At 39.1% G+C, this 72089-nt stretch overlaps 1 long non-coding RNA gene across 1 annotated transcript; it reads right to left on the bottom strand.

Moving 5' to 3' along the window:
* Positions 1-28578: 28578 nt before the first annotated feature.
* LOC122807976 lies at positions 28579-57299 on the bottom strand. The gene is made up of 2 exons (XR_006365745.1): positions 57179-57299; positions 28579-30327 (listed from the first exon to the last, which is right to left on the bottom strand). It is a non-coding gene; the product is annotated as an uncharacterized LOC122807976 (long non-coding RNA).
* Positions 57300-72089: the final 14790 nt, after the last annotated feature.

A 72089-nucleotide genomic window follows, 5' to 3' on the forward strand; every position in this document is an offset into this window, starting at 1 on the left:
CTTGGTCAACAGTAGCCACTGATATATTTGAGTGGAGCAATCAGCATTACTTGGTGTTGGTAGACTCTTATTCAAACTGGCTTGAGATTGATTTACTACCTAACCTAGCATCCACTTCTATTAGTACCAAGCTGAAATGTCATTTCTCTGTCCATGGTAGTCCACACAAAGTTATTTCTGACAATGGTACTCAATTTACTAGTCAGTTGTTTCAGAAATTTGCAAAAGAATGGGACTTAGTACATGTCACTAGCAGGCCTGAATATCCACAGTCAAATGGTCTAGCTGAACGTGCAGTGTAGAGTACAAAGCAATTGCTTGAGAAGTCAAAGCGTGTCAATACCAATGTCTTTTTGAATTTACTTAATCTCAGAAACATACCCCATGACGATATACTTGGCTTACCTGCTCAGAGACTTCTATCTAAGCAAACCAGATAAACACTGCCTATCACTTCCAGTTTGTTGAGGCCTAAAGCTAAGAACAACAAGTCAATTAGAGCTCAACTATTCAGAAAGCATTCTTTCCAGAAGTCCAGTAATGATAAATCGAGCAGATTTCTTCATCCATTGAAAGAAGGAGAAGCAGTAAGGATACAAAGGTGAAAGGTTTTGACCGGATTCGTCAAGTTACAGGTATATGTACTGAGCTAAGATCCTACTTTGCAGAATCTGAGGGTGTGGAGTACAGGAGAAATCGCAGACATCTTCTTCCTGTATCAGAATCAATATCACAGCATTGTTCCTGTGATACAGACTCTAGATCTCTGAGCAACTCAGACAATGTTCCTGTTCCAGAACATGTCTTAACTTCTGCTTCCATTCCTGATGATGTTCCTCTTTTCCTGAAAGTTGAACATTCCACAGTGACAGTCCCAGTTGTTAAACATTCTAGTTTCTATGTCATACAATTTGGTCATATTTCCAGACCTAGTGTGGAATACACAACGACCTGGACTTAACTGTGTATATGTGTATTTAGTCCTGTATAATTCCATGACCAAGAATTATTGGGTCTATATTAAAATCACAAAACCTCACACGAATATGGAAACGTCAACACATATATAGTGAACTGCGAAAACACTGAATGTCCTGAAGCGCGAAATTCAAAATGTCGAATCATCATAGTTAGCCAACCCCACCGTCCGCTACGTACTACCTACCTAAACAAAATAAATAATCCACACTTTCCCATATCTACACTTCACCCATATATCCCATATCCTAATCATTCACTACACACAAATGTATCTAACTATAAACAAATAACACCCGACTACAGGAAAAGTATAAATTACATATACATTCAGCTACACAACTATATTACTATACATACACTTAACATAACCCTACTTCTAACCCTAAAGTAAACGTTGCATGTATTACTATGTATGCACTTACCTTAACCCGCACCCTAACCCTAAGGTCTGTAACTATTGCACACTTACGTTAAGGAGCTATACCGGATAAGGGCCAACTATGATGATTCGACATTTCAAATTTTGTGCTTCAGGTTGTTCGGTATTTTCGTGGTTCTCTATATATGTGTCGATATTTCCATATTTGGGTAAGTGAGGTTTCATGATTTTAATATAGACCCAAATTATTTATATTGATTGCATGTCAATTAATGTCATCAGCATTGCATGACTTATTTCTCAAAGAAGGAGGATGTAGAATAGAGTATATGCTATGTCTTTAAGAAGTGTTTCAAAGACTGAACATCCATATAAATAATCAGGATCTGCTAGCTTCAGTGTTGTTTTGAGAGTGCAGCCATTGAGTGAACATGTATCAGTGTAATAGCTAGTTTGTTTATAAGTTTACCTGAGTTAAAGGTAATAAGCCTCATATCTGATGTATTTGTGCATAATAAAGCTCCTTGAACAGAACCCATAAAGTCTCATTTACTGTATCCTGACTAGACAAGTGACAATTAGAAATGGATTAAAAATTAAAGACATAGAAACTGAGGTTATGCATTACCTGCAAAGTGAAGGATTTAGTGTAGAAAATCTAACTCTGATAACATCACAGTAGGATATAGCAATGATCTCCAAACTAAGGAGACATCGGTGGAACAGGATACATTTGATCAGTTGCCATATGATGATACTTTGGATACTTCTATAGGAAACCAGTACAAAAGCTCTGTTGGGGTTCCACAACAAGGGAAGGAACAGGAAACTATGGCAACTCTGATGCAATCAATGTTGTGGAGTGATAGGCCAGTGAGTTTCCATAAGAAAGACCAATGGATGACACGAGATGAAACTGAAGAGAATGTGACACAGGAAGATGCTCTGGAACTTTCTATAGAATGCCCACAGGAAATGGAGAACAAAGGATGCACCCTCAGTTTAGAAGAAAATGATCTAAGAAAAGAGTTGCTTGATTTAATAGAAATGGACAAATATATTAAGATCAATGAATGAAATAGACTACAGAATGTCAATAAAACCCCCAAAGTTAGAAGTTTGATAAAGCAAATAATCACAATAATTAGGACTGTCCATAGCCACTCATGGAATATAACAGAAGTAAATAATATATATTGCTGTGCATCTAAATTAATAACAGATAAAGTCTTGCCACAAAGACAGGGCAGTAAGGGAAAGCGAGGTGAGAAATCAAATGCCATCATGGAAGCGTCAAACAGAGGAAACTCCAAAACTGTTAAGACAAGAAGTGTCACTGTTGGAAGAGTTTAGCTGAGGGAACAGATCAAGAAAAATACTCATAAAAGTCATCATCTTCTTTCAGCTGTTCCCATTAGGGGTCGCCACAGTGGATCATCTGTTTCCATTTCTTCCTGTCCTCTCCATCTTGCTGTGTCACACCAACCACCTGCATGTCCTCTCTCACCACATCCATAAAACTTATCTTAGGCCTTCCACTTTTCTTGTTACCTGGTAGCTTCATCCTTAGCAACTTTTTCCCAATATACTCGGCATTCCTCCTCAGCATATTTCCAAACCAACGTAATCTTGCCTCTATGGCTTTGTCTCCAAACCTTCCAACCTGGGATGACCCTCTAATATACTTATTCATAATCCTGTCCAACCTTGTCACATCCAGTGCAGATCTTAACATATTTAACTCTGCCACATCCAGCTCTAACTCCTGCCTTTTTGTCAATGCCACTGTCTCCAACCCATATAACATAGCTGTTCTCACTACCCTCTTGTAGACCTTCCCTTTCACTCTTACTGGTACTCGTCTGCCACAAATCATTCCTGACACTCTTCTCCACCCACTCCATCCTGCCTGTACTCTCTTCTTCACCTCTCTTCCACACTCACCATTACTATGAACTATTGATCCCAAGTATTTAAACTCATCCACCTTTGCCACCTCTACTCCTTGCATCCTCACCATTCCACTGTCCTCCCTTTCATTCACACACATATATTCTGTCTTAGTCCTGCTGACCTTCATTCCTCTTCTCTCTAGAACATATCTCCATCTCACCAAGGTCTCATCCATCTGTTCCCTACTCTCACTACAGATCACAATGTCATCTGCAAACATCATAGTCCACAGGGACTACTGTCTGATCTCATCTGTCAACCTGTCCATCACCAATGCAAATAAGAAAGGGCTCAGAGCTGATCCTTGATGTAATTCCACCTCCACCTTAAACGCATCCTTCACTCGCACCACAGACCTCACCACTGTCACACTACCCTCATACATATCCTGTATCACTCTTACATACATCTCTGACACTCCTGACTTCCTCATACAATACCACAACTCCTCTCTAGGCACCCTGTCATATGCTTTCAATAAGTCTACAAAAACACAATGCAACTCCTTCTGACCTTCTCTGTACTTCTCCATCAACACTCTCACAGTAAACATTGCATCTGTAGTGCTCTTTTCCAGCATGAAACCATACTGCTGATCACTAATCATCACCTCCCTTCTTAACCTAGCTTCCACTACTCTTTCCCGTAACTTCATGCTGTGACTAATCAGTTTAATCCTTCTGTAGTTACTACAGTTCAGCACATCACCCTTATTCTGAAATCTTGGTACCAAAACACCTTTTCTCCATTCCTCAGGCATCATCTCACTTTCCAAAATTTCATTAAACAATCTGATTAAAAGCTCCACTGCCATTTCACCTAAACACCTTCATGCTTCCATAGGTATGTCGTCTGGAACAACAGCTTTTCCATTCTTCATCCTCTTCATAGCTATCCTTACTTCCTCCTTGCTAATCTACTGCACTTCATGATTCACTATCCCCACATCATCCAACCTTCTCTCCCTCTCATTCTCTTCATTCCTCAGCCCCTCAAAGTAGTCTTTCCATCTTCTCAGCACACTCTCCTCACTTGTAAGTATGTTTCCCTCATTATCCTTTATCACCTTTGTTTGCTGCACATCTTTACTAGCTCTTTCTCTCTGTCTAGCCAATCGGTACAGGTCCTTTTCTCCCTCCTTAGTGTCCAACCTTTCATATAGCTCTTCAAATTTTTCATGATAACTCCTACGCCATTTCTCCTCCCATCCACACCATGATAAAACAATTTGAACCCACCTCTGATACACCTAGCCTTTCTCCCCTTCCATCTGGTCTCTTGCACACACAATATACCAGCCTTCCTTCTGTCCATCATATCACCTTCTGTCCATCATAAAATCATCAAATCATCAAAAATACTCATAAAGGTAGAAGTAATAAAAGCAATGCACAGTATTAGAACAGATTAGTATATATTCTGCACTGTCACAAACAACAAACTAAAAATATCAGCCCAGGCAGAAAAACTCAGAAGATATGCAGATAAATATAATGGAAAAGTACAAAATGAGCAATTAATTGATGACCCCCAAAAACTTTTATAGAGAAATGTAAAATAAGGCAAAAGGAACTGAAACCCCACTAAAGAAATAGATACATTTTGGAGAAATATCTATGAAGATCCTGTGGAACATAACAAAGATGCTGAATGGATAGAAGAAGTAAAAGAAAGAATAAAAAGTTTGAATGCACAGGATATGAAATGAGATGAAACAGCCAGAGACATTGAAACAAAGTTATGAAAAGCTCCTGAATGGAAAACCCTAGGCCGAGATGCAATAACTAACTTCTGACCAACAGCATTAACATCTTTACATGAAGATTTAGCTATGAACAGACACCAACCCGGCTAACAACAGGAAAACAACACTCCTACTTAAGAGTGAACCTGCAAGCTATCCTAAAAACTATAGACTGACAACCTGCCTTCCGATGACATAGAACACTAGAACTGATGCCGACAGAGTTAATAGTCATCTAGAAAAAACTCAATCATGGCAGTAGAACAAAACTGTAACAACAGAAAGTCATTGCTTGACATGTATGTGTAAGGTAAATCCCAGAGTCTGGGAGTCTTCTTCAGGAACCTCCCATCCCCATGTTTTTTTTTTATTGTGATGACAAGGTTTTTAGGATCCCTGGAGCGTGTGGTTCTGAGATTGGGATTTTAAGTGTAGCATGTCCAACAGCTCTTGCCTGTTTGTATTCCTTGTATGTTAGATCGAGATCTGGAGTCCTGAGTAGAGCATAGATAGAGACTGGAGTTTTTTAGGCGCGGTCTGAAGTAATCTGCTTTTCTGCCTCTGTGGATTAGTTGAGGTATTTCTGAGGGCCTTTCAGTTGTTGTAGTTGATGCAGATGACCTTCTCTTCTCTTCCATGCCCAAAATGGGGCATTGTTCTTATTAATGTCTGAACAGGATGAGGGATGAGACACAATGACAATGACCTCCTTTTTCCCTTAGTGAAAGCCTTAGTGACATAGAAGGATTTCTATTTCCTGACTTGACTGACAATGTGATGTGGTAAGGTGAGACTACTGTCCACCTGTGTCCCTAAGTCTCTTATCACACCTCTATGTTGTTTGTACTACTTAGTGTAATGTGCCACCATAATTTTCAAATATGCCTCCCCAAAGGTGATCTTCAGAGAAGTAGATGCAAAAAGAGAGCGGTCCCAGGACTTGAACCCTGAGGTACTCCACTTGTCACTTGTCTGGAGCTGGATTGGGAGTCGCTACTTTTTACAGTGTGGGGCAGTAAGCCAGTTAGTGGAACAAAGGATCATTTGTTATTAAATAAAGTCATAATGGAGAACTGTAAAAAGGAGTAGAATACAAGTATGGCATGGATAGACTACAACAATGCATTTGACAGCATCCCACATTCATGGATAAAGGAGTGCTTAAAAATGTACAGTACACACCCTACTCTTATTGATTACATTACAATGACCATGAAACAGTGGCAAACCACTTTGCAGGTAAGTAATGATAAATAACAAATGATTATTCCAGGGATAAAAATTCAAAGTGAGATATTCCAGGCCGACTCTTTGTCACTGCTGCTCTTTTGTCTTCCTTTTAAACCATTAAGCTGCCTACTTAACAGATTAGATCATGGCTAAAATTTGTCTGCCAGAAAATATCAAAGTTTAAAAACTCCTTGTCTTCTTTTTGTGAATGATTTAAAACTGTATAGTTCATCAGAGGAGGAACTAAAAGCACAACAGCAAGAAGTCAAAACTTTTTCCAATGATATAAGAATGTCATTTGGTCTTGATAAATGTGTCAAAGTAGCCTTTAAAGCAGGAAAGCTGTAGCACCAAGAAAATATCAACCTGGGACAGGAATGTGATATAAAGGAACTTGAGCAAGAAGGAGTGTATACATATTTGGGAATTGATGAAGGATCAACAATAAAACATGAACAAATGCAAATAAAACTTAGTAAGGAATATTTTAGAAGAGTAAAATTAATATTGAAAACAGCGCTGATATCTAGGAACAAAGTCCAAGCTGTAAACCAATATGCTCTTCCTTTCCTAACTTACAGTTCTGGAGTGACTTCCCCAAAAAGTGTTGGGTTGGTTGGACAAGGAAAAAAAGGATGCTTCATGCTCATCGAATGATTTATACAAATCAGTGTATACCAAAATTGTACATATATTCCTCATTCTGAAGGAGGTAAGGGCCTCTTTGAAACTGATTACATGTATAGATCTGCAATCATAGGACTATACACATATCTGCTGACCTCACAAGTCCCAAATGTGGTGAATGTTTTGAAACGTGAGGAGAATAAATCTAAGATGACTTCCCTACTTAGTCTAGCGGAAGTATATTGACGTCAAGCAGGAATGGAAATCAAACCAGAAGTAGATAAAATTAGGGGGCAACTGAATGTGCCAAAAAACAAAAAAAAGAATATAAGGTGAAGGATCAGATGAGAAGACAAGAAATGTGGAAAATGCATAAATTTAGTTGCAAATATAGAACACTCTTGGAACAACCTCATGTTGATCAGGACCGAAGGTAGGAATGGTTAATGAGAGGTGAATTTAAACCAAAAGACAAAAGGTTAATATTGGCAGCCCAAGATAGTGGAATATGTACACATTGGATTACAAAGACCATTGAACATGTGGGAGAAACAGACAAATGTAGGTTTTGTAAAACAGAACTGGAAACAGTCACACATCTTGTTGCTGGCTGTGATATACTAATGGCAGAAGGACTGTATACTGAAAGGCATTATAATGTGGCATGACTATTGTATTGGGGATTGTGCAAACATTATAATACTGAAGTAGCTGAAAAACAATGGAAAATGAGCCACAAAGCATTATAGAAATTGATGGTTTATATCACATGGGATAGTCCAAGAAGAACAGGTAAAAGTTGCATTGATCACTGAAATTACTACACCCAGTGTCTTACATACAGAGAGACACAAAGTCATAAAATACCAGGATTTGCAGACAGAAATGAAGGCAATGTGGAAGAAGGATACCCAGATAGTTCCAATAGTACTAGGAGCAATGGGTCTTAGAAAATAAAAGCAATTTATGATCATACTTACTTGTGCTATTGAAAATGTAACACTGCATGAACTGCAGAAGGAGTCATTACTGGTCACATTGTGGGTGCTGCAAAGAGCACTTCTGGCTAACATTAAACATTGAAACAATACTAATTTCATGAACTTTAATCATACTTTGACTTAAGAATGAGTTCCATTCCTGTCATGGCATTAGAAACCCAAAAGACTTGGAGAAGTTAAAAAAAGATTACTGCTGGCACAGTTTCTGTTTCACTGTTGATAGTTCTTCAGAGCATTTTTGGATTTTCATTTTTCTCAGTGGCTTTATAACCATGGAATTAGTTGATTAAAGTAAAGGTGCAAAAACATTTTTTTCTTCCCTTTGAAGCTTCAACTAATTTACTTCATCTGATACATCACCTACTCAGAGGTGATCTCTGCTTAACATACAAGGCCATTTCAAACCCAGTGCTGTTGGACATGCTACACTTAAAGAAATCCCAATTCCTCAGAGACACATGCTCCAGGGATCTAAACCTTGTCATCACAATGAACAAAACATGCTGGAGGGATAAGTTCCTGACCCAGAGACTCCCCATACTCTGGAATAAACTGCCCATACATGTCAAGCTGAGTGCCTCTTTGGCCCTCTTCAAAAGGAACCTTGACAATTGGATGGGAGATAGGAAATTCACCCCAGGGATCACATCAGTCACCCTGCTAGAGAGGGGACCAGGGAAGTAAATATTCTGGAAAGAAATAGCCAGGGAATTGTTATGGCTAGGCTTGTATAGGCCCTAGGGCCGATAGCCTAGTAACAACCTATGAACCTACGAACATACATACATGCATACAAATGTTTCAAACACAGGAATTAATGCCCTTCTAGCTTGCCAATATACCAAAACACTTGTTCCCATAATAAATTTCCAGGCTGTTCTTAAAAATATCTAAACTACTGCTTGCTTTAATGTAATTTGGTAGTCTGTTCCAAGCACCAGCTACTCTGTCAGAGAACCAATTAGTGCACTCCTCATTCCTATAGAATCTTCTACATAGGTTATCTGATGATTCTCTAGTACTTTTTGATAATATCAAACATTCCCAGAGGTAGTTATCCCTAAATACCCTATATACCTGAATAAGAGCTCCTCTTAAATATCTGTAAGGGACACTGTACAAGTTCAGATAGTTAAGTCTTTCATAATAACTTAGATGTTCACATCCATGGATGCCCTTGGCATATTTCTGCTGTACTCTTTCCAGTTTATTCATGGTTGTTTTCCTATAGGGTTTCCATATTGTTATTCCATACTCACGTTTGGGTCTAATGTAACTAACAAACAATGACTTCATTATGTTTGATTTCCTAGACTTTATAAATCTTTTTATACAACCTATAGTTTTATAACTATCATTAGCCAATTGGTTGATATGATTAGAAAAACTCATAGCTGAATCTACCCATATACCCAGGTCTTTAAATGAGTCTACAGTTTCAATCACTGTGTGCTGTATTAAATATTCAGTTACCTATTACAAACTCAAAGTTACTGAGCTTTGAATACCATATAGTTGACACCATATGATCGAAGTTCAGTAACTTCGAATATGTAATAAAAAGATAAAAAAATAAAAGGAATTACAACTAATTGTTGTAAGCAGGGAGTCAAAACCCCCTGCACCCCCTGCTACTTAAATATATCAACGCCAAGATAGCACTTCAGTGCAATACTGTGCGGAAATGGAAAATTTCTGTTTCCTACACTGTAGCACAATCTCGGAGTTGGTATATTTAAGTAGCAGGGGTGTGGTGGTGCAGAGGACTTACCCCTCTGCTTACAGCACTTACTTTTGTTTCCTTTCATTTTTTTATTTTTTTTATTACGTATTCGAAGTTACTGAACTTTGATAATATGGTGTCGACCATCTGGTATTCGAAGTTCAGTAACTTTGAGTTTGTAATATAGACCCTAAATATTCACCTTTCAGTTTATGTTTCCCAAATCTCATATGCTTAGTTTTTGATGTATTTATCAACATATTATTCTCCTGTGCCCAAATGGTCAATTTAGTCAAATTATTTTGCAGACATGCTTTATCTTTAACACTTGTAATCAGTTTACCCAATTTCAGGTTGTCAGCATATAGACTGTAGAACACCTCAGATGAAAAAGTAAGGTCTGAAAGATACAATCTAAACAAGTAAGGGCCTAGGACAGAGCAGTGTGGGACACCTTGACTTTAACCAAGGATTTCATCTATCCAGTTGCAGTGTGATACTTGCCATGTCCTATTTGTAAACCATGCAGCTATCCATCTTATCAACAGTGCATCAATACCTAGTTGTACTAATGTATTGATCAGTGTTTTGTGTATGACACTGTCAAATGCTGAAGTTAAATCTATATAAATCTCATCACAGCACAATTTTTCATTCATAGCTGTTATTATATTGTTATAGAACATCATGTTACAGGTGGCAATAGATCTATTTTTAACTTATCCAGTATTATCTTCATTATTTTTCCACAACATGAAAGTAGAATTAAGAGTCTATATGATTCTGGGTTTGTCTTACTCCCCTTTCCCTTAAAGACAGGTTTAATAAGTGCATGCCTCCAATCTTGAGGAATCTTCCCATATGTATATGACCTAGTGAATAATAGATGTAATGGTAGTGTAAGTTCTTGCTGAAGCGTTCTCAGGCCATTGTTACTTATTCCGTCTCCTCCATGTGCTTTGTTTGGATCCAGTTTGCACAGTTCTTTTTCAATATAATCTAATTTGATTCCAGTATCTGGGGTTACCTGGATGTCACTAGGACAACTTACCACCCCTTTTGTGGAGCCAAACTGTTTTGCATAAGATTTTGTAAATATATGTATAATCTCCTGTGTCTGAGAATAAATTTTAGAATCTGCACTCAGTTTATCAATTTGTGTATCTTTACTCCTTCCACATCTTATGTATCTATAAAAAGTTTCCTATTATCCTCAATATCTTTATATAAATTTTCTTCAAATTTTGATTGATCTTGTTTAACACTATCCTTAATTTGTTTGTCCAGCTTGTTTATTTCAGTTTTCAAAGCTGTAGTTCGATCTCTCTTCCATTTCCTATATTTTTCTGTCTCTCACCTTAATCAGTTATCTTGTTCTTATGGAACTATACCCTCCTGATGTTGCATCCCTAGATCCTGATGTTAAACATTTTTTTCACTTTTTGCACTCAAACAATTTCTCTTTCAAAACTTTTCACTTTCCATCTGCAGTTTTTCCACCGAACACCTCACTCCAGTAAGTTTTATATAGCAACTGTTTTGCTTCCCTATAATCTGTAATTAGCCTTCTGTGCATTGGCTTAGATTTCATTTTGGCAGAATTATCTAGCAACAAATTAACCTTAATAACCCCATGATCACTGCACATCAATGGTGGTAAAACTTGACTTGAAGTTACAGTAATTTCTTTGGGAACACAAACAATATCTAGTATATTCCGTCCCCTGGTAGTTTTTTTACAATCTGAAGCATTTGTTGTTCCTGAATATACTCTGTGAATATTTGTTTTTTTTTACTAACATTGTTGAATCAATATTATTCCAGTCTGTTTCTGGTAAATTTAAGTACCCAGCTAATATTATTCTTCCCTCTTGTGTTTCATGTAAGAAATGCATGAATTCCTCTAGGTCATCTGCACTTGACTTTGGTGGTCTGTACACTCCAACAATTGTTATATGTTCCAGGATTGTCTTTATTGTCACAGTTACATAGTCTATAATATTGATGTTATCATTGAACATGTAATAATCACAGGTCTCATAGCTATCTTTAATCCCTATCATAACACCTTCACCTGATTTTTGTTGAAATGTTTGTTACAGTAAAAACATTTATACCCTGTCAGAATTGGTTTCCAGTTATTGTTCATTAACCATGTTTCACAAACAATAACAACATCAATCTTGTGGGAATGTAGCAAATTTTCTAATAAAAAAAGTAATTATCAATGCTCCTAGCATTAACAACCATCAGAGATGCATCAAATGTTGCTATATGTGAACTGTTACATTTTGACCTGGCAAAAATCCTGGCTAGTGTTTGTCAAATATTGCAACATATCTGCTTAAAAAAATTCTCTTCCCTGATCTAGACAAATGCATACCATCCTGTCTGAAAACATGTCCCAAAAGAAGGCTTGGATGCTCTACATATTTCCATTTTTTTAAAACAGGACATTCTTTTTCATGTAGGTGTTTATCCAAAAAATATTTTCATTCACAGTGACCTGACTATCCCTTCTATAGGTTGTTTGTTTGTCTTTCGGCTTTTCCCGGTAAGGGGTCACCACAGTGAAACTCCGGTCCACTAATGATTGGCAGTAGCTTTTTACGAAACGCCGAGGTGCCAGCTCGATGCCCAACCTTCAACGAAGGCACACCCATTTACACATGCATGTCTTTCAAATGCTACCCAACCGTGGGGAGGACATGCAGACTCCACACAGAAGGCACTCCCAAGCCCAGCCGAGAATCGAATGGGAGAACCTATCCCTTATCCCTTCTATAGGTGATTTGTGAAAAATATGTCCTAACACCAGTACAAGCTATACTATCTAGGAGGACTGTCATTTTCTGACTAACAGTCAGAGAATCTTTGTTGGTAACATCAAACACTGTGATAAAGAAAGGAAGAGCATGTTAATTTTGTTTATATTAAACTATTTGCCTTTTCATTGCAGTGCAGTCTCAGAGTTGGTATACCTAAGTAGTAGGGTGTGTATAGGCACAACATTCATGGGATGAAGGTGTGCCTGTCCCCTGCAAAATCACACTGTTAATGTTTGCTTCAGTTTGTAGGGTCTATGCCAGGTTTTAAGTATTAATGCAGTTACATTAAAGTTGACAACTCTTGAGAATTTTTTCTCAGGCAATTTTGGTGCTTACAAACTTTAATTTCTTGAAAGATTCTATAAATTCTATATACTAAGATTATTTAAACTGTATTCCCTGGGATTTAATAAACTCTGTGCAGGAAATGCACTATTCCTGCATGGAGTGGTTCATGTCCGTATAGCACAGCAGTGAGCCTTGCATATTCATGAAGGCATGCTGCTGTTCAACCTACACAGTTACTAACTGTGAACAAGTGCAGGGGGCATGTTCAAGTAGTGCATGGACATTGAACAGGCGCCCTGCACTCAGAAAGTGCTGTACTGCACTTTCAAATAGGATCTGGCATAATATTAGAGAATTACTGTAATATTATGCCAGTATTTCAGTGTCCACAGAGAATGAAATGAAACAAATGATCATTCCAGTGTTCACAGACACTGAAATACACACTGCATCAGGAAAGTAATGCAGGGGGGTGTGTGACAGGTTCTGTGACAAACCCCCTTTATTGTAAAAGTGCCATAAGACACCTCCACAACCTGCAAAAGCAGGAAATTTGTCTAAATGCACAAATAATGGGGATAAATCCCTGAAAATGGACACATCATAATTATTGCCCTCACAAACATAGAAAGTTGATAGAAAACAGGTCCTGCATTAGCATGAATTACCGAAGGATAGAAGTCTGAAAACAAATGTATGCCAATATTCCCTGAGAGCAGTCCATGTGGACAAAGGCAGAAATAATGGGGGGGAAAACAATAAAATAGAGACACGTTGGAAAAATTGCCATCACACACTAAAAAAGTTGATAGAAAACAGGATATGTATTAGCAGGGATCTCTGAAGGATAGAACCTGAAAGCCAAATGTATACCATTATTTCCTGACTGCAGTCCTCAATGACTTGTCAGAACACTACAATACTCACTTAACTAACATAATAATATAATAAGAATATTATATATTTTTTTCTAGGCTAAGGAATGTTTAAGTGTAGCTAAGTGGGTGTGCGCATTATGGCCCTCTGCTTACCATATCCCATAGGAGATAATACAGATATACAGGTGAAATTTCCAAGCCGAGAGAATGTAGTGGTTAGAGTCCCAGCTTTACAAGCAGGCATTCAAGTACCAAGACACACAACTTGTTTTATATAGGAAAGTAGTGATAAAATTATTTCTGTAAACTTAATGTATTTATTTTATTTATTTATTTGACATTTGACAGGTGACATTTCCAGCAGAGGCCCGGGGAGAAAAGCTCCACATACAGTACAATACAAATACAGTATAATCCAGTACAATACAAATTACATTAAAAATACTATACGAAAAAATAAGTTAAAAGAACAAACTGCTACAAGATGTAATATATTACTACATGTCTAAACAGTTCTATACAGTTACATTAGAGATGATAATAGTCACTCTCATCATACGTGATGTAGAAATAGCAGCCAGAAAGTTAGTGATGCAGACATATAGTGAGAGAGAGTTAAGAAGGACAGAAGCAATAAAAGCCTGAGCAACAGCTTAAGAATATGGTACAGAAGCAGAAAAGGAGTTAGAAGAGCTTTAGGATCTTGCAGTCTGTGAGGGATTGAAATGTGAGAGAAGAGGAAGATCTGAGCATTAGGCAGGCTTTATGCAGGAGCAGACCCATGTATTTTTGAGATGATTTTTTAAAGAGGCTTTGAAATGGTTTAGTTCAGTAATAAACCTGGTAGCTAGAGGTAGTGAATTGCAATGTATAGCGATAGAGTATGAATACAGAGAGTGACCAGGTTTTCTTGTTTTTTTTTAATTATGTATTAACTGTTTTTTTGTCAACCAGTATAGTGTATCTGGTGTACAATGTAAGTGTGAGTGCATGTAACATGTGAAACCACCCATGTACACACAAGAGTCCCATACAGTATAGTCTTGCCAATGTAAGGAAAGCACATAGAGGGATGCCATGTAAAGTATAGTCAGAACAATGGACCTCTACACCATTTGATTTGTAAGGATTGCTGATGCTTTTTCAAACATATCATGCAGTAGTAGAGTCATTCAATAGTAGGCAAAAGATTCTGTAGAATCAGTCAGGTTTTGTATATATACATATACATATACACACAGTAAAAATCACAAAATGATTACAAGTTACACACAGTTTACAGGCTCCAGTTGAGCAAGCAGGTAATGTAATCATACATTTTTAAAACAGCGATGACAAATTGACTAGACAATGTAACATGATTACAGACTAAGAGGAAGATCTAGTCGGGTTTTGAACAAGGACATATGCTGGATCTGAGAGTGGAACCCCTGCCTATCTAGTGATTTGTATTACAATGTTACACAGTTATCACATGCACTATGGAGCTTACTGGGCTGACAACTGCCCACAGGTGTTGATAAGGGGAATGACATCAGCAGGACTGATAAAGTGGGGCACTGGGAAGTGTTGTGGGTAGGAATGGCCTAAAACTGTTTCACCTACATATAAACGCACACTCACTCACTATCACACACACAACTGTCACACACACAGTTGCCAGTAGTGAGATTAGAACCCCTACCTATCTAGTTATTTGTACAATAGTGTTGCACAGTTATCACATGTGCTACAGAATTTATAGGGGTGATAAGTGTCCAATGGTACTTCTAAGGTGAATGACAGCAGCAGATCTTGTGAAGTAGGGCAATGTGTAGTGCACTGAGTGGGAATAGTCTACTAATACTTAGACCTATGGACACACATGCACAGGCAGGAGATGTGATATTATAAACCCAACCTCAGTACTATTTAACAATGGGGCTCACCTTTTATGCTGGCATGTGCAACTGTTTACAACTGGTATGCCACTGTCCACAGCAGGACATCACTGTATGCCATTCAGGGTATCCATGTGCATGACTCACTCTGTGTCCCCCTGTGTGTGCGTCTCTCTCTCTATCACTGTCTGTTTCTCAGTTCCCCACATCTATGTGTGTGTATGCTTGACGTATGTTATCTGTTGCCCATATATATGTCTGTGTATCTCACACAACAGATGTAGATATATCACATATGGGCTACCTACAGCTAGCTGAGGGCAATCCTGTCTGATATGTGTGTGTGTGTGTGTGTGTGGGGGGGGGGGACAGTTAAGGTGTACATAGCTGTCTGTATGCACAGACATATATACACAATACAGTCATATAGGCCAATGTTGGTTCCGTCCGATGTGGGTTCCAACATGTCCTGTGATTCTCTAAGTGCGAGAGCATGCCCATTGTGACCTTCTATAGTTAGAGTGGGACTCCGTTCCAGAGAAAGGTATGCTCCAGTCCAGGGTTTTGTGTGCTACAGCCATAACTCTCAGGAGTACACAGGACTTTCCTCAGGGTACTGGGTTTGTGTTGCAGACATTTTCTGACATAGCTGTAGTCTGACACTGCAATGTATTGTGTCATTATCTAGTGCCAGACATCCTCAGATCATCACAGTGCTTTACCAGAGGAATGCTAATTGTATGATGCATAGACCAATATTATGAGGGCAGCTATGTACACTCTTGTCCAACAAGGCCATTTGTGAGGTGTGGCTACAGCCAGTTGAGTGATGACGCTCTGTGTAAACAGTCCAGCAACTTGGTGATATACTGACTATGGATCTCCTGCTTGTGTGCTATCTTTCTAACCTGAGATGTCATATTGTTGTGTGGCCATTCCTCTCAACTCTACATTTTTGGAAGGTTGTCCATTTGTTTGGCTAGAGGTTTCATCCTGTCTACGTAAACTTGTGTTTTTTATGGCAAGTTAGTTACATATAATTGAAGAGTGATGTTACAGAATAAGGACAGACATTACTGTTTCAGACTACATAACCTTCAGACAATTCCTGCTACTGCAAACCCCTCACCCTACCGACTTTCTCAGTATGCCAGGGCGATATTTACAACACATACCTATCATTGTGCCTTTGCTCCACTTTTATTTCTGCCCTTGTCCAGACATCTTGCTGTCAGAGGCTGGGAGTTAAGGGTGTGGGCATAGAATGCATTCTACTGTGCAGGCATGTCCATTATATATAAAAACAAACATAAGAAAAAAGGATTATTAAAAATAACCACTGGCAACAGTACCAAAAAGCACTTTTATTCACAAAAGCCTTAGCACCTCAGCTACACATCCTTCAAGATGTCCATTATATGTGTAGTATATTCCACATAGCACTGTGTCTTCTAGATATGTCAGTGGCAGAGTAGTGGGTGTCACTGACATGCATAACAGTTGGCACTGCAGTTATCTGCACATGGCCCTGTCAAAGACAGCACTGTAACTAGGGCACTACAAGACGACTGCCAGGAGAATGTGCTGGCCAGATCCTGACAGTATTAACCACACATACACATAGATCATTGACCCCTGCATATTTTATTATTTATTTATTTATTTAACATTTGTTGACCGGGAATGTCCGACTAGGTTCCACAGAGCCTGTTTTCAGTGGAGGCCTGGGGAGAAATGCTCCAGATGCATGTCTTTGGAATGTGGGAGGAAACCGGAGTACCCGGAGGAAACCCACGCGAACACAGGGAGAACATGCAAACACCACACAGAAGGCACCCCAGCCATGAATCGAACCAGAGAACCTCTTGCTGTGAGGCGACAATGTTAACCGCTGCACCACTGTGCCGCCGCATATGTTTTCATGTGTATTGGTACAGCCCTACCAATGTGTGCTATGCTACTATTTCCCTGCAAACATACATGTTAGTGCATTTATGTGAGTATATGGAGGGCACACCTGTCAACTGTACACATATGCACAGATTGTGCTATTTGTTTTACATTTTGGTTCCATTTACCATACTATTTTGCCTTGTCTTGGGGACTAGAGGCATATCCGTAAAGTGCACAGGTAAGAATGTAATGGCATACATTTGAATTTTAGACTTCTTACCCTTCATAGCCTTGCTGCAACTGCAAGTCCTGCTGTGTTATCACTGTATGAGTCTGTAGGGGGGATAATTCAACATTGCCACCATTTGTCTGCTTTTAACAGACATTTCTCTCTAGTTTTCTACAGCTGACTTGCTGTGTGGGTATGATGGGTGGGTATGGGATCTCCACACTGACATCCATGTCTGTGACCTATGACCCCCGGTTAGTTGTCCCCACTCATATACCGCAGTTGGATTTGCCACCTTTGGTAGTACTGCGTAGTGTGTGGATGCCAGTTTTTGGTAGAGATTTCCTGGTGTACCACATAGCTGTCAGTTGTCTGCTGCTATTCCAGCAGGCCACCCCATTCCCTTGCATGCATGCAGTATTACCATATATATGCAAGCAAAACATACTAATCCATTCATTTATTGTTAATAAGACTGACTTACTTTGTGTCTGCAGCAGTTGTGAGAATGGTGCTTGAGGACCACCTATGTTGGATGCACACAGTACACTTCCTATACATGGTAAGTTACAGGTAATGTGATGTGTGTGTCATCCATTTTACTGTGTGTGCAAGTCAGAGAGAGGTGTCAGTCCCTGGGGTCCCTACAGTGTCAGTGTGTGTGTGCTATGCATTGGCTCTTTTCCAAGGCCTGAGCATACTGGGTACACCTCCATCTGCCTACAGGAGCAAGCTCAGGGGCCTGCTCCTCTGAATGTCTTTGTTCCTATGGGGACCTTGGCAATGGTGTTGGGCTGTGTGGCCCTTCCCCATGCTGTTTCTGTTGCAGCTGTTTCTGCAGGATCTATTGTGTAGCATAGCACATACTATGAACATGTGTGCATATGTGGCTGGAGAGTACTGCAAGGCTCCACCAGATATTTCAAGGCAGCAGAACCATGGCTTGGGAATCCCAAACACATGCTCTATAATGATCCTGGTTTGTGCGTGTGCCTCATTATGGCATTCTTGTGTGGGTGTGTGTGCATTTCTAATGGGTGTCATCAACCATGGCTCCAGTGTATAGCCAGCATACCCCACAAGATGGCCATATGGGATGCCCCCACTGGTAAATGCCTGGTAGAGCTGTGATGAATGCCAGATGTGGGAGTCATGATAGCTTCCAGGGCTTCCAGCACACACATTCATGATAATGTCCTGGGCATTCCACATGACCTGGCAGCTGATGGAGGGGAATCCCTTGTGGTTTATGTAGACCCTACCCTGTTCACCGGGTGGTGCTTTGATGTGGATGTGCGTGCAGTCTATCCCACCCAGTACCTCCCAGTATTCTGCTACACAGTGGAAGAGATGCATATTGCTGGTCCTTTCCTCACAGGTGTTGGGGAAGTAAATATGCTATCCATCATGTGGTAGCATGGCATCCAGGAACTGCTGGAGTACCCTGGATACAGATGCCTGTGAAATCCCTATGATGTCCCCAGTAGGTCTTTGGAAAGTACCTGTAGCTAGAATTGTTAAGGCTACACATACCTTGCTATCCACTGAGATGGGTTCCCCTCTGTTGGCTCCAGGTTTGAGTTGATCTCAGTGATTTGCTGAAGTATATCTCTGTAGTGATTTGCTGAAGTATATCTCTGTACACCCTGTAGCCTCTACTATCTCCAGATCATGTAGCCCCTGGTAAGTTATGCTGTGTCTGAACACCCTTCTCCTCCTTCTTGGTCAGTGGTGGTTGTCAGCATTATCTTTCGCACTGCCCTCAGCCTCTAGCACATATTGATGGAGCAGAGCAATGGCAGCCCCTAACATTTTTCCAGTTAAAATTCCCCTGCATGTGTACACCAATGGTGCAGAGTTTGTGAGGAAAAAACAGTCTGTAAGGTGTTTGCATAGTTTATACTGTTGTGCTGTAGATGCTACCTGTATGATTCACTGACTATGATGCATTCCACCTGCTAGCTATGTAATTTGTTGTTGATTGCTTTTATTCAGCTATTTTCCTTTTTTGCCTTTTGTTTCCTTCCAATTTCTGACCCTTTTAAGCCCCAAGGTGCACCACACAAACCCAGTGCCCAAATGTAAACAGTCTTGCTATTTCAATTTTTTTTTTTAAATTTAGACCGGATGCGTGCTATGCAAACCCATTTAGTTAATGTAAACACAAAGAAATGGCCCTCCCTGGATGCGAACACATGCTTCCTTTCATGGAATAAGTCAATACATCCTCAGACACACCCCTTTGCTTAACTGTGCTTAACTAAGCTTGTCTGGGCATCATAGGGCTCCAATGTGCTTACACCAGTCATGACACACCTTCTTTTCATGTCTGTTGCTCTTCCTGCTTATATGATCGTGTTATAGCACCTACACGGTTAGGTGCAGTTTGGCACTTAGAATATTTTTGTGATTCAGTAAATTTCCCCTCATTGGTCTATTCCTCATAAAATTTGTGGTTTTCTGACAAATTGCTGGGATGATCTGACGACTGAAGTCACTAAATAATAACACATTTTAGGTTTATACTTCAAATCCTTCAGAAAATGTATGTTTAAACAAATCATGTTACTCTAGCAACTTTCTAAGTTTATGCAATCAATATTTAAAATCTTTCTCTATTTTTTGGGCCTTGCCATTTTGGCAAGCTTTGTCTAAATTTCTTGTATTAAGAGGTTGAGAGGTATGTCTTACAATGCTTCACAGATTATTTCAGAGGTCAAAAACTATGAGCTACCTATATAGACTGGTAGAGATGGGTGAAGGCTGCCAGCCTAGCCAGATAGAATTTTATAGATAATTCTGTCATTTGTAAATATAAATGTAAACTAAAGGCTTGTTGTTTTAAATGTATAAAAAATGCTGTTACAAAACTGTGGCGACAGTGCTCTCTACTGACCCAGTAAAAGCACGTGGTGACCCTTTCACGGGAACAGTGGTGTTGAATAGTCTAGATGAAGAAATTCTTTCTATTGTTTTAACCAAGAGTTAAATTGCTAGACTTAAACATGCAAATGTATTTTTATTGCTCTGTTCCTGACCAGCTGCAAGATAACAAAAGGGAGATGTTAAGAATGTAAATGTAGTTAATCTGCCAACCTGGGAACTCCAGGAAGTGTAAAAAGATGATGTAATGTTTTATCAGAACTGCAATAGCAATTTAAACAGTGAGAACCTGAGATTATTAAGCATTTTGATCTTGGATATCTAACTCATCAGACTCTGCCTGTTGTCTTAAGTAAGTTATTTTAGAAAACTGTTTTCTTGTAGTAATAGCTAGAAAGTTATAAGGAAGTTAGACTAAGTGTTTTTCTGTTATGTCAGAACTGTACTACTGAATTATTTTAAGTTTCTGTGTAATCTCTGAACTCTTATATAGCACTGTTGAGTAGTAGTATTGTCTTGTGTTTTTAGTATTTATTATTAAATAATTGTTAAACCCTTTTCAACTGTGGCTGGTTTATGAAGAGATAATTTAATCTCTAGAGTACATTGCATATTTATAGAGTTTACTGTCTAAGACACTCCTATAGCTTTAGCTCTGGGCTATGCTACCAATTGGATAATAATATTGCACAGTAATAATTGGACACCCTTTTAAGGGCATTTGGGTAGCTGATAATTATTAGCTGGTGGTGGCAGTAATTACTACTGTATAGTCTCGGTAAAGGGCCACAGCTGGAGAATTTGTGTCGCCTTTCCCAGGAGTGTCTGTGAAGTTGTATAAATACTTATCTCAAAGTGTATGTGTGCCAGATACTTGGGCAGAGACACAAAGCACTGGTTGGATAGAGAGGGTACTGGAGGTTAGCTTGCCAGCTAGGCTGAGATCTGGACCCTATAGCTGTGCCAGTGGGGAGTCTTATTGGGGACCTGGGAAGCAAGGGAGCAACCAGTCCCAGACTGACTGTGATTTCTGTGTGCACTTAAGGGAAATTGTACTTTACAGTGTGTATTTTTTATCCTTTCCTCTTATATGAGATGACCTCTCTGGTGTTAGTGGTGAGGATTGAGGTGCCTTGATTGCTGGGCCAGGGCGCAGGCATCACACTACCAATGAGCTTCTCCCAGTTGTCCTGAGTTTGATTTGAGTCTTTGTGCTTGTTTAGAGTGTGATCCTAAGGAAATCCATTAACCAAATAACTTACATACTCATTTTTTTAAAGAAAAATTGTTTTCAAAGCAGAACAGACTGGAAATGATGTATGTACTTAGTCAGTATATAGGAAGTTATTTTAGTGTTTGAATTTGACTCTGATGATGCCTTAGCATACTGGGTGAAAGCACGAAGTCTATTTTAATTGCATTAAATAAAACTACGGTTGTTTCAAACTTCATGCAGTGGTTTTACATTTCTGAGTTATTAGTGGCTGAAGAAGTGGAGTGAGAGGAGTTTCCTTTGGTTCTTAGTTTTTTACAGACCCTGCTATGTGAGTCATGGATTGATCCAAAACTTTTGAAATTTTGGTGGAGGAATTGGCCTCTGCTGTACGTGAATTGTCTGCCAAATTGAAAAGAAATACAACTCAGAGACATATGGATGCTACTGTTACAGCCTGTTAGAAAGAATTACTTACTTGACACAGTCCTGTGGCTGGTACAAGTGCTACTTCTTTGAGGAATATACAGTCCACCACCCCCTTGAACAATTTACTGAATGGTTTATTCCAAATTCCGATTTTGTTTTCCCTTTCCCATACAGATACAGCAATAAGGAAGAAACATGGGTTCCTTAATCACACAAATAGCAACTTTAGATCATTTGAGTAAGAAATTTAAGTCCTTGCAACTTGATAATCAATTTTTGGCACATTCTATTCAACTGAAGCAAGTTCCTAAAGGACTACGTACCTGGAGGTTTCCAGTAGGAACTGAAAAAGGCTCTGTTATGCATCAAGAGCTACTAGAATTGTTTGACAAAACAGGTTTTGAACTTATGAACATTATTATTAGAGAGAATAAACGCAAGCTTGTTAAACTTAAAAATGGCATTAACACGTTAAATGAAAGTATAACCAATGATTTATTGTTTACAGAAGTTGTTGAGAGTAACAATAATGTTTTTAAAATATGGAGAAGTTTGCGGCAGACAATTTTAAGAGGAAGCATAACAAGCTACAAAGAGGGAAAACAGATTATTCCCAACATAAAGCATACCCTGAACCCCCACATATACACATAAACAATATACACCCTAGTGATAGAGATGACATGATTGAGAATGTTAAAAATAATAATAATGAAGTGAATGGCATTCAGTATGAGGAAAATGGTTATTTTTAGAGCACTCATCCCCATTGAGATGATCCAAACATCTGAGGAATCAACGGCAATTTCCCCAACAGGATGGTTCCCTTCAGGAAGCATCCAGAGGATGTTCTTCCAGAGGAAGACAGTGGGGGGGGGGGGTATGAGGAAAGAAACGAGTGTACTAACTATTGAATGTAACAGCATACATATTGATGGCTTGAATAACAGCATGCAGGAACATGTTACAAATTGTTTTAATTGAGTAATATACATTTAAGTGATTTTCACATCAAAAAAGAACATGTAACTTTATTAAGAAAGGCTTCAGTTCTTTTCCTGATTATAAAACAGATATAGTGAAATTATTAACTAACTAACTTCAGATTGTTTACAAGGCATCTCAATTTGAATTTTTTTTTTCTAACAAAGATGTGAATGCTGTGACAGTCAAACAATGGTTTGAGTGAGGTGGGAACTACAATTTTAAAGTGAAAGAGCGCTTTTATACCACCTAATAATCCCATAGTACACATTTATGAACATCTATGTGAAATTGAATTTCAACACACTTTAAAAACAAGTAATTGACACATGGTAATCAAAGTAAGGAAGAAAAACAAGTTTTGAACAAACTGTCTAGGAATCGAGACTACAGAGTGATGAAGCCTGATAAGGGGGTGGGTAGTCATCATGACGCACACAGATTACACATGCAAAATGTATGAACTGTTGAATGATGAAAACATTTATGAAAGAGCATCAACAAATGAAGTGAATAGAGCGTATGCTAAAATGAATATGTTGTTGTTTGGTGCCTTGTGTCAAGGTTCTATAACAGCTGCTGAATTTGACTATCTTAGGGTAGAAAATCCCATTATTCCATCAGTATTTGGGATACCTGAGATACACAAGAATCAGACAGATCCCCCCATTCAGGCCAATAGTGGAAGTTAGGGGCTCAAAAACAGAACCCTTAGCAACCTTCATTGATTATTATTCAAAACCAGTTTTGAACACGGAAACACATGTTAAGAGATTCATGGCACTGCTTAGAACTGCTGAGAATGGCAAATCTTGATCAAGATTGTTTGTCACTGTGGATGTGAGCAACCTATTTTTAATAATACCACATGGAATAGGTTTAGAGTTTTATTCAGATTACTTAGCACAGTATGGTGTTATGCAATAGTTCAGAGTGAATCTGTTGGTGGATTTAATGGAAGCAGTATTAAAAAATAATTTTCTGTGGTTTGAAGGAGAGCATTTCAAGAATATTTCAGGTGTGGCAATGGGAGCAAAATGTGAACCAATATTTGCCAACCTGGTATTAATAGAAAGGGAAAAAAAATATGTGTTCTCATCCCACTTTGTCCAAGATCTTAACATACCATAGGTTTTGGATGACATACTTATTCTATGGAAGGGAAATGAGGAAGAGGTGATTGAATTTATTGAATATATAAATGCAACCACAGGATTCTTGAAATTCACTTACAGGGTGCATAGGCATAAAATGGATTTCTTGGACATATTATTGAGCAAAGATGTTAATACCGGTGAGCTTTCCTCAAACATTTTTAGGAAGAAGACACACATAAATACACTTCTCTGCTTTGATAGTTGTCACCCTTACCACCAGCAGAAAAACGTAGTAAAAAGGACAAATGGTTAGACTTTCAAGGCTGGTGAGTGATGACAGGAAATGTAATGAAGCAATGGCAACCCTAATCGGGATGTTTAAGGAGAGGGGGTACCCTATTCATTTGTTATTGTCAACACAAAAGGAGGTGACAAAAAATACAGCCACTAAGTTTGTTCCCATTTTAAGTGGAGGCAATAGTAGAGGCAATACCACACAAGAAAAAAAAACTTGGTCATGATGTTATGGTAATGCAATACAACCAAGATGCAACAATATTAAGGACAAAAATGTGTTCATTATGGGAAGAAATTTTTGACAATGACTTAAAAGAAAAACAAGGTAAGGGACCAAAAATAGTATACAGTAGAGGAACAAATATAAAAGAAATATTGGAGAAAATTAAAGAGCGAGTGTAGCATACAGATCAAAAATGCACAAATGTGGTGCATGCAGATCATGTAGGTTTATTAATGATGGTCCCTATTTGGAAATCATAACATCTGACAGAAATATACAATGCCCTGGGGTATGTAACTGTAACACAAAATTTGTGGTTTATGTGGCAACGTGTGTCTCATGCCCAGCCTTTTATGTGGGCAAGACCACAAGAGATTTGAGAGATAGGACAGGAGAGCATAACAGGAACATTAAGAAACAGGAGTTGAGTAATGCCCTGTATATGCACAGTAATGAATGCATTAACTTCAAAAAGTTTATATTTTTTTGTGTTGAATAGAGTATTCATTGATGGAAGGGGTGGTGACCCGGATTTAGATTTACAAATAAAAGAAACAAAATGGTAATTATGTTTGAATGCCAAGAATAAACTGGGGATTAATGACAACATCTCAATAGCATGTATTTTAAAATGTAGAGCAAAAAATATTTAAAATATACATTGTCATCATCACAATTGTTATAGTTGTATCCTATCTGATAAGTTCCCAATTGTTTTATGTTTTTAAGATAAGTTTTATATTATATTATGTGGAATGTTTTAACATTTTTTTTAAAGAAAATTGTTTTCAAAGCAGAACAGACAGGAAATGATGTATGCACTTAGTCAGTATATAGGAAGTCATGTTAGTGTTTGAATTTGACTCTGATGATACCTTAGCATACTGGGCAAAAGAGTCTTTTAATTGTATTAAATAAAACTATGGTCATTTTGAACTTTGTGCAGTGGTTTTACTTTCTGAGTTATTGAAAACTATGAGCTACCAATGAGCTTCACCCAGTTGTCCTGAGTTTGATTTGAGCCTTTGTGCTTGTTTATAGAGTGTGATCCTAATAAAAATCTATTAACCAAATAACTTACACACTCATTAAGAGACATTTTTGACTGGTGAGTGTACCTGGTTAACAGATAAATAGGTAAATAAATGTTTTATTCAAGTTTACAAGACACTTTTTTGGGTTTTGTTAAATTTTGCTTAGTGAGACTGATGGGTTTACCTGGTTAAGAAATAAATAAGTAAATAAATATTTTGTTTAGGTTTACAGAGGTCATTCTTTTTAAATTTTTTTTTGCTCAAATGCCTCTACCCATATTTCATACATCCTGACCAGAGGGTGCAGTTCCATCAAGCTAATACACGCAGTTGTGAAAGTGGTGTTCTTTACCATGGAAAAGTTATTTCCAGATAAATTCTGAATTATTTGAATATTTTGCACAGGTGTTCCAATGAATTTATGCTTGTTTTTTCCTTATATTTAGACATTTCCTATGCAATTTATATTGATCCCTATTGAACTGCTACAACCCAGACAGCAGAGTATCTAACGACTAATAAAAAAAAATGAAAATACTTGAGAAGTGATCATTAAACCACTGTACTCCTTTAAGTTACTTATTATTTATTTATTTATTGACATTTGATTGCTGGGAAAGTCTGACTGGGTAGAAGCCCATTGTCAGTGGTGGACTGAGGAGAAAAGCTCCAAATTATCAAATTATTACAAAACATTTTAAGAACAATAATGTTACAATCTTCAAAAATAAAACAAAACATCTGATGTCTAAATAATTATAACAAGTTAGACATAATATAAGAATATGGGATAAGAATTAATACAAACTTAACTTTCAACTTAATTTTTCCAGGAGAGCCACACATACCTCTCTCTCTCTCTCTCTCTCTATATATATATATATATATACATATATATATATATGTATATATATATATATATATATATATATATATATATATATATAGGATCATAGTAAGTTACTAGGGTATTGGCCCTAAAGCCGAAGTCAGCAACCGATACCCCTGTCCAGCAGGGACATATGTATATATATATATATATATATATATATATATATATATATATATATATATATATATATGTATATATATATATATATATTTATAGATTTATATAATACCAAATCTAAGTTTTACCATACCGTGGACAAAAAAGTATACTGAGAAATATCAGTCCTGAACTTAATATATGTTAGTTTGAATTTTTCATCATTTGGCCTCCATATTTCAGGACTCGGCAATCTGAGGCCCAGTATTTCAAATGGTTACCACTTTATAAAAAATGTGCTTGGAACTTTCAACGTTTATCAATTTATATCGGTTAATGGTGCGATATTATTTTCATTGACTTTGATATTAGCAGCTTTCTAATTTGCTGTCTACTCTGTTCCAGCGCAGAGTATAGTTACAAGTCTATAGTGCATTTATAAAAATGTAAGTTGAGTCATTTATTCCTCTTTGGTATTGAGAAACAAAGAGAAAATTATTAATTAGTTTTTTTTCTTTTTCTTTTTTTTTCTTTGTTTGTTAACCTAGACATTCTGACACAGCCTAGGACTTTTTCTGTAAATATTTAAGGCATTAATTAGCAGCATTAATAAACTGAATATAATACAGTTCACAAAAGTACAGGAGCAGTGACTCAAAAGGAAATAAACTTTCATTTAAGAAAACAGTTCTACTAACAGGAAACCAATAAACCTAAATAGTCACAACATAGTGTACAATATATGCAAAAGCAAACTATACTAATGTTTCAAAATTTGCAAAAATAAAGATGATAAAAATAGAAAAAAAAGAGTAAGAACAAAGGCACAGGGAATATATAGTCAGGTATAATCCAAACATGAGTTTCGGGGAGATGTAAATGAAAAGAAAATTAAAAATGTAAGTGTATGTATTTTCTTACACTATGACAGACATATCAAAACTTCCAGAGCATGTCATGAGTCTTTAAGTAGCAGATGAGTTCTGGAATTCAACAGGATGAGATGATGGTAAACTTTAGGATGGATGGAGTACTGGAGGACAAATTATTATGTAAATGGAAGGTATAGGTTATTCAGTACTATGGGATATCTGTGTACCGTGTGGGAGAGATAAATGTTTAGTTACCTTCTGAAGGATTATGATAATTTAGAACATACTGATTGTTTCCACAGAATATTTATAGGTACAGTTATTTTAAAATTTTCTTCTGCATATTTCTGTTACCTTTAATATATTTCTTATAAATTGTATTTTTATTTTGAATTTATATGTTGCATTTGTAAAAGCATCCATATTCACAGCAAATATCTGAAAATAAAATGCCCACAGTACTCTATGCCTTTTCTAGTAAAGTTTGTGAAATGTCCTAATAAAATATTTGAAATATGTGCATAGTAATTTCAGTTGGATTAACGAAGTGCAGTGACTGTGGCCTTAACACGGGCTTTTAAAATGGCACAGATGCGTGTCCATAGACTTCTACTGCAAAGTCTCAGTTGTGCTGTCACTTACATGTATTGGAGAGTAGAGAGGAGATGACATAAATATGTAAGGTGAGCAATTATCAAAGTCTGAGTTTATACAGTTACAACGGGTAAATGCATACTTGTTTAGTTGTGTCTAGCCTATAATGTCATTACAAAGAGAGAAAAAATATCAAACATGAAATATATTACCCTGAGCATGATGACGGTTTCATTTCTACAAAAAACACCTTGAGTGAAAGTCAAACAAGGTTGGTTATCTTTCAAATATCTGGGTAAAGAAAGAGAGCCTGGCATCATTTTAGCAATCCTTGTTTATTTTTTTATTTATGTTATTTGTGTATTAATTCATTTATTCAATCATTCATTTATTCTTTGTTAAGCAGGTAACTGAACTGATCTGTGGTTCTTTCCATCTGTGACCTGGTCCATACTAGTAATACAAACACAAATACAAACTGATTGAGGTACAACAATACAGAACACCTAAAGGCATTTCCATCAGATAACAGTAGCAAATCAGGTCAAACTCCAATAACAAAACAAGATTTTATATGAAGTAACTAGAAATTGTAAACATGTACAAAACCAGAGTGAATTAGAGAAAAACATAACATAACTGCATTTTGTAGTACTTACAGATGTACATAGATTAAACCATTCAGGTTGAGAACTCAGTTCTTAAGTTAACTATCACTCAGAAAAGGAAGGGAGGAAAATAGAGGCCTTCATTATAAATCACAGGCACTTTTAGAAAACAATCCAGTAAAGAACCTTTATGTTTAGAGAGTAATGAAGACTGAGAGTTGGCATGAAGAGCAGAATAAATGAGAGGAAATGGAAAATAACACAAAAAAAAGAAAATGTATAAACAGGTTTATATCAGTTAGCATTTGTTATCACTGTTAAAATACAAAAAAAAAATTAATAAAGTTACACACTACGGGTTTTCTTTCAGAAATTAGAGACAGTGAAAACTGTGTTAAGATATTTTTATTTTTAGAGTAATTAGGATTCTAAAAAGGTTGTAAAAAAAAATTTATCTGAATTCATGTTTGGTTAGATTTGCAGACCAATAAGCAGTGATGTTAAGACTTTCATCTTTGACAATTATCTGGTGTCCCTATAGTTACTTGTAATAATTGCACTTATTTTATTTGAACAGGTAATCTCTGAGTGATTCATTGAAAGGTAGAGTTGGTCTACTATCATAATTTCTTTCTGGTATGTCATTCCACATAGCAGGCACTGGTTAAAAAAAAGTCCTCTCACAAGTGGCAAGACTGAAGGAAGGCTTGTGCAGAGTGTTTAGACTTGATTTCTGATTGTAATCTGCTGAGCAATGGGGGAAACATCCCTCATTCAAGTTTGCAGGAGAAGGTATTAAGTAAAAGTGAGGCTTTAGTAGTAACAACAACAGGCTGCTAGAATTTAGAGTACAGCAGTGGTGTTCCTGATGGCTGGATAAGTTGGTAAACGTAATCATTTTATTCTCAGCTGTTTAAATGGCAGCAGTGTTTTTTTTTTTTTTTGCACAGAGCAGATCAGTTATGGGAAGAATGTCATTGATCCTAGGGAGGAGCACATTAATGGAAATACCTCATCTGCCATCAGCAGTTAAGCGACTTGAACTTCTGTAACATGCTGTAATGTTATTCGCCTGGGCATCTCTGTGGGTATGGAAAGGCAGTAAGACTGAAGTATTTCTGTTGTGGCATGATTTGCTACTAGATGACCACTGGCATTTGCAATGTCAAAATGACTGAGGCAGCTAAAAATGATAACATTTAATCACGGTGCAGTCAACGCAGCATTGGCAATTAACAGGCTTCATTTTTTTATCTAACAGCATTTCCTTTGGAGTTTCAAAGCTATCACAATTAGGTTATGTTGCTGATATTGTTATTGCCTTCTCCAATAATATATTTAAACAGTGGATATCTTTCTCTCACAGACCCATCGGTAATTATTACCACACAACTGAATATCCCATCGATTATTTACATTTCCAATCATTGCACAGTATTGACCTGTTGTAGTGCTTTTACTGATAAAGCATCTGTAAAAAAAGAATAGGAAAATAATGGTCAAAGGATGTATAAATATCACAATTATTCAAATATTTGAAAAGTCTTATTTACATAAAGTTTGTTTACACTAAGTTTACAAGATTAAGATTACTTTTTATTTGACTTAAAAAAGCATACACATCAGCCTATCATCCTGTAAATTAGAAACCATATCAAGCGGTCTGTAGGAGTGTATATTATTTGTGACTTCATAATGAGAATCTATATGCTCCTTTTGATTGCTGGATAAAGAAGCATTTGCACCTGTGACTGTTACAGCCAGAAGCATGGGAGAGTTATGAAGGTATACTCACCTTTCACACACATGACCAAAAGCACTGGTACAAACAGCTTATGCAATACCTTTTTAATGAAGCAACATAGATTTTCTAGTTACTTGACCTTTTGAAATAACAGAAGTCCTTCATTGGGAGATACTAACTTATTGAGGTCAGATACACAAACAGTGATACCCGATAGAGTAGTCATTATTTGGGAAATAATAAACAACTAAGGGGTGTTGACAGGCCTCCATCCCTGGGAAGGTTTGTTATTTTCCATTTAATGCCCATGAATGGCATTAGTGTGGTTATTTAATGGGCTGTCTGTTAAACTGCTTTGTATTTGTTTATTTTTATTATTATACACATTTAATTACATTTTGATGTAACATAGCTCCTCCGCCTAATGTTTACGTTGCTGTAGGATATGGAGTAAGTATTCTGAGTCCAAAATATGTTATGTACTGTAGTTTGGTGTTGTTATAGTTGGAGGGGATGTCATTTACATGATTATTGCAGTTTTCTATGTTATAATGCATACTTTCAGTGTTCTGAGTTTTTGTTGTTTTGCGTTTTCGATGTTATGACCTCAATTTTTTGAATTTCAGTGTTATGAGATTTCAAAGTTTTGAAGTAGACCCGTCCTCATGTAAACAGATGTAAATATATATGTACATACATATAAATAAATCTTGTAGTTGTAGCAGCTAATGAAGTTATTCAAGTCAGAGCATTCTTTTTTTCTGCTTACTAACCAAGGCTTTCTCTGAAAATGGTTTGCAAGCTCAAAGGAAAATGCAAGTTAGTGTAACTGATACAGCAGTTAATTGCTTTAGATTATTTTTTTATTTCTTTATTTATTTTCTATATTTTTGGGTTCCTCTTATTAAATCCCAATAGCCAGTTAGTGAGTAGAAAGGAAATTATGGCAAATTGGAAATGATTTCACTGTCTATACAATTACTTCTTGCCAGATTAGACATTCTTGTTATTCAAATGATGACATTGTTATATTAAAACCTTGCTGTGGAACATTGGTAATCTAATAAGGATAGCTCACATTTCATGCCTGTTATCTAAACTGCATTTATACCCAACAGCAGGCATTCAAGTACTGTATTTACCTTAATGCATTAATTCCTGAGGAGCTTAGGAATGTTGGCTATCTTCCTTAATAAGAACAATTACTTCTCAGAGAATCTATTTCTAAAACCAAACTTGAAACAAATGTTATAACTCTAACTTGAAACATTCATGCAAAAAAGTACTATTGTAAAAATTGTTCAGCCCACCCATATATTCACAATGGCATATTTAGTGTCATCCCCACTCATAATTCATATTTTAGTTTTCCAAACAATTGAAAATATCTCATCATCCATCCCATCTGGGCACCAACTAACTTCAGCGGATTTTTTGACTGAATGTCAAAATTACATTGCTACACCATCTACCATATTGCCATGCCAGTTTAATGAAATATTGTTACAGATATGAAACATGTTGTTATTGCCATAACCAGACAAATAAGCATATTGTTACTATCACTACAACTGTACTGAACAGGAGTGATATATCAGTGGAATTATTCATCATGTTGTTCCTTTGTAGTAATATACAAAAATTTACATACTCTAAAAGAAAAACAAAATGCAGAGGACAAATATCAGGGGCAATTTTCCCAGATAAGAGCCAGCTTCAAAATGATATATGATCTAATAAGCCACCATATTTGTTTGTAGGTGAAAGCCATATGGCCTGTTCATTCCTATTTAGGCAACCCTGTAAACCTATCTGTTCCTCCCAGTGGTGTTATTCAGGTGGTAGAGAGTAGCCCTAGTATAGCCGTCCATGCTGGTTCATAGGTGCAGCCTACCTCCACAAATTCAGCACCCTCTTTCCTGTCAGCAACTCCCTAAGCATCCCTGCATGCCACCACCATGAAGCAAATACCCCTGTATTCTGACTTTTGTGATATGTGTACATGCACCACTGGTGCATACCTGTTCCCTAAGGGTGCACTACTTCATACTCCCACTAGGTTTTATCCAAGAGCTGCTTCACTTCCCGACAGGATAGATGAGCAAGCAGTAACCACTCACTGTCATCATCCTCAGCCAGCTCTTGCAAGAGTGACCACTCCCAACCAGGACCTAAAGACACACAAGTGGTTAATTTATCTCCGGTCACTTGTGTTGCAGTCAGGGCTTTATCCCTTTGTTCCATGGAGCTAGCTATATCTTTACAAAAATATTGATAAAAATATGAAAATATTATCAATTTTATTATTTGAATCATCAACACACTGTATCTCAGAAGATGAGCAAGAAAGAGTTCATGTATCATGACTAATTTGTGTGGACTAATGTCACCATCAGCATGAAACCCATCATGCTGCTATAGTCCTCTTCCAGAGATATTCAAAAAAACTTTCAGATATCATAATTATTGACTCTGAAGTATAAAACAATTATATCTCAGCAGGTGTAGCAGTAAAAATCAATATTTCAGGGCAAGTTTGTCTGGAGAGATACTTGCTTCAAAATAAATTATCACCTACCATGCTGCCTTGCTCCATTACAGCAAACTTTAGTAAATATGATAAATGTCATCATTTTTGTACTATATTTCTTACTATGAAACAGAAAAAAATATTATTTCTCTGCAACTATAACACAAAGACAAAATTATATCAAGGCCAATTTATCTCTACTTAGAGCAGTTTTAAAATTAAACCTCATCTATCATAGTAATTTGGGTTCTTACAGACTTATTGAATTAAATATGAAAAGATGATTTTCATAATTTGAAACATGGGGGGAACTCAGTAAAGCCTACAGTGATTTTCCATGTAGGCAGACTGATATGAAGATAACACGGAAACCAGCAGCCATGCAATCCAGTAAACAGAGCAGAGGGGCGTGCACAAGCGTGCAGACACAGAAGTGTCCATTTTAGGCAAATCACCTCATAAGCAGGTGAACTGCATGCAAATGAGGGTATAGAGCAATGAAGGAAGCAGATAAGTATCTGTGCAGAACCCATGTTGGTGTCAGAAGTGTACACGGAAAATTTCTTTGCACAGAAATGTCAAAAATGAATAGGGGCTCTAAAAGCCCAATTAGAAGATCAGAAATGTGACAATAAGGACAGATATTTGCAAAACTATCCCCTGTGTGTCCAAACAATAATGCAAATTAATAAAAATATAAGTTTTTTTAATACCTATATTACATTTGCATGCCGAGCAGCAGTGCACAGACATGCCATTATGCAAAAAAAAAATTACAATTCATAAAAAGTAAAAAAACATCTGCAGCACACCAGTATAAATTATGCATACACCGTACAATCTGATTTTTCCCACATACTCTGCACCATTGGTGTACAGACTTGGGAATTTTAACTGACAGAATGATAGGGGCTGCTACTGCTTTGCTCCATCTGTATGGGCTAGAGGCTGAGATCAGTGCTGTTGCTGCTGCTGACAACAGGCCCAGACTGAGAAGGAGAAGAGTGTTCAGGTCCAGCATAACCTTCCTGGAGCTACATGAGCTGGAGATTGTAGAGTGCTACAGAGTGGACAGGGATATCCTACAAGAACTCACCGAGTTTGCTGACCTCAACTCTGACCCTGAGCCAACAGAAGGGAGCCGATCCCTGTGGAAACAAAGGTATGTGCAGCCCTTAGAATACTAGATACAGGTACTTTCCAAAGACCGACTGGGGACATGATGGGAGTCTCACAGGCATCTGCATCCAGGGTACTCCACCAGTTCCTGGCTGCCATGCAAATACATGCTAGTGATCACATTTATTTACCCCATACCCCTGAGAAGAGGGACAGCAGTATGCATCTTTTCTACCATGTAGCACACTACACTGAGGTACTGGGTGCCATAGACTGCAATCATGTAGATATCAAAGCACTGACCAGTGAGGAAAGTAGAGTCTATGTGAACAGCAAGGGGTACCACTCCATCAACTGCCAGGTTGTGTGCAACGCCCAGGCCATTATCATGAATGTGTGTGCTGGGAGCTCTGGCAGTTATTGCAACTCCAATATCTGGCATTCATCACAGCTGTACGAGCTGTTTGCCAGGGGGGACATCCTGTATGGCCATCTACTGGGGAATGCAGGCTATGCACTGAAACCATTGATGATGACACTCATCAGAAATGCACACGTAGCTACCGAAGAATGCCATAATGAGGCCCATGCACAAACTAGGAACATCACAGAGTTTGTGTTTGGGCTGGTGAAGTCACAGTTCTGCTGCCTTGGTATATCTGGTGGATCCCTGCAGTATGCTCCAGCCACATGTGCACAGATGTTCACAGTATGTGCCATGCTACACAATATGATCCTGTGGAAACAGCTGCAGCAGGATCATCTCAGGGAAGGGACTCACAACCCCCCCCCCCACCAGTGCCTAGGTCCCCACAGCCACACCCACGGGAGGGGGCTTGGAGGAGGATCACTGTGAACCTGTCCCTGTAAGCAGACATAGGCATGCCCAGTATGCCCTGGCCTTGGCAAAGAGGCAATGCATAGCAAATGCACTGACAATCTAGGGTCCTAGGGACTGACACCTCTCTCCGACTCACATACATAGTAAAAAGGATGCTAACCACACCACACAACCTGTAACTTACCATGTATTGGCTGTGTACTGTATGCATCTGACAGAGTCAGCCCTGTAGCACTGTTATCCCAACTGCTGCATTCACAAGGTAAGTCACTCTCTTTTACAGCAAATGTATGAGGTACTGGACTATAGTAGCATATGTATGGACCTGATGCAGGTATTCAAAGGAATAGAGTGGGCTACTGGGTCACCTGCAGAGAACTAACAGCTATGTGGGACAACAGAATCTCTCTGTCCAATACTGGCTGCCCCATAATATGCAGTAGGCCACAAGGCAGCAAAACCCACTGCAGTATGCAATGGAAATGATGAACAGCGGGGTCATAGGACAGACACATTACTGTCAATAATAAAGTCCCCTACCCCCAACACAGCCATGTTCCCATACAAATGCAGTAACAGCATGTTTGCAAGGTTATAGCAGCAGACCACACAATTCTAGGGCTGTCCAAAACAACCTGGCGACGTGCTATTTCCACAATATACAGGGGTCAAAATGTATGTCTGTCTGCTGTTGATAGTGTCAGGAATTAAACTGCACTGTCTGGTGGCTGGTGTGGCTTATTGGGCTAAGTACAATAGCATGTTTGATAGTGTTCATGGTTCAAAGCTGGTGCACCTCCAGTTTTGTATGTGAGGTACTGCTATAGTAGGAGTCCCACAGATTATCAGTATGTCACTATTTGTTATTGCAATAAAGCTGTACAAAGCCAGAGAAAATGGAGGGACAGGGGTCTACAGATATGGACATTGCATATGCTCTGTGTAACCTAGAAGGTGACTAGTATAACAGCAGGTTGTAACAAGTCAGAGGAGCAGCAGGATGCAAAGGCCATTACGTAACTGTATCATTACTTATAACAATTCAGTGGGCACTGTGTAGTAGTATATTACCAAAAAAATCACAACTGTCTGAGGAGCAGAGCAGACATATGGGGCAGAATGCTGGACATCCTGCAAAACATGTACAGTCAGAGGTGTGAAGTCTGTAACCCTGTGTGTGTTGTTACATCATGTACCCCAGTCAGAGCATACCTACAACTACTTAGAGCAGGAAATATGGACAAAGCCAAGAACACGAGTGGGACAAAGGCCCACATATAAGGAAAAGGATTAACTAATGGCCAGACAAATGTAGAAAGTGCAGAGAATAACAGGTCATGCAGTAGCCTGGGTTCCCTACTGTATATGGAGTAACTAACTCAAATGTCTTTCAACAGTACTTAACTTAACATAAATCTATAATGATTTGTTACTGATGTACTAGAAAATCACAATGCTATGTAAAACATACCAGACATATGATGCAAAACCCAGTAAGTCTATTGCAATTTGTACACACCCTAGGTATGAGTCATATATTACGTTCAGCACACAGCCGGGGAATCCTTTGGGCATAATATCAGAGAGGTGCTAGACTGTTGAATCAGGTACAGCAGCAAGCTGGCGTGGCACACAACATCCCAGACTGGAGTGCAGGTTGGTCTGGCTTGGAGTCAACTTGTAAGTACTGATGGTCACACTGGGCATGCTCCTTCACTTTGCTAACATCAGTCCATGTCTGATGTCTCATCTGTCTAAAGAACTGAGATGCGAATATATCTCTGTGCATACAGACAACTATGTATACTTATCTGTCTCCCCCTATCCCCCATAGACATGATAACCCTTATCTATCAGTATGTGGCACAGATGTATATATATGTATCGATATATTTATATATATAGATAGACATATACCAGCAGTATGCATATATATATATATATATATATATATATATATATATATATATTTATATAGATAGATATATATAGCTAGACATATTTATATATACGTAGATAGAAACACATAGATATTTAAAGGTGTAGAGTGCTGTAGTGCTGCAGCCAGTTGTATACCAAATGTAACCAGTGGCATATGTAGCTAGTACTGTGAGTTATATAGTAGGAAGGTAGAGGTTCTAATCTTATATGAGCCACCTTGTGTGTGTATATATGTAGATATTTCCCACACAGCAGTACAGACATGTCCATCAGGGCTATGTCTGTGCAATGGTCAATCAGTTCATAGCCCTGTGAATAGAGTCCTCTACAACAGTCGCATCCCTGTCAGTGGCTGCTGATGTCAGCCACCTTAACAACACTGGTAGACACTCTCAAAACGTGATAAGTACTTAGAATTATAATATATACTACTAGATAGGTAGGGGTTCTACTCTCAAAAAGGGCATGTGTGTGTGTGTGTGTGTGTGTGTCTCCCCTTGCAGCAGTGTGTCTGTCACACCTATGTGTGTGAAATGGTTAAACATTTTAAGGCCCTGTGCCTACCTGTCAACTCCCCCAATGGCCTCCTTTACAGGGTCTGCTGATGTCATGCACCTTAACAGCACTGGCAGACACTCTCAAAGCATATAAGCTCCATGGTGCATGCAATAGGTACTTAGAGCTATAGTATATACTACTATATAGGTAGGGGTTCTAATCTCAAAAGGGGCAACTCTGTGATTGTGTGTATAAGTATACCCCTTTGCAGCAGTGTGTCTTTCATGCCTATGTGTTCAATGGTTGTATGTTGTAAGGCCATGTTAACCCCCCATTGGCCTCCTTTACAATATTACTGGATGAATAGGGGTTCTAATCTCAAAACAAGCAACTCTGTGTGTGTATGCATGTGTGTAAATATATCCCCTTGCAGCAGTGTGTCTGTCATGCCTAGGTGTGTGCAATGGTTATACATTTTAAGGCCCTGTGAGTAGCTCACCTTAAATAGTCTACATCTGTGTATCTAGACATAAATACTATCTGCCACCACCTACATTTGTAGGTACAGAACACCCAGGTGACACGTACCAAGGGTAACATGCTTTGCCATGGGGTATGCATGCAGGATTATGCTGTCTGCCCTATTGCCCCTGACACACTGTTCTACACATATGCACCTAGGTGACCATACACATATACAGCTGTACCCTGCTGATGTCACATATCTGCTTTGCTACATTGCCAGCCTGAGCCACTGTACTGGCACCAAGTCTTCACAGCTTAGCCACTTAGACCCATGAAACAGAAACATACACAGTTCTGAGAGACACCTGTAAGTCTGCAACATTACCACCAATCTAATATCATGGAACAAAGGTACAAACACTTTGATGTGTACTCATGACATCTGCCAGCATACAGCACCTTTCATGGCATAACACTACCGCACTACAAACTGTCATGTAATGTACTATAGTCACCCTGTGCCACACAGTGGGCATCATGTGTGTGAGTCAGGAAGGAGTGCTGGTCAGCTGGGCCATGGAGAGGTTCCGTGTGTGTCTGTTTGTGACCTGCATGTGACACTGATGTTGGAGTGTGTGCGCGTATACAATCAAACCATGTGCCAGCCCTATAAGTGGGTATGCTGGGCAGCTGTGGACCACACATGGCAGAATGGACAGTTCACCATCTCCAGCCATGAACATAAGAATTGGCTCTGCTAGGCATAGCACTGGCACCACCATACCCAGGGTCAGTTGTGGTACTAGTTGCTGATGGTGACTGGTGTCTGCTGGGCCCGTGTCCCTCACAGGACTGCCGAGGACCATGTGCCAATTGTCTGCCACATTGTGGTGTGGCCAGCACCCTCCCTTCTGTAGTGCTGGAGGTACTGCTACTACTAGAGTATAAGTGTGCACATCCACGTGGACTCTTAGCAGATGTTGTTGCTGATCTATGGCTTTGTGTCCAATGCTCTACTCCCACCACATGTTCTAGCACAGACAATGTGCGGTCAAGGACTGACAATGTTTCACCCCACCGTCTGTCCACTACATCAATGAGATGATGCATGGCATCATAAATATGGTGGAGGGAGTCATGGATGCCAGACAGTGATACATTCATGATCCTAAACATCCATCTAAACATGCTGTGCATGTGCCTCCATGATGGACCAAAACATGAGTCAAGAGACGTGTGATGTGACACCTGTGACAGGTGGTGGATGGGCATCAGTCCACCTTCCAGCACCCCTGTGAATCTGCCTGTTTGGGATTTCACCAGCTCTCTGGCTATGGCTAGTGTCTACACTCACTGATGCCAGTGGTGCCACACTCTCCTGATCAATGCCACCACACTCTGACTGTCTGATATCCATGGCCACAGAGGACTGGGTATATGTGGGCATACTGACTGCATGCATGGACAATGGGGGAGGAAGTGGGATGTCAACCCATGAGACAGATTCAGCCCCCATCAACCCCAACTGTGCCTCACTGTGGCCACCATCATTATCAGAGTCTGATGAGATACTGACATCAGGTTGTGAGGGGGACAGACTCCAAACCCTGGTCATCTGTGAGGAGGAAGACAAAATAAGTACATTACTACCTGCACTACTATGTATGGTGATCCACACACCCACACACATACACGTGAGGTGTCACAACTGCATACACATACCACATCTTAATCTTGATCCCATGCACAACACATAAGCAGACTACAACATACACCGACAAGACAGGCCCTTTATAACATGCACTGCAGTTACGTCCGGTTAATGTTGCCACTACTATACACTTGTAAGATAAGTGATATGTCAGAGTATGTGATAATGCATATTCTTAAAACACAGAGCACATGTCTTGAGCATACTACTGCCCCCTTTATAGTAGGCTGCATAGACCTTCACAAAAATAAGGGAAATATGTTACAGCTCTGCAACTACACTACTATGATCACTGATTCAATGCACTTCAGTTAACTCCTCCAAAACTGGACATACAAGTATTGTACTCTGGCTAAGCATAACAGTTGTGTCTACAGCAAAATGGCAGCCCTTAACATTCTTAGCGTGTATACGATTCATACCAAAACAGTTTCACACTCACCGGCTATAGAATGTTGGATTCTGGCCACACCTGATATATCTATGGAACTGTGAGGGAGAGCTATTGTTAGCAAAAATAAATGTTGCATTGTTACAGGATAATATGTGCACATATCATCATATACAGTAGGAACTGTGATATGCCCACATTGCTGACATTCTGAGTATGTGTGTACAAGTGTGCATTACAAACCACCACTCCCCAATGCAGATTGATCTAACATCCATGTACTGGTATGCAGAGGCTGCCACAATAACAGATACAGTATTACAGTGATGAACACAGCAGGCTGCTGCAGGCCCTCCACTGTTAACAGCACAGTCCCTGGCCACAGCAACGAGCCTTTGCCGTGCAGCATTTATCATGTCTGTCACCAGGTGTTGGACCTGCTCATAGCTTCTTTCCTGTAGCCTTACTTAATTTACTGCTGTGACAAAGTCAGCCCACAGTGCAGCATGTTGCTCATAATTCTGATGACTCCTGGACAGTAGTATGTTGCGACGCAGTCTGAGGCCATCCAGGATCCCATCATTTTCTATAGCTGAAAATGGTGGGTGCCACCATCTATACATCTTTTCTGAAAGGCAAGAAGAGGGGAACATATCTTAGGACCACATACATTGCTCTCCACTATGTATACACCCTGCACATCCAAACTGCTAGCACTATCCTCCGCTAACTCCCACATCATACCCCACCATTTATCAACACAATATGTATGTACCTATCAGCAAAATAGTGGCAATACTGGTCATGTCCCTCTGTGCTGTGGCAGAGTTTGTTGTATGTCTCCACGCCCATCAATGCCATCTACTATGGTGTGTCTCCTATGGGCAAAGTCCAAGTACCATGTCATGCAGCCACTGTCCGACACATAGGTGAGTGTTACTACAAGTACATGGGGATAGTCCAGCAACATCTGTGTCACACAATGACAGACAGCACTGCAAACATGCTGTAGGGTATCTTCCATGTAGATGTCAAACATCTATAGTACACAGATGTTTGTGGAATGTGTACATGTGTCTGACATATGTGTACCCTTTGCCAGAAACGTGGATATCTGGCAAACAGTTGGACAATATGTAATGGTTGCTCTCAGACTGTGGGGAATCTGGCTGTCGCACACCAGAACTCTCAGAAAACTGTTATGCTACAGTAATATCTGTTACTGTATTCATTCCTTACATTGTATAATCAATATGTACACTCTGTCACTGAGTTACAGCCTGTGTCCCCCAACTACTACTGGCTATGACCTGCAGTCCTGCTGTAGGGGGTTGCCAGGTATGCAAGACTGACCTAGCCAGAGTACATCAGGGACAGTCAGGGACACCTGAACAATGTTTGAACTATTCCTGTATGACCGTCACAGACTGAGAGGAGCTGAATGACAGTACATCATTTGATATGCAGGCTGTGTCCATAATTACTTATTGTCAGTATTGTCTAACACACAATAAAGTAGCATTCATACAGGAGCCAACCATTGGTGGGACTGAGAGGGCCAGAGCTGTCATCTGTGGCAGGCAGAGTTGAAAGGCATGCTTATAGGTGCTGGACAGCTGACTATCACCAACATGTCATTCCCAGAGATGTACTACAGGCCTACTGTTGTAACCGCTATTCCCCATTATTGCATCATCCCATCTGCACCCCATTAAATGGGTGCTTCTATTACATACCTGGTAGAGCGTTGTACTCCTTTTTGTGCAGAAATCATGAAGAAAATGGTTCTGAAATCACAGTCTGTCTTGGTAAAGCAAGTTGTAGACCTGCTTACCATAGGCAACTGCTTGCCTTTTGTAGGTAGTGCTCATGAACAGGTGATTGTGCACCAATCTGTGGCTCAGACTTGCTAATTTCATCCAGAGCAGCTGGGTTGAACTTCCATTAGCGAATGGCATGGCATGTTACTGCTATATTTAAGGCCTTCAAGGAGGCCTTGGCCCTTTCCTAGTCTTTGTGATTGACATTATTGAGGTGTGGAGACTACAGCATTACAGACGGTAGATAAAAATATTGTCCACTGTTGGGATTTATGTTGTATGCCCACAGTTTTTCATGCTATGTTTGGCCATTGTGAAATTACTTGCTGATTATGTGGCAATTCAGTGTTAAACAATGTGGGTAGAGGTCAGTAAAGGGGAAGATAAATGAGTGTGTCATACATCATATACATCAGAATATGCATGCTGCTGCAGTAGCTGCTGGTCTATCAGCTGTGTATGTTTGTAGGGGAAGACTGTGACACATGTCCCTGTCACATGACCTTTGCCCGCACCCCTTTATGTATGGGTGTTGTGTGGATCCTTTGTTCTAGGGGGTTGTGAGGTGTGGTATGTCTATAGGAGGTAGTTGAACATACTGCTGCATATGTTGCAGGCTATGGCTGCTGCGTTTTGCCCAGGAGTCATAACGGGGGGGTGTAAACACACTGGAGGACAGCAAGCTGTATATGCCAGTGAGAGAGCAGTGTCTGCTCTGTTGTTACAGCCTAGCCAGGGTGAGGGTACCTATAGCAGTCCATGTGAGGCATGTGCTTAAGGTACATATGTTATATAATAGTGCCATTCAGAGAGTGGTAGGTGACATTTAGAATGCCTATACATATTTGTGCATTGTGTCCTCACCTACAGGCCTTTTACATGCTAACATAGGTAGCATTGAATGCAGTAGTAGTAACCTGTTCTGCTTAAAATTGCAGGACTCAGCCATTATTTGTTGTATTCACAAGCATGTCACTGAATTGGAATACACTGGATTTTAACCCATGACTGTGGGTGGCAAATTGTACATTGTGCTAGGAATTTAGCAGACTGAGCTACTGAGTCAATACTGCAGCAGGTCTGTTTGCAAGATATATGTGCATGCATACAGTCTGTTACACAGGATTTGCATAAGCATGTGTATTTGAATGGGTATGATGTGTGTCACTGAACTGTCTGTCATGATTTTCTAACCTGCCTCACCTCAGGCTTTGTCCCTACTGAATGGTGCACTGCTACATTCATCCCTCTCCACAAAGGATGAGTGACTACAAACTCTGGGAACTATCGCCCCATTAGCCTGATACATCTGATGTGCAAAGCTATGGAACACATCATCAATGACCTAATGAACAAAGATATAGGGAACCTCCAAACTCTGGATCCCACACAGTTTTGTTTTGTGAAGGGTAGATCATGCCTGCTCAACCTGGTTGACTTCTTTGAGTCTGTCACCAGACCTGTGGATGAAGGCAAGGTGGTTCTTACAGCATGCCTTGATCTGGTCAAGGCCTTTGATACCATTCCCCACTCAGGAATCATAGCAAAAATCACTAGGCATCAACCGCTATATCACTAGGTGGGTTACAAACTGGCTCACAGATAGAACCCACAGTGTGAAAGTTGCTAACTTGAAGTCAGATTGTCAACCAGTCATGAGTGGAGTCCCACAGGGATCAGTCTTGGGTCCTCTCCTGTTTGGTATCTACATCTCTGAAGTCCAGGCTAACACAAAGGGACTTTGGCTGACACAGTTTGCAGACGATTGCAAGTTGGGAGCCATAATTAACTCCCCAAGTGATGTTGACATTCTACAGAAAGGCCTCACTGAGACCAATGACTTTTGTCAGAACCATGGCCTTAAGCTCAATGCCAAAAAAAGTGTCGTCATTCCCTTTGGGAAAAACCTGGTTCCCATGAATTACCACATTGATGGTAGTCCACTGAACACAGAAGGCGTCATAAGATATCTGGGAACACAGGTTGACAGCAACCTCTCTTTTGACCTCCACATTGCCACTGTGGTCAGAAAGTCCTTCTGTGTGGCACATTTCATTACTAAGGGTTTTGCATCCAGGAAGAACGCAATCATTGTCTCCTTCTACTCTTCCCTCATTAGGCCAGTCATCAAGTACAATGCCTCATTTGGCATGTACCACTCTAGACATCTACAACAACTGGAGAGGTCGCAAAAATATCTGACAAAGAGAATCTTAGGCCTTAAACACTTGTTCTAGATGGACAGACTCAAAAAACTCCAACTATTCTCTGTCTCATATTGCCTACTTAGAGGCGATCTCTGCTTGACTTACTTAGAAATGCTACATCTAAAGAAATATAAACACAAAACTAAACTAGTAAACAAAAAAGATTTAATAAGATTAAAGCTATCGCTTTGCTCTGTCAGCAAACTTCTTCAGACAACAAAGGTAATCACATTGTGAGTATATATACATTTTTTCTCTCTTAATTAGTTGATTAATCAATTAACTTACAGAGGCAACCAACTTCTAATTACAGAGCCATCCACTGACAATAGTAAAATACAAAAATACTAAACAGCATTCACAACCAAATAGTGGTAGTAATAAATCTAAGAATAAAGGAAATTCCAATAATACTAATAGTTATGGTAATAGTTGATATAAAAAATGGTAGATATAAGAAAACTATATATCTATATATATTATTTATATATACTAAATAACACATATCGATATGTGTCCTTCTTGTGTATAGAACATTTCTCATATACAAGTAAAACCATACTAGAGTAGATTTCAGTGTGAACATTCAATATAAATAAATCAAACATATATCAACAATTCACTTTACAGCTTCTCCTATCTAAAATATGTTTATATCTAATTCATGTTAAAACCAAATGTATATAAAAATGAATAATTAATTAGAATAATCTGACATTCTATGTTAATATATTTTCCTAAATTCATCTTTTTAGACTTTTAAGCTTTAACACACTGCTCAATGGTGCAGGACCACCTCTAACATCGAAGCCTGGGCTGTCTAACTAAAAAAATCTGAACTGATGTCCAGGCATTGTCTTCTTTGTTCCTGCTAATGGCATATGAGTGTTCATACATACAGTCACGGAGTCTCCTCTCCGTCTTACCAATGTAAAATGCCTGGCATCCCTGGCATTTAGCCAGGTACACTACCATTCTAGTGTTGCAATTGGCCCTACACCTCAGTCTATATTGAACATTATTTATTTCAAATCTGTTGGATTCAGTTACTAATTTGCAAAAATTGCAATTTTGGCATTTGTACATACCAGTTATTTTTGGTTGTTTTTCCCGTTGTTCATATAATACCTTCAAATTCCTACCCTTCCTAAATATAGTGCCTGGGTATTCACCCAGTTTGTTTAATATACTAGGGTTACTTGCAAAAATAACCCAGTTTTTTCATAGTATCCCTATACAGTGGTAACTGAATGTATTATAGGTTGTAATGAACTTTGTTTCTGGTGAGTCAGGTGTGGCAGGACACACTCTGTTACTACAGAATTTCCCATATTTTCTGATGTGATCTCTTGCATGGTAACTATCTTTTTCATTGACAAAATAGGTTTATACATTCCTTTAGTATGTTTGTCACTCACTTCTAAGATCAGTCCTGAAATTAGCTCCAAAGGGTAGCCTCTCTGTGTGAACATCATTTGCATTCCTCTTTTAATTACTGAACGCTTTGGTAAAAGGGTGGCAGTGGTAAGTGTAAAACATGCTTGGATATGTTTCCTTCCTGTGTATTTTTGCCTTTTGATAAATTAATGTCTAAGTAAGCTATCCTACCAGTATCAAAGGTAGAAATCAATTGAGGTGTTAAAAATATTTAATACTGTTTCACTTCGACTTGGTTACCCATTAAGCAGAATAAAGATATCATCTAGATACCGTGTGTAAAAGACTAATTTGTTTTTAATACTGTCATTTTTGAACACATACGTTAGCAATGCTAGCTCCACAAGGGGAGCCCCCCACACTATTTTCTGAGAAAAGAAGAGTGTCAAACATAAAGAAATTGTTATATAAAACAATTTCCAAGAGCTCTTTCACAAGTGAAATTTCATCTATTGTAGCCTTATTCTTAACCATAACTCGAAGTTACTCACTCTATACCAGTATCTCTTGGTACTGGTCGTAAGAGTCTTTAACACAGTAAGGAAGTTGTAGTTAGGGTTGAAGTCCAAACCATTTAACTCAAGTTTAACAATTTTTGTAAAATAGAGTCAATTTACCTGCATGGGTGGTAAGTGGGTGACCCACCATCTAACAAGAGGTCTCATAGGGGATTACCCAAATCTTTATGTATTTACATATAACTGAATATATTTTGTTCAATTATATGCATGATTGGTCTCCTAGTGGAAAACTTTCATAGGCGGGGGGTCATCTAACAGTCTACCATTCTGTTGTAGTAATCCATGTTATCAAAATTACCAGTCCCCTCTTTTTCAGGGCTTACAGACTCTAATATCATGTAATTTAATAAACTCCAAAAATCCCTTCTCTTTCTGTAAAATAGGATCTTTAGTATGGATTTTACCTCTATGTTTAACGTTAAAGTGAATATCTAGAATATAGAATGTCAGATTATTCTAATTAATTATTCATTTTTATATACATTTGGTTTTAACATGAATTAGATATAAACATATTTTAGATAGGAGAAGCTGTAAAGTGAATTGTTGATATATGTTTGATTTATTTGTATTGAATGTTCACACTGAAATCTACTCTAGTATGGTTTTACTTGTATATGAGAAATGTTCTATTGTTATTTAGTATATATAAATAATATATATAGATATATAGTTTTTCTTATATCTACCATTTTTTATTACCATAACTATTAGTATTATTGGAATTTCCCTTTATTCTTAGATTTATTACTACCACTATTTGGTTGTGAATGCTGTTTAGTATTTTTGCATATGTATTTTACTATTGTCAGTGGATGGCTCTGTAATTAATTAGAGTGTTTGCTCTCTGTAGTGATTAATTGATTAATCAACAAATGTATATATACTCACAATGTGATTACCTTTGTTGTCTGAAGAAGTTTGCTGACAGAGCAAATGAAAAGCACTTAATCTTATTAAATCTTTTTGGCTTTTACTGGTCTGCATTGGTTTTGCTGCTACCCGACTTGTTTACATCTAAAGAAATCCCAATCCCTCCACACTACATGCTCCAGAGACCACAACCTCATTAACACAATCAACAGAACAAGTTGTAGGGACAGGTTCATAGCCCAGAGACTGCCCATGCTATGGAATAGACTTCCCATAGATGTCAAGCAGAGTGCCTCACTGGCCCTCTTCAAGAAAAATATTGATGAGTGGATGGGAAATTAAAAATTCACCCCGGGGATCACTCCAGTGGCTCTACTTGAGAGGGGCACTGGGAACTAAGGTTGGGTGGCATGATGCCATGGTAATACTATTGGCTAGGCTTGTAAAGGCTAGTCTAGTACACACCTATGAACCTATGAACCTCAGTCTGTACTGACTTGCTAGTACTTTACCACACAGAATAGGTTTTGTGAAAACCATGCCAAAAGTAGGTGGCACAACTGTAGACATTCTGCAACAGTCTGTGCAGTTGACAGCTATACCTGCTATCCCAGGCCTCATGTACATCCATCATTATGTATTCAGCTGTGTACTGGTTTAGTATCTGCATCACAGTGCCAAGTACACTGTCAATTTTCACATTATACATACAAGCAGTGTGTCATTGGCAAGCAGGTTATGTTTATGGAACCACCTGTTGTACTTTAGAGCTGAGTGGTCTAGTGGGCTAATACACTATGCTATAAGTTGACAGGGTCCGGGTTTGAGATTTAGCAGGGTGATTATTTTTCAGATGTAGCACACAGAGTCAGAAATACATAAGATGATTAAAGCACTTTTAAGCAGTTTTAACTGCGTTTGCATGGGTTTGGTGGCATGCTGTGCTGCTTAGCTCCACTTAAACATGCTCTAATTTTAAAAAAAGAAAAGGAAAAAAAGGGGTGATAAGAAAGTGGTGAAATGGTGGCAAGCAGAGGGAAAAACATACTGAAAGGCAGGTAGAGAAGTGCAGGATGGCTGTAGGAAGGGACCACAGCTCTCCATTTCTTGTACAGCAACAGGTGTGCAGGTTGTAGAGAATTTTGAATTTGGAGCCTCACACCACAGAGAGAGGGGTGTGGTCAATATAACTGAGATGATTAATTCATGTAATAATTAAATGCATCCAATGGACGTGGGTGGAAAATGGAGAGCTATGTATGGGGTGATATGCTGATTTTTTTTTTGTGGGACAGACACACTTTTTTTTAAAAGTGAGATCGGAATGTTGGGGAAGAGACATAGATATATGTTGTGAGGTAAGCTGGGTAGGAGAGTTTGCATTTGCATGCTGACAAGACAGGCAAGACAGCATACAGGAGTAGTGTGTGACACATGAGGGGGTTAAACACTTCGGAAGGGGCGGGTGCTGTGGAACCAGAGAGCCATGTGCCTCCAGACATCAGCAGTGAGACTGAACTCCCCACCCATGGGCAGTCAACACTGCTCCTTTACTGCCTCAAATGTGGCTGTACTGGGTGCTGGGCACTGGGACTAGCCTGCCCTTCCAGGTTGGCCAGTCAATCTGGCATAGACAATCCTTGTAGCCATGATGTATGATCCTGCACACCATCCCTGATAGCTGTTGCTAGGTGACACCCCCCATTCACGGCTGCTCCTGGGGAGGATGGGCCCCATTCCCTGAGACAGTTCCACCCATAGGTGGTGCAGGGCCAGCAGAGGGGGCAGAACCAGGTTTGGCCCCAGACATGCTGGGACACTGTGTCACAGCAGGCTGAGGTAGGGTAGGCAGATCACCAGGAACCAGCCTACCCAATTGAGCTATGGTGTCGAGGTATTTTAAAGTTTATAGGTTAATCATGAACAGAATATTTAGTCAGTTATAATAGCAGGCTAGAACATTGCAAATAACCCAGTAACATAACATTGCATAGCATATGGAACACAATGATAAGTGGGATAACAGTCAGTATAGTAACAGTGTACCAGTAATAGTTATGGCATAAGGCCAGCAACATACATAATTCAACAAGGTATGATAGCATGCAACCATTGTAATACATGACAATAATAAAATACAAGGCCCAACATAACATTTTGAGAATAACATATGTTAAATAATAAACTATAACCAATGTATAACAATAATAAATTATGATGCAGATAAGGGATGGTGGGAGAGAGAAAGACAGTCCATTAATACCAGTATAGGCTATATTGTTTGCAACAGTATTCTTATATACTCTACAGGTCTGCCCTTACTTTATGTATACAAGGGGCCTATAGCTTCTGTAACATGTGCATACCTCTCATGCTAGCCACATGGGGCAGTATGGGCCAAGCTTTAACAACTGCAGGTACACAACTACAGGGGGCTATTACAAGTCAGTATGACATATACGACTGCCAAAGTGTACAGTTGACTAATGTAGTGTGACCTTGCTATTGACATAAATCATGTCAATGATAGATCTGTGACTATGGGATTAGGCAACAGTGATCACAGTCTGTGACAGCATGACACTTGAGAGACATGTATCATGCATAGTACAGAGAGTTTACAACTATCATGCTGTCCTTGCCAGGCATGGAGTTAGACTATCAGCAGACATTCACAGACACACCAGGCATACAGCCATACCAAGATTACACATTTTATTTATTGTATTAACTTTTATTAGTATTGTACTTGTTGCCTTTATTTTCTGACATCTTATCACATTGCTGCGCAATGCTGTTAATGCTCTGGTACACCCGAATACACAAATTATTAACCCATTCTAACAGTGACTATAGCCATTTATTTACCTGTAGTTCCTGTGGGGAGAACATATGTTAACAATACATAACTGCTTCATAATATTTAGTAGTACTTGTCACTAGATTCAAACCCTGTTCTGTGTGTGACAAAATGTACAGCAGACGTAGCATTTTTCAGACTGAACTAATGAGCCACTACTGCATATTGATACACTGATATGTGCCTAGATCTCACCTGGTAACTAAATATGACCTGGTAATAGAGGTAGAGTGTTATACAAGACTGCAGTGACACTTGAACATACATGCATGAGATTCCTGCATGACAGAGATAGTAGATGAACTGTGCTTTAATACATGGAATGCAGGTGTAGAAAATATACCCCTAGTGGGTGGAAATATCTGTGATGTGCACATACCATATTGGAGGGCTGTGTTGGCTACCTGACTCATATACAGTTGCAGATGGCATATTTGCAGTCTACAGCTATTATAGTTTCATACTTGCCTTAAGCAGTGTACCTAAGAACAGGAATGCATATAGCTGAAATGTAATGGTTAACACAAGACATTCCTGATATACACATATACCTTTGGTGTTCCTGGTATTGCTTCAGAGCTTAGTGCATAACAAATATCATAATGCATTATATCTTGTAGTACAGCTCCACATTTACAGTTTAACAGAACACTCTTTATTAGCTAACCTTCAGTCACTTAGTGGTATTCTTTGTATTATTAGTTCACAGCTGAAGTAATACTCGATTTCATGACCAACAGTCCAAAATACACACATATTGCACAACACAGCTTTATTAGGAGTGACTTCTTGCATTGAGTGGTATATTTTTCCAGTCTTTATTGAAGAACAGTTCCTATAATGCAGGTGTTGCAATATAGCTGTAATTCCACAATTAATGCATTAGAAAATATTATTTCTTTAACATTATTAATACAGTAGAAACTTTATTTCCTTAACACTATTAATGCAGTAGAAACTTTTATTTCCTTAACAGTATTACTGCAGTAGAAACTTTATTTCCTTAACAATATTAATGCAGTGGAAACTTTGTTTTCTTAACATATTAGGTTTCATGTTTTCATCTTTATTGAACTGTAACTGGCATTACTCACTTATTTCAGTCCATGTCTATGACCACATTCATTGCAGTACAATCAAAACTGAATATATTTACTGGCTGTTACTAATGTACTCTTTCTTGTTTATATGACTATAGATTGCAAGATACATTTGTACTCACCACACTCATGGCACAACCTGGCCAGCCCCCCTGCATGGGTCTCTAGGTTGTGAGTTCTCTCCTCTGCAGCTATGGGGAGAGAAACACACCATTATGCATACCTGTCTATTACACATTCAGAGTAGGTTCTGGTAAAATATTGATAACAATACTTACAAACTCATGCAGCATTCCAGTCTCTAGCATCTTGGACCCAGATGGCCAAAAGATCCCCCTTCCAATGTTTCAGGTCATCATAATGATGACACACCTATACACCTGTATGGAGGATAAGAGTTACACTGGTAACATCAGGTGCCAGCCAGTCCCAGGCCTCCAACTTGTACTCCATTCCCTGGAACAGACACTGTAGCAGCCAGACATCATGGTCTTCCACAAGGAATCCAGCCACGACCCTGGATACCAGAATACCCCAATGCTGAGCCGGGAAGCACACACCCTCTCCAGCTCCTGCCATAGTTTCTGCCAAGTTCAAACTCCAACAGGTTACGGCTGTATTCCTGCCTGTTGCACTTAAATAAGCCTGTTTTCCCACCCTGTACTGCCATTGGGCAATTTTTAAAAATGCGGTGCTTTGCTTAGCTCCACACAAACCTGATGAGCTCAGCTGAGCAGTGTTTAAACTGGCAATGCTTAGCAATGCTTAGTGGTGTGGAAACCAGCTTAGTTGGGCTGAGCAATGCTTAAATGGGCATTGCTTAGCAGTGCTTTCCACCACTTATCAATGCCCAAACCAGCTAAGCACTGCTAAAACATTCCTCATTTAAGCAGTGCTTGGCAAGGCTTAGCTGTGTTTAGCAGAGTGTAGCTGAGTGCAGCAAAGCAGGATTTAACAATACATTTCATAACTGTGTATTTTCAGACTACATGCTTAATAACATGTATGTGCATATGTACATTATTCAATCAAAGGTTTAAACATACTTCTCATAATGTGTATTTGGAACATAAATGCTTAATGACCTGTCTGTGTATTCATACAAAAGTCAATCAAGGTTTAACAGTACTTCTCATAAATGTGTATTTGCAAAATATATTTAATAACCTGTCTGTGTAATCATACAACATTTAATCGGGATTTAAAATAAGTCTCATAATGTGTATTTACAAAATAACCCATCTGTGTACTCAAAGTCTGCTCCTACAGCAGATAAGGCTGTCACTCTAACCATTTAGCGACATGGGCATGTGAAATGTTGCTGTACTTTATCTATCTATATATATATATATATATATATATATATATATATATATATATATATATATATATATATATATATATATATATATATATATATATATATATATATATATATATATATATATATATATATATATATATATATATATATATATATATATATATATATATATATACACACTACATTTAAACCCGTTCAGCTATGCTTAAACTTGACCTTTACCTTCATAATTAAATGTATCTGGTTTCTATTTTTAGATGCCTGGTACATGTCCATTGCTAAGTGCCATGCCTCGCAAATACACAAAAAATAAATAAATAAAACAAATGAACTTTTTATTACATATCCATACATTGATATCCAGCACTTTGACAGTGCAAGGCGTGTGTTACTCATCTCCTCAAACAGTAACACACTCCCTACACTGATTCAATAACCATGTGACATGGCTCTCCCTCAGTAACGCACCTTCATTAATATGCATGGCATGCTACCAAGGGGGTACCACATACATGGCCATGGTGCCTTCCATGTAAGCTTTATACTATGCCTACACAGATTTTATTAAATCCCCAGGATAAACTTCTAAATGTCTGTAGATTTGCTAGTTTTGTCACAGATATTTTATCTGGATTGATAACAGAATAAGAATAATCCCTTATTCATAATGTTGCAATGCTCACTTACAGAGACATTGATAAACATGTGGACATTATTGTAATTTTTTTACCTGTAACATAAGTGAAGTGTTATATTTTTGCAGTTCATGAGGTCATGTACTAGGAACCAATTTGTTTGGACTGCTGTAAGCATCAAAATTATACCTCATCCATAATGCCTTGGTATTCCCTTACTGAGAAGTTGACAAAAATATGAAAAATATCACAATTTTCATAATCTGAATTATAAACTACATCTCTCTAGTTGTGACAGACAAATTGTATCACAATCAGTTTGTGTGGACTAATGTTATTTTTAGACTCACAATACACCCATCATGTTACCATGTTATGTTACACTTACTTAGATATGAAAAATATTATAATTCTCATAATCTGAAACATAAATTATTATAAGTCTATTGGTGTATTAGACATGAGACATATGTTGGGGCTGTTTTGGGTGTATACACACACACACACACACACACACACACACACACACACACACACACACACACACACACACACACATTTTATTATTCATTTGTCTTTGTCAGAATGGGTAATATTCATTTTCAGCAGAGGCCTAGGGAAAAAAGCTCCATTTGCTTACTCTATTTACATTTATACACAGACAGTAGTTACATTTATACATTCTAAGATTTTAAAGCATTACAAGTTACTAAAGAGAAAGCCCAGGCTGCAGTTAGATATTAAAATTTGTTTGTCATTTCAGTGAGAGATTTAGAGCATTTTATTTAAGGAGAGTATCTGGAGAGTATCGTATGGTGAGCTCATAACCTTAAATTGCGATGAGCATGTGCAGGACCAAGATTGGTTAAGCTGCAATGATTTAAAACTATTGAGTTTGTCGAAGAGTTTTACACAGATAAAGGATACAGTCCAGTTAAAATCACTTTAGCTAGCAGATCTAGGAGACTCTATCTGTGGTGCCCTCCCTGTGGGAGGAATAAATGTGACTTGTTCAAGTTTCAAGTAGCTTATTCAGCAAGATAGATGGACAAGTGTTCTCATTTTAATGCTCTTGTTCTAACTGCTCTTTAGAACAAGAACATTTCATCCAGTTATCTACATAACTGAATAATCTACTTGAAACTTCAACAAGGCATCTTTATTCTACCCGCAGGGATGGCATCAGAGACTGAGCTTGTTTCATGGTAATACACTGAATTGTATACACACTTCTACCAGAGCAGGACTGCCTAGTAATATAGCAAGGATGGTTACAATCAGTTTCCTCTGATAAATTTCTGTCTTTACTATGATTGTTATAATGAATGCACTGGAAATATGGTGTTGGAGTGAAACAGAATAGATGAAAATGTATTTTATTTCAAAATCAACACTTCCAAATCAAAGGACGTGGCTCTCTTGCAGAAAAAAGTGCATTGCCCTCGATAGCTGAGATGGGAACAGGAAATGTAGTTATTGAAAAAGTATTTGGGGGCTGTTCACAAATTAAGGTACACCGGATCACAAGATTGAGCAATGGATGGGTGCAGTGGCTGCACTAATGCAGTAACTGCATCACAGTGTAGGAATGAAGTAAGAACAAAGTCATAAAAAAATCTTAGCTTAATGGTTAGTCTATGTCCCCACCCTTATCCATGGTCATGAGATTTTGGTAGTGGCTGAGAGGATTAGATCCCAGACACAATCTGCACAAGGTGCAGGAATGAGATTCCATCTCAGGGTAGCAGAGTTACCTAGAGTTACAGTAACCTGGGTCAATAAAGGCTGTCTTCCATATAAATCCACCACTACCAAAGGGCTTCCAATCCAACTGTTCCTTTTATTATACACGAAAACACAGATTTAGCGCTTTCATCTCCAAACCTGGAGACCTCATCAGAATCAATTAAAAAAGCACATTTCCTGTTCTTATATACTCAAAACAATTAATTCACAAATTAAAAAATTAATTAATCAATAAAACAATAAACAATGAAGTGGCTGGCAATTAAGCAATCAGTAAATGTCTTTAGGCAGGGTGAAAACATTTCAAATTCATGAATAATGTTGCAACACATGTTTAGGTATATATATATATGTATATATACACATACATCAAATAAATAAATATATCATAGAATATTATAAAAAGTATATAAATAGTATATAAATAAATGTTGAATAAATATCATTTAAAATCAATATATTTGGTGTATTATATAAATAAATAAATAACATAATATATGGTATTAAAATAGTTTAATATTAAAAAATTTGATATTGAAGTCAATAAGGTAATTCAGTTGGTTTAAGTATGCTTCTTAGGGTCATTGGCTAATAATTTGAGGGCTGGTGTTATGGAGATGTGGTCATTGAAGCCCTTACCACTACAGGCATCTAGCCTGAGTTGCCATATCATCTCCCTATATAACAATTTTGTCTCCCAGTCACCCCCTCTATCCAAGTGATCAACAACCTCGACCACCCATATATATATATACCTAAACATGTGTTGCAACATTATTCATGAATTTGAAATGTTTTCACCCTGCCAAAATACAGTTACTGATTGCTTAATTGCCAGCCACTTCATTGTTTATTGTTTTATTGATTAATTAATTTTTTAATTTGTGAATTAATTGTTTTGAGTATATAAGAACAGGAAATGTGCTTTTTTAATTGATTCTGATGAGGTCTCCAGGTTTGGAGATGAAAGCGCTAAATCTGTGTTTTCGTGTATAATAAAAGGAACAGTTGGATTGGAAGCCCTTTGGGTAGTGGTGGATTTATATGGAAGACAGTCTTCATTGACCCAGGTTACTGAGCGTTCACATTTGTTGCTTGTGAGTGTATGGTTACCTAGAGTTACCTCTATGTGACAGAGTGAGGAACTCAATATTGCAGAGTAGAGTTCTGTTTCTCCATGTTGAGAGAAGTCAGTTGAGGTGACTTGGTTACTTTCTGAGGCTGTCACCTAGCTATCACCAAGGGAGGTATACCAGGCACAGCTCACTTGGGGGGCGGGGTATGGGGCATATTGTGAAAACATTACAGATATTACATTTCTCAGCTCACCTGAGCATGCTTGGGAAATCTGACAGAATGTGCTGGAGGTATTCATGGGAACAGGAGACGGTGGTCTTCCCTGTTCATCTTGCTACCACCTCAACACCCCCCAGGGATGAGCAGTTTAGAAAATGGATGAAAGGAAAGATGACTACACAACTGACTTGAATAATACCAGAAAAAAAGTAGTGCTAAAACAGCATATAATTTACTTTGGTGCTGTCTTTCTAAAGAAGAAGAATGGTATTGTAGCTGAGATGCATATAATTAGTTATTTTTTATTTATTTTAAGGCAAAACACAATGCCCAGTTTGGTATGTATCTGTCCAGGTACATGCAACAACTGGAATGTCCACAGAGGTCCCTCGCAAAAAGGATACAGGGCATAAATAACATGTTATTCGCATATTGCCTCAAACCCTATCATTGTACTTGGTCTCCTATGGATGGGTAATCTATGCCTGAAATACAAGCCATCCATGTATCCCACTCTGATGAACCTTCTGCATATCCACAAAACAAATAGCATAAGAAATACTCACTCTATGAACTTAAACCTTGTCTGTGACCTAAATAGGACATATTGGAGGGACCAGTATATGTATAATATCTCTTCTCTCGAACAGATTTCACATCCATGTGAAATAGAGTTTTTCCCAAAATCAATTCAAGCATAATTTGAACCAATGGATGAGGAATTAGCAATTCATCCCTGCTCTGGTAACTATACCCCTAATTGACAGATGCAGCTTGTAAATGCTAGACTACCCATGTCCTACCCTACAAATAGTATATATGGCTAGGCTTCAGAAAGTCACTGTGGTTGATAGCCTAGTATACACCAATGAACCATATTTGTTTTTATTCTGTTTATACCATCATAATAATTTTTGAGAAAATCTATTTGCATGCAGATTTTTTACTCATTTATTAATATTTGTTTACCAGGGTAGTTAATCCAGTGAAAAAAAATATAGATATATAGACATTAATCTAATAAGTGTCTGAACTATAGAATAAGGAGATCTGAACACAACACAATGCTATTTAACAAGAAAGCTGATTATTAATAGTACTTTGCGTGACATTACTTATGCATAAAGTTACATTGCATTCACACTGGTGTATCACATATTGCACAACATGATCATTTCTGCATGTCATCTCAATATTTTAAGTCTCACTATTCATATCTTTCTCTCATTTTTCAGTCCTTATCATAATTTTGGGGTAACTTACACTGTGGCTTTGTTGCTGGGATCACAGATAGTTTCATCTACCCATTTCCAGTTTTGAGCACCAGTAGATCGGAGTCCAATCCAATAGAATCCACGATGCAAACTAGTTCTGGCTTTTACGAATTCCTAGAATGGTAAAGTTAGAACTGAAATTAAAATAATTTCATGCATACACAAGTTATAAAAGTAATGCTTCTTATGGGGAATAATGATATTTCTTTTCTTTTTTTACCAACATTTAAATATACAGTTTTGGTTGTTAACCTTTCTTTGTTATCATATCTTTGTTTCCCTGCTGGAGGCCAGTTATTATGCATATTTATTCTACAGCTTTCACACTCTCTCTTTATGTCTGTCTTTCTCCCTCTCACACAGGGTGTCCATCATACTTTCTAATACTCTCAACTTTATTTGCTCAAGAAGTCTGGACAAGGTCAAAAATAATATGGAAGCAAAGGCTGAAAATTATGGACAATTATAAATATAATTCTAATTCACCTAGAGCTAAACAGAGGAGGGGCACTGACCACAACTCTGATCTGTGATATATAACAATAAGTATACTGTTTATTTTTTTTTTCTTATTTTTACTAGTTATTGCTAATTCTAGCTATTTATAGTACTTTGTATTGTCTGTTGCATAAATTTACTGTATTTTATTGCTATAAACTAATCTGCAAGGTTGTACTAAAATTGTCTGCATTACAGGGCATCATAAATGAGGTTTTTACTGCCTCACTGTTTGGAAATCTTTTCTAGCTAGTTTCACTATGTGTAAGGTATTAACGGGAAAATTTCTTCATTTGTTAAACATCTGTTTGTTCCGATTTTGTGCCAAAGAGTGTATCATATAACTGATTTATTTGCAGTTAAAACCATACTCTGGAGTCTCCTTGCTCCTTCATCTGTTCAAAACTTTCAGTTAGTGGCTCGCTGCTATTTTTCTGCTGTGAAACATTTCTGTAGTGTTTTCTGCCTAAATAGTATAGCTAGTAGCTGTAACATTGTAGATATTCAGAATTGTGTTTCTGGGCCTAGTTGTTTGTTTGCAGAGGCTATGTGTTCTGAGCACATGTTCCATGCCATCTTGGTTTAGCAAAAGGCATTTGTGCACTTCATTGAGAGTGTAGTGTTGATTGTCATTGGCTGGTTAGGGTTTTCTGGTCTAGGGCTTGGAGTAAGCACTTCATTGATTCTGTTGAGGTTTGTTTTAAGTTGTTTCAGGTTTCAACTTCCTGTTACTAAAGAAGTTACCTTGTGTGTCATTTCACACAGAGCTAAATGGAGGAGGTGAACTGACCACAACTCTGATCTGTAATATATAACAAAAAGTATCCTGCTATTTTTGGCTTATTTTTACTAGTTATTGCTTATTCTAGATATTTATAGCACATTTTATTATCTGCTGCATATGTTTTTACTGTATTTTATTGTTGTAAACTAATCTGCTTTACAGGGCCTGATAAATAAGGTTTTTACTGTCACACAGTTTGTAAATCTTTTCTAGCTAGTTTCACTGTGTGTGAGGTATTAACTGGATTGTTTATTCTGATTTCCTGCCAAGGAGTGTATTATACAACTGATTTTTTTTGCAGTTAAGAACATTCTCTAGAGTCTCCTTGCTCCTTTATCTGTTTCAAATGTTCACTTAGTGGCTCACTGATGTTTTTCTGCTGTGTTAAACATTTCTGAAGTGTTTTCTGCTACAAATAGTGTAGCTAGTAGCTGTAATATTTTCCCACCCTCCCTACCTATTGGTGTCTTATTCTTATACTTAGTGGCTTTGCAGTTGACCGCCCCTACTACAAATTTGATCTGGGATACTCCTCCCATTCTAGTGTCATTAGCTCATTCTACCTATTACAGAGAGCACATTTAAGAAGGCAAACATACATAGATTCTTAACCTTGAATTATCTTCCATTCCATCTTTCTCCTTTCCACTTTACTAACAAAAAAAACTTTGCTAGAATCTACCATTACTATAATCTCTTTGTATTCTGACTGAGTGTGCTTCTCAAGCACTCTGGAAATATAGAGCTGATAAGTATATTTTTGGCACCTTTTAACTGTTCAGAGTTAAAAAAAAATAATAATTGAATTCAGTTCAGAATACAGTTTGAATAAATTGCATTTATTTAATCTCTTTCAACTTTCTGGTTAAAAAACCCACATTTGCACTTGTTTCCCATCATTTCCTATAATGCGTCTAGTCCTGATACAGATTTGCTGTATCCAAGACTGTTTGTAAGCCTCTGATCCCCCAAGCCTTTCTGTGTTGGAGGGAAGCCTTCTAGCTTATCAGTGGGAGTGGTAAGCAATAGGTAGCCTATCTACCAGAAAAAGAGTGGTTTCTGGCACATAATTTGCATTTTATTGGCTGTTTAGGCAGTTTTTCCAGCTCTTTTAACTTTCTGGTTTAAAAAGCCTACATTTGTGCTTTTTTGCCACCTTTCCTGCAATCAATCTAGTCAAGATACAGACTGTCTATATTCAGGACTGTTTGTACGCTTCTGAGCCCCCCCCCCAAGCATTTCTGTGTTGGAGGGAAGCCTTATATTTTATCAGTGGGAGTGGTAAGCACTAGGTAGCCTATCTACCACAGGAGGAGTGGTTTCTGTCCCAGAAATTGTAGTTTATTGGCCGTTCAGGCAGTTTTTCCATCCCTTTTATCTTTCTGGGCTTTGAAACTAGAAAATTGAAAGGGATGGAAAAACTGCCTGAATGGCCAATAAACTAGAATTTCTGTCCCAGAAGTTGTAGTTCTTTGGCTGTTCAGGCAGTTTTTCCATCCCTTTCAACTTTCTGGTTAAAAGCCCACGCTTGTGCTTGTTTCCTACCTTTCCTGTAGCTAGTCTAGTCCAGATACAGATTTGTTATATCCAGGACTGTTTGTTAGCTTCTGAGACTCCAAGCCTTTCTGTGTTGGAGGGGAAGCCTTCTAGCTTATCGGTGGGAGTGGTAAGCACTAGGCAGCCTATCTACCACAAGAGGACTAGTTTCTGGCCCAAAAATTGTAGTTAATTGGCCTTTTGGGCAGATTTTCCATCTCTTTCAACTGTCTAGTTTAAAAGCCCATGTTTGTGTTTGTTTCCCGCCTTTCTTGCAACTAGTCTGGTCCAGATACAGACTTGCTATATGTAGGACTGTTTGTAAGCTTCTGAGCCCCACAAGCCTTTCTGTGTTGGAGGGAAGCCTTTTAGTTTACCAGTGGGAGTGGTAAACACTAGGTAACCTATCTACCAAAAGAGGAGTGGTTTATGACCCAGAAATTGTAGTTTATTGGCTGTTTGGGCAGTTTTTCCATCCCTTTCTACTTTCTGATTTAAAAGCTTGCATTTGTGTTTGTTTCCCACCTTTCTTGTAACTAGTCAAGTCCAGATGCAGATTTGCTGTATCCAGGACTGTTTGTAAGCTTTTGAGCAGTGCCAAAAAGTCTGCTATTCAATTTTTCCTTTAGATCTGCTACTTCTCTCCTCTGCTGCACTTTTACTAGCTTTTTAGTCTAGCACTTTACCAGACTTCTTGTAGCAATTATTGTAGCACACAAAAGTGCTACCAGCACTAAATGCTCTACAAGGAAACAGCTCCAGTACTTATTATTAATGCCCACCCCTCCAGGCATGTCTAAAGGTCAGTACCCTGTGCTTTCTCCTATTAACCTGGTGAACTTGGGCATCCTGAGGCAATGTAGCAACTGCCTCATGTACACTGACAATCTTCTCCTCTTACCTCCCAACACTCAGACTTGCAAGAGATGCATTTCTATATCCAAACTGGAAGCCATGCACTATCCAGCCAAGAAGGAATAGGTGGTCAAGAGGAGAAGGACAACACTTTCACCACACCACATGTAACACGTAGCCCTCCAGAACACACAACAGTACTGCCTTCACATAAAAACACAAACCACACACCCACCTTCGTGGAGGTTCTCAATAAAAATGTACCCAAACAGCAGTGACCTCCAAGGCAGGAACACACTCAACCACCACAGCACAACACTAATCATGAGACACATAAGGCTCCTAAAAAGTGTACCACTCAACCAAAGCCCCTAAGGCAAAACAGCATTCAAAACACACTAGTCACAGGTGACTTGATAGTGAGGCACAGTGATGTCCCACTCACTAGGATGAATAAGGAGAAAGTAATAGTAAGCTGCCTGTCAGGTGCCAGCATCTGCCACATAATACACACACTTAGGTCCCTCAACAATAGGTACAGATATGACTCTGTCATTGTACATGTGGGTGTGAATGACCTGAGATCTGCCTCCCTGGACTACATGAAAAGAGACATGGAGGAGCTCTCGGATTATGTAGCTCAGGTGAGTATGACCCTATCCCTAAGCAGCATCCTACAATCACCCAGAATCATGCCACAGTACAAGCAGAAAATGAATGATTTCAACAATTGGCTACATTTCTGGTGTCATTCTAAGGGGATCCAGCATCGGTCTGCCTAGGATGACATGATTGACAGACCTCGATGCTTTGCCAGAGATGGCCTGCATCTGTCACCCCTGGGCTTCCAGATACTGGCCAAGGCTCTTGCCACCTCTATTGTGCCTTTTTTAGGTGGTGTTCCAAAGTCCAAATTACCACCATAACAGTTACAAACAAATGCTATCTGAGGGTCATGCTGCTCAATGCTAGAAGTCTAAATCTCAAAATGCACTCACTCGAAGCACTCCTTAAAATGGAGAACATTGATATTTATGCTGTAACAGAGACCTGGTTCAAGGCAGCAGAAAGCACCCCTGCACTGCCATGCTATAACTCAGTCCATACCTTTCAGAACAATAACTTGGACTGAAGCTCCAAAGGTGGTGGTGTTCCATATTTATAAAGGATGCACACACCTCCAGACTGGTATCCCAACATAACACATCAGAAATACTTCAGGTGTAGCTAACACTGGGTAAGACAGCGATTCAGGTCATAGCCTGCTATAGGTCCCCAGCCATGTCCCAAGACTCACACTCCACATTCCTAAGCACCCTGGAGAATATTAGGGTCCAACCTAACACTCACATACTGGGCAATTTCAACTACCCTTCCATTAACTGGGAAAACTACTCATGTACCAATACACTTGCCCAACATTTTCTGGAATTCATGAATTCCAATGCTCTGGACCAGCTTGTTCTTACCCCGACTAGAGGTAGCAACATCCTTGACCTGGTCATTACTAACATGGGCAACCATTGCTCTACACCAATAGTCAACTCTTCCCTGGTTAGATGTGACTACAAAATAATCAACTTGGAAATCCACATCCCTCCCTCCCCTAGCAAAGGCAACCACTATGAAAAGCAAACTTGGGGCTCCTAAAAACAGAGGTAGCTAACTTCATGGCACCCATGCAAAGGAAGGATAGTTGCATGACTGCCGAATCATACAGCAATGCACTGTACAAACACGTACACAAATGCATGGATCTCGCCATACCCAATAGAAGCAAGACGCTCTCCTCCAAAAAAGGAAGCCAATCTTGTGGTCCTCTGCCATAAACAAACTCTACAACAGAAGGAGGAAACTGGTGCGGAATAAGGTGAAGTCCCAAAACTGGAAAAACTCCCTTATCAGCTTCAACAAAATGTTAAGATCCCTCATCAAATCCTCTAAAACTTGCTATGATAACAGAATTGCTGCAGATAGTAAAGACAACCACAAGGCCTTCTATAATTATGTAAAGAATCTCCATGGCAATACCCAGATCTGCTCTAAGCTACTGCACAATGGTACCTCCTATACCGAGCCAACAGATATTGCCAATATACTGGCCAACAGAATTAGTACCAACTTTACCCCTCCCCCCAAAGAGCCAATCACAATACCAGTAGATTGCCAGGCACCCAGTATTACTGCTGCACAGGTAAAAACTGCACTGTCCAAGGCCAAGAATACAGATTCCATGGGACCTGACTATATCCCTGGCTGTGTTCTACACGAACCGCAGAGTGAACTGACACCACACCTGTGTGCCCTGTTCAATCACAGCCTCGTCTCAGGCTTTGTCCCTACTGAATGGCACACTGCTACAGTCATCCTCCTCCACAAAGATGGAGTGACTACAGACCCTAGGAACTATCACCCCATTAGCTTGATGAGTCTGATATGCAAAGCAATGGAACGCATCATCATGGACCTAATAAACAAGAATATAGGGAATCTTCAAACTCTGGATTCCACACAATTTGGTTTTGTGAAGGGTAGATTATGCTTGTTCAACCTGGTTGACTTCTTTGAGTCAGTTACCAGAGCTGTGGATGAAGGCAAGATGGTTCATACAGTCTGCCTTGATCTGGCCAAGGCCTTTGATACCATTCCTCACTCAGGAATCATAGAAAAACTCACTAAGCTAGGCATAAACCCCTTTATCACTAGGTGGGTTACAAACTGACTCACAGAGAGAACCCACAGTGTGAAAGTAGCTGACCAGTCACGAGTGGAGTCCCACAGGGTTTGGTCCTGGGTCCTCTCCTGTTTGGTATCTACTTCTCTGAAGTCCAGGCAAACACAAAGGGACTCTGGGTGACAAAGGTCGCAGATGATTGCAAGTTGGGAGCTACTATTAACTCCCCAAGTGATGTTGACATCCTGCAGAAACGCCTCACTGAGACCAATGACTGGTGTCAGAACCATGGCCTTAAGCTCAATGCCAAAAAATGTGCCATCATCCCCTTTGGGAAAAATCTGGTTCCCATGAATTAGCACATCAATGGTAGTCCACTGTAAACAGAAGAGATCTGGGAATACAGGTAGATAGCAACCTCTCTTTTGACCACCACATTGTCACTGTGGTCAGAAAGTCCTTCTATGTGGCACATCCCATTACTAAGGGTTTTGCATCCAGGAAGAAAGAGGTCATTGTGGCCCCTACTCTTCCCTCATTAGGCCAATCATTGAGTACAATGCCCCATTTGGCATGTACCTCACTAGACACCTGCAACAACTGGAGAGGCCACAAAAATACCTCACAAAGTGGATCCCAGGCCTTAAATACTTGCCCTATATAGACAGACTCAAAAAACTCTAACTATCTGAGCAACACACTCTAGGGGCCTAAACCTTGTCACCACAATAAACAGAACATGCTGGAGGGCTAGATTCCTGTCCCAGAGACTTCCCATACCCTGGAACAAACTACGTATCTATATCAAACAAAGCTCCTCATTAACACTCTTCAAGAAAAATCTTGATGATTGGATGGGAGATAGGAAATTCACACCGGGGCTCACTCCGTGGCTCTATTTGACAGGGGCACAGGAAAATAATTTTCTTGGGTGGCAAAGCCAGGGTACCATTTGGTTAGGCTTATGTCAGCCTTAGGGCCAATAGCCTAGTAGCTACCTATGAAGCTATGAACCTATTCTCTGTTTCATATAACCTACTTAGAGGTGATCTCTGCTTGACCTACAAAGTCATGTCTGACCCAGCTCTGTTAGAAATGTTACATCTAAAGAAATCGCAATCTCTCCACACCACACACTCCAGAGACCTCAACCTCATTACCACAATCAACAGAACATGCTGAGGGACAGTTTCATAACCCAGAAAATGCTCGTGCTATGGAATAGACTTCCCATACATGTCAAGAAGAGCATCTCACTAGCCCTCATCAACAGAAATCTTGATGAATGGATGGGAAATAGAAAATTCACCCCAGGGATCACTCCAGTGGCTCTATTCGACAGAGACACTAGGAACTAAGGTCGGGTGGCACAATGCCAGGGTAATCCTATGGGCTAGGCTTGTAAAGGCTCCAGGGCCATTAGCCTAGTGCACACCTATGAACCTATGAAAAACTCTATAGAATAACATATTTTGTTTCAGCATTTATTTTCTGAAGAATAAGAAATATGAAACTCTAATATATGGCAATGTTGATTGAATTAAATCCTTGGTGATTTATCAAAATATCAAACATTTTATGAGGTATAGGACAAAAATATAAGGCAAAATCATGGACATTATGTAAAATAAGGGACAGTTGAGAGGTGTCCTGTTTCCCTCAGTCTTGTACCATTAAAGTAAAACAAATTGACAATGTCCAGAGGCAGAGCCATTACTTATGGCTTGGCAGGACTCTAAGGTTGATCTTAATTTTAGTTTTTAAATGTGTGTGGGGTGGACTGCCTTGCAGTCATTGAGAACAGGATGCATTAGATTCCATTGGCAAAGTTATGGTGTCTACTGTTAATGCAGTTGCAAGTGTAAAGAATATGCGGTGCAGAGATTTCTTGATGTTCTTATAGTATAAAGAGGAGAATTCCACATTCTTCCCAAGTTCATCACCTATCACATGGCCATGTAGTTATTTCCTAATTACCTGCAACAATGACACACACCTTGATCCTAAATTAGTGAGTCAGTGTTAAGACATTTTTTAATGAACTTTAATTGCACTTCTGGAGTTGTATAATGGTTGTTATTTTGATGGAAAATGGAAAAACTGAAAATCCAGCTTTTAATCACATCCTACATAACACTGACTAAGCCTGACAAAATATTTGTTCTACCCGGTTTCCTTTTAACCTGTGTACTACAATTGCATTACCTGACTAACAGAAACAAAAGCAACTCATAATCACTTCATCCCATTTTAATACTACAGTGTGCATGGCCATACAAGTTTCAAGTTTCATGAACTAAAAGCATAGTCTTGTTGGCTGATAGGATAATAAGAATTGTAAGGTAAATGAGTAGTTGGACCATTTCTACCTTGCTGATATCTTATCTCATGATGTATTTCCCCCTTTTGTAAGAGCAAAGCAAGTCACACACACACACACACACACACACATATATATATATATATATATATATATATATATATATATATATACACACACACACACACACACACACACACACACACACACACACACACACACACACACACATATATATATATGCTGTATGCTGAAGAGTGGCCTGTCTTCATCATCATTGTGGAGGTATTCCTGATACTAACAAATGAGCGTGGCATAGGCAAAATTCATAGAGGCCATTTACACTAATGTGCAAGGCCTGAAAATGATGAGATGCAAAGAAGAAATGTTGTAAAACACAGTATGCTAATGAGGTAGTTTAGTAATTCATAGTGCAACATCCCTGCTGTGCAGACATCAATTGTTAAATGCAATGCTTCACCTTTGATATTGGAGCTGCAATTCACAAACTTGTTTGTCCAAGTATGCACAAGCACTTCCCTGATTCACAGATTAATTATTTCAACCAGCAACCCCTTCATTAACATTTTGTAGTATGCACATACATCAAATGAAGCAGTCACACAAGCAACCTGTTGAGTAACACACCTTAGTATGTACAAGCAGTAAAATGAAACACTCACCCAAGTGACCCCTTCAGCAAAATGTCCAGGTATGCACAAACACTAAATGAAACATTTCCTAAAGTGACCCCTTCAGTAAATTGTCCAGGTATACACAAGCACTAAAATGAAACAATTATCTAAGTGACCCCTTCAGTAAATATTTCCAGATATGCAGAAGCACCATCTAAGCTCCCCTCACATCTTGGTATTCTGACTGAAAATTGTTGCTCTCTGGTGTAACATCAGGGCTATTTACACACTTTGTATGCAAAGGAGGTCATTATAGATTCATGTATATGAGTTGAACTGATGTGTATATGTGTAAAACCCTTAAACAGTGTAGTAGCTGTCTGCCTCTTGCTTATGCTTTAATCATGTTATGCATTTGCAGAGGGGGTGTGCTCACAAAAAGCCCTCTGCATTTCTGTAGTCAGTCTGAAATTTGGGATTTGCATAACCTTGTAGTATTACTCTTCGAGGATCACCACTATGAAAATGCAAAGCCTCATACTATGAAAACAGCTGATTAACTAGTGAGTAAAAACAATGTAATTCAGGTATTTTCTTGTGAGCTGCTAAATAAAGCTACTAATGCATTTTTCTTTTTTAGAGCAAGCTGATTATTACCTTCCCCTATTCTCGTGTGACAATGGCTTGTAATCTTACAATAACATAATAAATAAATAAATACATAAACTTAAAAGTTAGCAAATGCCAAATAGTGCTTGTATAATGCTCTATTGCCACCTTTATGTCCAATACTGCATGCGTGCTCTTATTCTATCAAATAATCTCCAGGTCATTTTACACACATTAAAAGCTATCATATATGATGTTAGCCATATAAACAACTCTAGTACTACAAGAGTAACGGGCTCTTGAAAGTAAGAGGTATGATAGATAAAGAAAAAGATCAGAGCTGATAAATTGGAACCAACTGCAAAAGCCATAGGGGCTTGTTCTGTACAGGCTTGGCAATAACATCTGTCTGCCTTTCTAGTGAACTCTTAACATTATTTTGTCTTTTATAGTCAAGTTTAGAAGAAGTACCGATGACTTTTGAAAAATTTAAATTACCCAAAACAGATTGATTTTAGCAATTTGAATAATATCTTTACTGATTACTGATATTGGCAATTAAAAACCTCCTTTTGAATCCACTATATCCTTGGTATTCTGTCTATATATCAAAGTTGTTGGATAAAGATATTATGGTTTACATCAAATGCTTTTGAAATCTCTAGAAAAAGTGCTGCCATGGCCTATTTTATCACACCAGGTGGGGGCAATATAGTTACTCCTCCGGATTCAGCAAGCCCTGCATGGTGTGCAGGACTAGTGCAGGAGCTCCAGCAGGCAATATGTCTGCTGTGCAATCCAGGAATAAGCTATAGGGATGTGCACGAGCACCTATGCACTAGTCCTGCACGGACTCAGCTCCTGTATGCAAATTACCTCATTTGCAGGTGAAATCCATGCAAATGAGGTGAATTTGTGATCCAGGAAGCTGGACTAGTGTAATCTGCAGAAATGCACTCGGTTAGTAACCGAGTACATTTCTGCAAACTACAAAATGGAGTCATGACAGCTCCAAATAAAGGGTGGATATTATGTAGAAAGCATACAATGGCCGGATATATGGCTATTGGTATGGAAAACAATTGCAAAAATAAAAAAAATTAACTTTTATTTTTTTTAGCCAAACTCGGCTGTTTAAGCGTAGGGCAGCGGTGCGCAAATGGGATCGGGTGAAAAATAAAAAAAAATTCCTAAAATAAGCATTCTAACCAAAATCAGTCTTTTGCCATTATACTCAATGGCAGGCAGAAGACAAAATGGCCAGTGAATAGTGGTTGCTAAGGGGGGAGGCTCAGTGTGGAACCTGTAACTATGCATCAGCAGGCAATCTTATGCAAATGAGGGGAAGGATACTGAATCCCAGATTTCCCCTGCATACTAGTCAGCACCTAACAGTGTAAGAGCAGGAATAGCTTGCTGCAAGCCTAGGAGTTAAGTGGCATCATAGAGGTGTGTGTCAGGCATACTGTCAGTGGATTGGAGCCCTGTGGCTCGGGTGTGCTCTTAGCTTAACAGAGCTAAGCAAGGGGGTTTGTCTGAGGCTGCCTCACACTCTTTACATTGCCTAAGCACCAGATTTTAAAGGAAAAAAAAAGTAAACCAGGAAATAGCAGCTCTGTGCACATTTGAGCACTGTGTTTGTGAGGTGCACCCCCGGGCTTAAATAGGAAGGCAATGGGAAGGGAAAACAGCAGTAAGAAGGCAATCTAGGAGAACTAGCATAACTGGCAGGTGAAATGTATCAGAATCAGCTGGCCGGTAAAACGTATCAGAATCAGCCAATTACATAGGCAGCAGACCAGCCCAGCCCAGAACACTACTATAAACTATACAAATACATTTCCCTCTGTTTTTTCCCACATACTCTACACCACCAGTGTATACAATTGGGGAACCTTTGACAAACAAAAACAACAAAATGATAGGGGCTGCAGCAGTTATCATACGTCAATATGTGGAAGAGGCTGAGGATGGTGAGGATGAGAATGCTGTTGACCAACCCACAGTGAGGAGACGGAGAAGTGTGTACAGACCCAGGGTAACCTACCAGGGGCTACATGAGCTGGAAATAGTGGAGCGCTATAGGGTGGACAGGGACCTCCTACAGCTAACTGTTGAGCTGTGCCGGCCACACCTGACACACAGAACTAACAGAGAAGAACCCCTCCCAGTGGATACCAAGGTATGTGTAGGCCTAGGAATACTTGCCATAGGTACCTGCCAAAGGCCAACTGGGGATATCATGGGGATCTCACAGGCATCAGAATCCAGGGTATTCCACCAGTTCTTGGATGCCATGTCAGCACATGCCGGTGAACACGTATATTTCCACAACACCCGTGAGGTGTTGGCCAGCAATATGTGTCTCTTTATCCAAATAACAGAATACCCTGAGGTAGTGGGTGCTATAGACTGCATGCACATATGCATCAAAGCACCACCCGGTGAGCAGTGTAGGGTCTACATCAATCATAAGGGCTTACCCTCTATCAAATGCCAGGTTGTGTGTGATGCCCAGGGCATTATAATGAATGCATGTGCTGGCTGCCCTGGAAGCTATCATGATTCTGATGCAGCTGTACCAGAGATTTGCCAATGGGGACATCCCTTACGGTCAGCTAGCGGGGGATGCTGGTTACGCACTGGAGCCGTGGCAGATGACACCCATCAGAAATGCACACACACTGGAACAAGAACACCATAATGAGGCACGCGCACAGTCCAAAATAATAACTGAGAATGTGTTTCGGATGCTAAAGTCAGGGTTCCAGTGCCTGGACACATCCAGTGGAGCCTTGCAGTACTCACCAGATACATGTACCCAAATTGTCATTGTATGTGCCATGCAACACAATATGATCCTGCGGAAACAGCTGCAGCAGGAACAGCATGGGACAGGGCCACACAGCCCCCCACCAATGCCAAGGCCTGCACAGGCACAGAGTGACACAGAGGAGGAACAATCTGAACCTGCCACAGTAGGCAGATGGAGGCCTTCCCAATATGCCCTGGCCTTGGCAAAGAGGCAACACATAGCACATACACTGATACAGCAGGGACACAGGGAATGACACCTATCTCTGACTAGCACATACAAGAAAAGGAATGCCAAACATGACACTACCTGTACTCAACCATGTATAGGGAGTATACAATGTGCATCTGACATAGGCAGCCTTCCAGCACCATCCTCAATACTGGCACACCCACAAGGTAAGTCACTCTCCTTACCGATTGCTGAATGGAGTAGTATGCATTTTTACTTGTATCTATGGTATGGATGTGAGCAATCAAGGGAATTGGGAGGTTGAATGGGATGCCAGCAGATAGTAGACACCTATAGTGGCAGCATGAGATCTGTAACAAATACTGGTGTCACCATAGTAGCCAGTACTACACATGGTAACAAAACCCACTGCAGGAAATGGGCTGGGCCACATGTGTGTCCATATGACACACACATGCCAGTCAGGGAGGTTCACATACCCAACAACAGTCTCAGCCAGCAGGACAGGTATAGACAAACACAAGCAAAGGCTGTGCTAAGGCCTCTATATGATGGCTATGGGTAACCACCCCTTCAGGCCTACATAGACAGACTACATCAGGTCAGGCAGTGGGATGTTAGATCTGATGGGTAAGAAGTCAGAAATTGGTATGTAGGTCAATCAAACCTAAGACCTGTAGTACACTGATATTCATCTAGTTAGCATGATAGGTTCAAATACAGAATGAAATGGAGTACCTGACATATCAGTACAGTCATAGCAAATGTGTACAAGTGTCTGGTGTGCCCCCCCCAATCCTATGTACAAATGTAGAAACAGTCAGGTGTGCCCCCTGCCCAAATCCTGTGTAGAAATGTAGAAACAGTCAGGTGTGCCCCCTGCCCCAATCCTGTGTAGAAATGTAGAAACAGTCAGGTGTGCCCCCTCTCCCAATCCTGTGTAGAAATGTAGTAACAGTTAGATGTGCACTCTCCAATCTGATGTAGACATTTAGTAACATGTATGTGCAGGTATAATACCAGCGGAGCACAGATGACCTGAGGTGGCCAAGGTAGCAGGATAGACTGTAGCATTTGTACAATATGCAGGTGTGCATGTGTTAGGTTGGTGTGTGCTTCATATTGTGTGAGAGTGGTCAGTATGTATGCATGCTGAGGTTTGACCTGGTGGCCATTGCCCACTACTGCCGATGACAGGGCCAAGTCTTCACAACTGCAGTGTCAAAGACAATTCACCCTAGTATAACACATACTAGCAGTAAGCCATTGTAAATGTATGGTGGTAATATGTGTCACCAATGGAAAGAAGGACATGGCATGACTGTTGGGCTAGATATACAAGCAGTACACAGGGAAAAGTACCCCAGACATACAGTATATAATGCGTAACCATGAAATGGACACACCCTTGGAATTGTACATACAGGTATGTATCACATTATTTGGGCTTGTAGTAGGGAATACTGATGTCATCTGGCCGAACATGTGCAGATCACAAAGGTGATAGGACTGATGTATTGGGAAATGGCTGATGTCCCTGCACAAACCAGCATAACTGGAATGCCCCATGCATATCTGTGAATCAGATGAAAGTAGTGTCCATAGCACACATGCAACCAGCTCACCCAAACACCACCCACAGGTACCTCTCTAGTCGTATGATGTTGGGAATGGGTAGAATATGACCTCCACCTGTGAATGGCAATAGCGAAAAAATGCAGCATGCAGTGTAGGTGTGCTTAGCTGTAAGTAGCACCCTGCCAGCATCCACACCCCCTGATCAATACTGATAGAAAGTATTGGCATGAACACCTAGCACACCCACCCTGTCACCCCAGGGGAACATACTGTATGGCAGTCTGGGACTGTAGGACTGAGAGAATGCAACGGCCTGCTACAGCTGTCTTGTATCACCACCAAATGGTCTACAGGCCTCTGCCAAAGGCTTGCATTTCACCCATACTGCCAATGTATGTTATATC

The sequence above is a fragment of the Protopterus annectens genome, chromosome 8.part0, assembly GCF_019279795.1.
Source record: "Protopterus annectens isolate FY-2018-M chromosome 8.part0, PAN1.0, whole genome shotgun sequence".
NCBI classification, from domain to species: Eukaryota; Metazoa; Chordata; order Ceratodontiformes; family Protopteridae; genus Protopterus; species Protopterus annectens.